Raw genomic sequence first — 71,730 nt, forward strand, 5'->3', positions numbered from 1 at the left:
AACTTATCCTTAGTATCTAGTGGACTAAGGAATTTTCTCGATTATGGAGGTGGAAAAGGAGTTCGTCGTAAAGGGTTACGTCGATGCAAAATTTGACACTAATCCGGATGACTCTGAGTAGTAAACCGGATTCGTATAGTAGAGCAGTTATTTGGAATAGGTCCAAGTAGCGCGTGGTAGCTGCATCTACAAGATGACATAGATATTCGTAAAGCACACACGGATCTGAAAGTTTCAGACCCGTTGACTAATAACCTCTCTCACAAGCGAGATATGAACAAACCCCATGAGGAGTTCCGGAATGGTCCGGAGGTAAAGATTTATATATGGGAAGTCCTGTTTTGGTCACCGGAAAAGTTTCGGGTGCTAGCGGTAACGTACCGGGACCACTGGGAGGGTCCCAGGGGTCCACGAGGTGGGGCCACCGGCCCCAGAGGGCTGCGTGGGCCAAGTGTGGGAGGGGACCAGCCCCAGGTGAGCTGGTGCGCCCCCCACCAAGGCCCAAGGCGAAGAGAGAAGGGAAAAGGGGAAACCCTAGGCTCAGATGGGCCTAAGGCCCACCTAGTGGTGCGCCCCCCTCTCTCCCCCCTTGGCCGCCCCTCCTAGTCCCATCTAGGGCTGGCCGCCACCCCTAGAGGTGGAAACCTAGGTGGGGGCGCAGCCCCTCCCTTTCCCCTATATATAGTGGGGGTTTGGGGTTGCCATAGACACGAGAACATCTCCCTCATGGCGCAGCCCTACCCCCCTCCCTCCTCGTCTCTTGCGGTGCTTGGCGAAGCCCTGCTGGTGTGCCACGCTCCTCCATCACCACCATGCCGTTGTGCTGCTGCTGGACGGAGTCTTCCCCAACCTCTCCCTCTCTCCTTGCTGGATCAAGGCGTGGGAGACGTCACCGGGCTGCACGTGTGTTGAACGCGGAGGCGCCGTGGTTCGGCGCTTAGATCGGAATCAACCGCGATCTGAATCGCTACGAGTACGACTCCTTCATCCGCGTTCTTGCAACGCTTCCGCTTAGCGATCTACAATGGTATGTAGATGCACTCCCCTTCCCCTCGGTGCTAGATTACTACATAGATTGATCTTGGTGATGCGTAGAAAATTTTGAATTTCTGCTACGTTCCCCAACAAGTAGAGACGTGCATACAACCATTGTTATGACGATGTTGACGACCACAAACTCTCATTTACTACCATGACATATGCCTCTCGTCCCTCTCTTTCAAATGATACTAGACCATGATGGCACGTGTTGCCGCGCCCGTCCATTTTTACATCAGTACAGGAAGGTAAACATGGATGTTAAATTTGCATAATTAACCCATACATTCCTAAGTTGACAAAGGGGAGAAAATTAACCAGTTTGCGGTGTAGTGTGGAAGGGAAACTGGGCACACATTTCCACGCCCATCTATCTTCATGGAATGACGCAAGTTTTTGAAAGTCCAACATCCATTCGTGTTTCAGATATGAGATTGAAAAAAATGTTCTACAAAAAGGATGAAACATCTCTGCCATTCGAAAGGGTTAACAACACTTCCACCACATCCCAAGATGAAGCTGTCATAATAAGTATTAGTTTTCTTAATTAATTGATAAGATATCGTCCCATCGTTGCAGTGAAAACTACTGCACTGGAAGAATTTATAGAAGTTACAATGTGCAAGAGTTTGGAGTTTTTGAACTTTTTTCCATTGAGGCGTTAACACAGGGAGAACCATGAAACCGCAAAATTGTAAGTGAGATTTTTGCATACAATAGATTGACTCTCAAAACTACGATGTTCCTCATTACACTTTGTAAAGGTGCCAATGAGAAGTTCTCATAAAAAATACCAGTGAAAGAAAAAGACGGATTCTCTTGTATGTGCTAGTGAGTTCACATAAGTTCCATTACTCATATGTCCTCTGCAGTCTTGTGTTAGTTGGATATAGTTATATAATCTTTGCATGATGGCAGAGTACTGAAGAAGGAGCAAATTTGTTGTCTGCTAGAAAAGAGAGAAATAAACAACAAGTCACCATAACCCTAAATATGCAAAGGAGATATCAAATGAGGTAGGCACTGAACTGCACATGCCACAGTTGTTCCCGACATCAAGGAAATGTAAATACGAAACTGAGACTAGAAGTTTCATCATCTGAAAATGTAACTTTGCCTGTTGGCATATTTTCTATCTAGAAAAGAACACTACTAATATATTAACATACCAATTTGATTGACAAGTTGAATGTGTTGGTGCTCTCCTTTGGAGCTGCTTCCATATCCTAAAAATTTCAAACAGAGGTGCAGTTAGGCAAGCAAATTCCCAAAAGTTGAAATATGACCGGTAACTGATAGAAGACATGATACCATCTGCGAGCTGAATGTCACTGCAATTGAACATTGCCTCATGGTTCCTGTCAATGTTGTTATTAGAAAGTGTCTCATTAACCTTCGACAGAGTTAGGCTTCAAACTGTAGGGGATCGTTGCAGAAATTAAAAAAATTCTACGCATCACCAAGATCAATCTATGGAGCTTACTAGCAACGAGAGGGGAGTGCATCTTCATGCCTTTGAAGATCGTGATGCGGAAGCATTGCAAGAACGCGGTCGGTGGAGTCGTACACGAAACGATTCAGATCGCGGCCGAATCTGATCTAAGCACCGAACAACGGTGCCTCCACGTTCAACACACGTGCAGCCCGGTGACGTCTCCCGCGCCTTGATCCAGCAAGGAGAGAGGGAGAGGTTGGGGAAGACTCCGTCCAGCAGCAGCACGACGGCGTGGTGGTGGTGGAGGAGCGTGGCACTCCAGCAGGGCTTCGCCAAGCACTGCGAGAGACGAGGAGGGAGAGGGGTAGGGCTGCGCCAAGAGAGAGGGAGACTCGTGTCTCTGGCAGCCCCAAAAACCCCGATATATATAGGGGAAGGGGAGGGGGGGCGGCGGCCCCTCGGGGGGCAGCGGCCCCCTTAGGGTTTCCAACTAGGGGGGGCGCCCGCCCCCGGGGGGGGCAGCGGCCCCCTAGGGTTTCCAACCCTAGGCGCCTTCAGCCTTGGGGGGCGCACCAGCCCACTAAGGGGCGGGTTCCCACACAACTACAGCCCATTAGGTCCTTCGGGGCAGGTGGACCCCCGGAACCCCTTCGGTGGTCCCGGTACAATACCGATAAACCCCGAAACCTTTCCGGTGACTGAAACTGGACTTCCCATATATAAATATTCACCTCTGGACCATTCCGGAACTCCTCGTGACGTCCGGGATCTCATCCGGGACTCCGAACAATATTCGGTAACCACGTACATCTATTCCCTATAACCCTAGCGTCATCGAACCTTAAGTGTGTAGACCCTACGGGTTCGGGAACTATGCAGACATGACCGAGACATCTCTCCGGCCAATAACCAACAGTGGGATCTGGATACCCATGTTGGCTCCCACATGTTCCACGATGATCTCATCGGATGAACCACGATGTCAAGGATTCAATCAATCCCGTATACGATTCCCTTTGTCTACCGGTATAACACTTGCCTGAGATTCGATCGTCGGTATACCAATACCTTGTTCAATCTCGTTACGGCAAGTGTCTTTACTCGTTCCATAACACATCATCCCGTGACCAACACCTTTGTCACATTGAGCTCATTACGATGATGTCTTATCGAGTGGTCCCGGAGATACCTCTCCGTCATACGGAGTGACAAATCCCAGTCTCGATTCGTGCCAACCTAACAGATACTTTCGGGGATACCCGTAGTGTACCTTTATAGCCACCCAGTTACGTTGTGACGTTTGGCACACCCAAAGCATTCCTACAGTATCCGGGAGTTGCACAATCTCATGGTCTAAGGAAATGATACTTGACATTAGAAAAGCTTTAGCAGACGAACTACACGATCTTGTGCTATGCTTAGGATTGGGTCTTGTCCATCACATCATTATCCTAATGATGTGATCCTGTTATCAATGACATCCTATGTCCATGGTTAGGAAACCGTAACCATCTATTGATCAACGAGCTAGTCAACTAGAGGCTCACTAGGGACATGTTGTGGTCTATGTATTCACACATGTATTACGATTTCCGGATAACACAATTATAGCATGAACAATAGACAATTATCATGAACAAGGAAATATAATAATAACCATTTTATTATTGCCTCTAGGGCATATTTCCAACAGTCTCCCACTTGCACTAGAGTCAATAACCTAGTTACATTGTGATGAATCGAACACCCATAGAGTTCTGGTGTTGATCATGCTTTGCACGTGGAAGAGGTTTAGTCAACAGATCTGCGACATTCAGGTCCGTATGCACTTTACAAATCTCTATGTCTCCATCTTGAACATTTTCACGAATGGAGTTGAAGCGACGCTTGATATGACTGGTCTTCTTGTGAAACCTGGGCTCCTTGGCAAGGGCAATAGCTCCCGTGTTGTCACAGAAGAGAGTCATCAGGCCCGACGCATTGGGAATAACTCCTAGATCGGTAATGAACTCCTTCATCCAGATTCCTTCATGTGCTGCCTCCGAGGCTGCCATGTACTCCGCTTCACATGTAGATCCCGCCACGACGCTTTACTTGCAACTGCACCAGCTGACTGCCCCACCATTCAAAATATACACGTATCCGGTTTGTGACTTGGAGTCATCCAGATCTGTGTCGAAACTAGCATCGACGTAACCCTTTACGACGAGCTCTTCGTCACCTCCATAAACGAGAAACATATCCTTAGTCCTTTTCAGGTACTTCAGGATATTCTTGACTGATGTCCAGTGTTCCATGCCGGGATTACTTTGGTACCTTCCTACCAAACTTACGGCAAGGTTTACATCAGGTCTGGTACACAGCATGGCATACATAATAGACCCTATGGCCGAGGCATAGGGGATGACACTCATCTTTTCTCTATCTTCTGCTGTGGTCGGGCATTGAGCCGTGCTCAATCTCACACCTTGCAATACAGGCAAGAACCCCCTTCTTGGACTGATCCATATTGAACTTCTTCAATATCTTGTCAAGGTACGTGCTTTATGAAAGACCAATGAGGCGTCTCGATCTATCTCTATAGATCTTGATGCCTAATATGTAAGCAGCTTCTCCAAGGTCCTTCATTGAAAAACACTTATTCAAGTAGGCCTTCATGCTTTCCAAGAGTTCTATATCATTTCCCATCAATAGTATGTCATCCACATATAATATGAGAAGTGCTACAGAGCTCCCGCTCACTTTCTTGTAAACACAGGCTTCTCCATAAATCTGTGTAAACCCAAACGCTTTGATCATCTCATCAAAACAAATGTTCCAACTCCGAGATGCTTGCACCAGCCCATAGATCGAGCGTTGGAGCTTGCATACCTTGTCAGCATTCTTAGGATCGACAAAACCTTCCGGCTGCATCGTATACAATTCTTCCTTAAGGAAACCATTAAGGAATGCCGTTTTGACGTCCATTTGCCATATCTCATAATCATAGAATGCGGCAATTGCTAACATGATTCGGACAGACTTCAACTTCGCTACGGGTGAGAAGGTCTCATCGTAGTCAACCCCTTGAACTTGTCGATAACCCTTAGCGACAAGCCGAGCCTTATAGATGGTTACATTACCATCCGCGTATGTCTTCTTCTTAAAGATCCATTTATTTTCTATGGCTCGCCGATCATCGGGCAAGTCAGTCAAAGTCCATACTTCATTTTCATACATGGATCCTATCTCGGATTTCATGGCTTCAAGCCATTTGTCAGAATCTGGGCCCGCCATCGCTTCTTCATAGTTCGAAGGTTCACCATTGTCTAACAACATGATTTCCAAGACAGGGTTGCCGTACCACTCTGGTGCGGAACGTGTCCTTGTGGACCTACGAAGTTCAGTAGCAACTTGATCTGAAGTTTCATTATCATCATCATTAACTTCCTCTCTAGTCGGTGCAGGCACCACAGAAACATTTTCTTGAGCTGCGCTACTCTCCGGTTCGAGAGGCAATACTTCATCAAGTTCTACTTTCCTCCCACTTACTTCTTTCGAGAGAAACTCTTTCTCTAGAAAGGATCCATTCTTGGCAACAAAGATCTTGCCTTCGGATCTGAGGTAGAAGGTATACCCAATAGTTTCCTTAGGGTATCCTATGAAGACACATTTTTCCGATTTGGTTCGAGCTTTACAGGTTGAAGTTTCTTGACATAAGCATCGCATCCCCAAACTTTCAGAAACGACAGCTTAGGTTTCTTCCCAAACCACAATTCATACGGTTTCGTCTCAACGGATTTCGACGGAGCCCTATTTAAAGTGAATGCGGCAGTCTCTATAGCATAACCCCCAAATGATAGCGGTAGATCGGTAAGAGACATCATAGATCGCACCATATCCAATAGAGTGCGATTACGACGTTCGGACACACCATTACGCTGAGGTGTTCCAGGCGGCGTGAGTTGTGAAACAATTCCACATTTCCTTAAGTGCGTGCCAAATTCGTGACTCAAATATTCTCCCCCATGATCTGATCGTAAGAACTTGATTTTCCTGTCACGTTGATTCTCAACCTCACTCTAAAATTCCTTGAACTTTTCAAAGGTCTCAGACTTGTGTTTCATTAAGTAGACATACCCATTCTACTTAAGTCATCTGTGAGGGTGAGAACATAGCGATAACCACCGCGAGCCTCAACGCTCATTGGACCGCACACATCAGTATGTATGATTTCCAATAAGTTGGTTGCTCGCTCCATTGTTCCGGAGAACGGAGTCTTGGTCATTTTGCCCATGAGGCATGGTTCGCACGTGTCAAATGATTCATAATCAAGAGACTCCAAAAGTCCATCTACATGGAGTTTCTTCATGCGTTTGACACCAATGTGACCAAGGCGGCAGTGCCACAAGTATGTGGGACTATCATTATTAACCTTACATCTTTTGGCATTCACACTATGAATATGTGTAACATCACGTTCGAGATTAAATAAGAATAAACCATTGACCAGCGGGGCATGACCATAAAACATGTCTCTCATATAAATAGAACAACCATTATTCTCAGATTTAAATGAGTAGCCATCTCGCATTAAACGAGATCCAGATACAATGTTCATGCTCAAAGCTGGTACTAAATAACAATTATTGAGGTTTAAAACTAATCTCGTAGGTAAATGTAGAGGTAGCGTGCCGACGGCGATCACATCGACCTTGGAACCATTCCTGACGTGCATCGTCACCTCGTCCTTCGCCAGTCTCCGCTTATTCCGCAGCTCCTGTTTTGAGTTACAAATATGAGCAACCGCACCGGTATCAAATACCCAGGAGCTACTACGAGCGCTGGTTAGGTACACATCAATAACATGTATATCACATATACCTTTGGTATTGCCAGCCTTCTTATCCGCTAAGTACTTGGGGCAGTTCCGCTTCCAATGACCGTTTCCCTTGCAATAAAAGCACTCAGTCTCAGGCTTGGGTCCATGCTTTGGCTTCTTCCCGGCAACTGGCTTACCGGGCGCGGCAACTCCCTTGCCATCCTTCTTGAAGTTCTTCTTACCCTTGCCTTTCTTGAACTTAGTGGTTTTATTCACCATCAACACTTGATGTTCCTTTTTGATCTCCACCTCCGCTGATTTCAGCATTGAATATACCTCAGGAATGGTCTTTTCCATCCCCTGCATATTGAAGTTCATCACAAAGCTCTTGTAGCTAGGTGGGAGCGACTGAAGGATTCTATCAACGACCGCATCATCCGGGAGATTAACTCCCAGCTGAGATAAGCGGTTGTGCAACCCATACATTTTGAGTATGTGCTCGCTGACAGAACTATTCTCCTCCATCTTACAACTGTAGAACTTGTCGGAGACTTCATATCTCTCGACCCGGGCATGAGCTTGGAAAACCATTTTCAGCTCTTGGAACATCTCATATGCTCTGTGCTACTCAAAACGCTTTTAGAGCCCCGGTTCTAAGCTGTAAAGCATGCCGCACTGAACCAGGGAGTAATCATCACTACGCGACTGCCAGGCGTTCATAACGTCTTGAGTTGCTGGGAAAACAGGTGCATCACCTAGCGGTGCTTCAAGGACATATGCTTTCTTGGCAGCTATGAGGATAATCCTCGGGTTACGGACCCATTCCGTGTAGTTGCTACCATCGTCTTTCAGCTTGGTCTTCTCTAGGAACGTGTTGAAGTTGAGGGCAACATTAGCGTGGGCCATTTGATCTACAAGACATATAGCAAAGTTTTAGACTATGTTCATGATAATTAAGTTAATCTAATCAAATTATTTAATGAACTCCCACTCAGATTGACATCCCTCTAGTCATCTAAGTGATACATGATCCGAGTCAACTAGGCCGTGTCCGATCATCACGTGAGACGGACTAGTCATCATCGGTGAACATCTTCATGTTGATCGTATCTTCTATACGACTCATGTTCGACCTTTCGGTCTTCCGTGTTCCGAGGCCATGTCTGTACATGCTAGGCTCGTCAAGTCAACCTAAGTGTATTGCGTGTGTAAATCTGGCTTACACCCGTTGTATTCGAACGTTAGAATCTATCACACCCGATCATCACGTGGTGCTTCGAAACAACGAACCTTCGCAACGGTGCATAGTTAGGGGGAACACAATTCTTTATATTTTAATGAGGGATCATCTTATTTATGCTACCGTCGTTCTAAGCAAATAAGATGTAAAAACATGATAAACATCACATGCAATCAAATAGTGACATGATATGGCCAATATCATTTTGCTCCTTTTGATCTCCATCTTCGGGGCGCCATGATCATCATCGTCACCGGCATGACACCATGATCTCCATCATCATGATCTCCATCATTGTGTCTTCATGAAGTTGTCTCGTCAACTATTACTTCTACTACTATGGCTAACGGTTTAGCAATAAAGTAAAGTAATTACATGACGTTTATGTTGACACGCAGGTCATAAATAAATTAAGACAACTCCTATGGCTTCTGTCGGTTGTCATGATCATTGACATGCAAGTCGTGATTCCTATTACAAGAACATGATCAATCTCATACATCACATATATCATTCATCACATCCTTTTGGCCATATCACATCACACGACATATGCTGCAAGAACAAGTTAGACGTCCTCTAATTGTTGTTGCAAATTTTACGTGGCTGCTATAGGTTTCTAGAAAGAACGTTTCTTACCTACGCCAAAACCACAACGTGATATGCCAATTTCTATTTACCCTTCATAAGGACCCTTTTCATCGAATCCGATCCGACTAAAGTGGGAGAGACAGACACCCGCTAGCCACCTTATGCAACTAGTGCATGTCAGTCGGTGGAACCTGTTTCACGTAAGCGTACGTGTAAGGTCGGTCCGGGCCGATTCATCCCACGATGCCGCCGAATCAAGATAAGACTAGTAACGGCAAGTAAATTGACAAAATCGACGCCCACAACAACTTGTGTTCTACTCGTGCATAGAAACTACGCATAGACCTAGCTCATGATGCCACTGTAGGGGATCGTTGCAGAAATTAAAAAATTTCTACGCATCACCAAGATCAATCTATGGAGCTTACTAGCAACGAGAGGGGAGTGCATCTTCATACCTTTGAAGATCGTGATGCGGAAGCGTTGCAAGAACGCGGTCGGTGGAGTCATACACGAAGCGATTCAGGTCGCGGCCGAATCCGATCTAAGCACCGAACAACGGTGCCTCCGCGTTCAACACACGTGCAGCCCGGTGACGTCTCCCGCGCCTTGATCCAGCAAGGAGGGAGGGAGAGGTTGGGGAAGACTCCGTCCAGCAGCAGCACGACGGCGTGGTGGTGGTGGAGGAGCGTGGCACTCCAGCAGTGCTTCGCCAAGCACTGCGAGAGACGAGGAGGGAGAGGGGTAGGGCTGCGCCAAGAGAGAGGGAGACTCGTGTCTCTGGCAGCCCCAAAACCCCCACTATGTATAGGGGAAGGGGAGCGGGCCGGCCCCCTAGATCCATCTAGAGGCGGGGCGGCTGCCCCCGGGGCGGCGGCCCCTCGGGGGGGGGCAGTGGCCCCCTTAGGGTTTCCAACTAGGGGGGCGCCCGCCCCCGGGGGGGCAGCGGCCCGCTAGGGTTTCCAACCCTAGGCGCCTTGGGCCCTGGGGGGCGCACCAGCCCACTAAGGGGCTGGTTCCCACACAACTACAGCCCATTAGGTCCTTCGGGGCAGGTGGACCCCCGGAACCCCTTCGGTGGTCCCGGTACAATACCGATAAACTCCGAAACCTTTCCGGTGACTGAAACTGGACTTCCCATATATAAATCTTCTCCTCCAGACCATTCTGAAACTCCTCGTGACATTCGGGTTCTCATCCGGGACTCCGGACAAGATTCGGTAACCACGTACATCTATTCCCTATAACCCTAGCGTCATCGAACCTTAAGTGTGTAGACCCTACGGGTTCGGGAACTATGCAGACATGATCGAGACATCTCTCTGGCCAATAACCAACAGCGGGATCTGGATACCCATGTTGGCTCCCACATGTTCCACGATGATCTCATCGGATGAACCACGATGTCAAGGATTCAATCAATCCCGTATACGATTCCCTTTGTCTACCGGTATAGCACTTGCCCGAGATTCGATCGTCGGTATACCGATACCTTGTTCAATCTTGTTACGGCAAGTCTCTTTACTCGTTCCGTAACACATCATCCCGTGACCAACCCCTTAGTCACATTGAGCTCATTACGATGATGTCTTACCGAGTGGGCCCAGAGATGTTGGGGAACGTAGTAATTTCAAAAAAATTCCTACGCACACGCAAGATCATGGTGATGCATAGCAACGAGAGGGGAGAGTGTTGTCCACATACCCTCGTAGACCGACAGCGGAAGCGTTATCACAACGCGGTTGATGTAGTCGTACGTCTTCACGATCCGACCGATCAAGTACCGAACGCACGGCACCTCCGAGTTCTACACACGTTCAGCTCGATGACGTCCCTCGAACTCCGATCCAGCCGAGTGTTGAGGGAGAGTTTCGTCAGCACGACAGCGTGGTGACGATGATGATGTTCTACCGACGCAGGGCTTCGCCTAAGCTCCGCAATGATATTATCGAGGTGTAATTTGGTGGAGGGGGGCACCGCACACGGCTAAAAGATCTCAAGGATCAATTGTTGTGTCTCTGGGGTGCCCCCCTGCCCCCGTATATAAAGGAGCAAGGGAGGAGGAGGCCGGCCCTAGGAGGGGGCACACCAAGTGTGGAGTCCTACTAGGACTCCCTAGTCCTAGTAGGATTCTACCTCCCATATGGAATAGGAAAAGAGGAAGGGAAAAAGAGAAGGAAGGAAGGGGGCGCCCCCCCTTCCCTAGTCCAATTCGGACCAGACCAAGGGGAGGGGTGCGGCCACCCTTGAGGCCCTTTTTCTTCTTTCCCGTATGGCCCAATAAGGCCCAATACGTATTCCCGTAACTCTCCGGTACTCCGAAAAATACCCGAATCACTCGGAACCTTTCCGAAGTCCGAATATAGTCGTCCAATATATCGATCTTTACGTCTCGACCATTTCGAGACTCCTCGTTATGTCCCCGATCTTATCCGGGACTCCGAACTCCTTCGGTACATCAACATACATAAACTCATAATAAAACTGTCATCGTAACTTTAAGCGTGCGGACCCTACGGGTTCGAGAACTATGTAGACATGACCGAGACACGTCTCCGGTCAATAACCAATAGCGGGACCTGGATGCCCATATTGGCTCCCACATATTCTACGAAGATCTTTATCGGTCAGACCGCATAACAACATACGTTGTTCCCTTTGTCATCAGTATGTTACTTGCCCGAGATTTGATCGTCGGTATCTCGATACCTAGTTCAATCTCGTTACCGGCAAGTCTCTTTACTCGTTCCGTAACACATCATCCCGCAACTAACTTATTAGTCACAATGCTTGCAAGGCTTATAGTGATGTGCATTACCGAGTGGGCCCAGAGATACCTCTCCGACAATCGGAGTGACAAATCCTAATCTCGAAATACGCCAACCCAACAAGTACCTTTGGAGACACCTGTAGAGCACCTTTATAATCACCCATTTACGTTGTGACGTTTGATAGTACACAAAGTGTTCCTCAGTAAACGGGAGTTGCATAATCTCATAGTCAGAGGAACATGTATAAGTCATGAAAAAAGCAATAGCAACATACTAAACGATCGGGTGCTAAGCTAACGGAATGGGTCAAGTCAATCACGTCATTCTCCTAATGAGGTGATCTCGTTAATCAAATGACAACTTATGTCTATGGCTAGGAAACATAACCATCTTTGATTAACGAGCTAGTCAAGTAGAGGCATACTAGTGACACTCTGTTTGTCTATGTATTCACACATGTATTATGTTTCCGGTTAATACAATTCTAGCATGAATAATAAACATTTATCATGATATAAGGAAATAAATAATAACTTTATTATTGCCTCTAGGGCATATTTCCTTCAAGAGATACCTCTCCGTCATACGGAGTGACAAATCCAGTCTCGATTCGTGCCAACCCAACAGATACTTTCGGGGATACCCGTAGTGTACCTTTATAGCCACCCAGTTACGTTGTGACGTTTGGCACAACCAAAGCATTCCTACGGTATCCGGGAGTTGCACAATCTCATGGTCTAAGGAAATGATACTTGACATTAGAAAAGTTTTAGCGGACGAACTACACGATCTTGTGCTATGCTTAGGATTGGGTCTTGTCCATCACATCATTATCCTAATGATGTGATCCTGTTATCAATGACATCCTATGTCCATGGTTAGAAAACCGTAATCATCTATTGATCAACGAGCTAGTCAACTAAAGGCTCACTAGGGACATGTTGTGGTCTATGTATTCACACATGTATTACGATTTCCGGATAACACAATTATAGCATGGACAATAGACAATTATCATGAACAAAGAAATATAATAATAACCATTTTATTATTGCCTCTAGGGCATATTTCCAACAGAAACTGGATATACATGTGAAACATTAGCAATGCTTCGTTTCACATGGATATGCTCAGCTGCGAGGATATGTGAACTACAACGACGGCAGGTCACAGGTAAGCAAGATAGGGACTATGTAGTTTGCATTGTCGCGATGTGTGTCCATCAGGGGCGAGTGAACAGACAGGAGATGGTGGTTGAGGGTAGCTAAGCAGCGAATGATGTCTCTGGCTAGTTTAGAGAGAAGCAGAAGTTGCCGTTGTCACCCACCAGGCATCGCCACCCGCACTCCTGCTTTCACCTTGCATCCCCAGGGCCTCTCAGTCTTGCAACGCCGATCTCCTGCGTCGCCGCATTGCTCGCATGGATCCCCTCCTTGAATGCCTCGGCTAGATCCCTCATAAAACCGGCTCGAGGGGATGTATATGGTGCATCGGGGCAAGTGGTGCTACCGGTGCGCCGATCCCCCGTTGCACATTCAAAAATATTTTTAAAAATCTGAAAGAAAATTAGTGCATTGACACAACATCAATGTATGTTGTCACAAGAATTCAAATCAAAATTCAAAACATTGCTCGAGATACAAAAATAAAAAAATTGACACTAAATAGTACATAACACAAGTTGGGCTTCAGTTTTGGCCGATTAGCACATTGATGTCAAACATGTCATTTTTGTATCTCGAGCAATGTTTCGAATTTTGATTTAAATTTTTGTGACAACATACATTGATGTTGTGTCAATGCACTAAATTTTTCATGGATTTTTTCGAACATTTTTGTATGTGCAATGCGGTCCGGTGCACCGGTAGCACCAATTGCCGCGGTGCACCAGATAGGTTCCAACCGGCTCGATCCCCTTTGTATCGAGCGGCGACCGATGTGTTCCTCTTGTGTGTCGACTGTCGAGCGAAGATCCAAAAATTCAGAGACTAGGAGCGTTACCAGAGGGTTCAAATTTCTTCTTCCGAAGCAGCAGCCACTTAGGATGGGACCTCTTATACCGCGCATGACACGGCAACTATATCTCGAATTAAGCAGGCCGCCGACCCATTTACGCGAGCAAAGTTAAAGTGAAAAGAGCACAGGGAAGGGAGAAGCAGTGATCGATTCCTGGACTTCAGGGAGATCGCAGGCGCTGCTAGCGACTCCGCCCAAGTGGGGCGTGTCCTACTTGAGCCGATTCGAGCCCGTTTTCTTCGGGGGTTTTCTTCTTTTTTTCGTTTTCTTTTGTTTGTTTCTTGTTTCTCCGTTTTTTATTTATTGCATTTTGTTTCTTCTGTTTTATTTTTCATTTAATTTTTGATTGGTTTATTTTGTTTCTTTTTTGGTTTTGTTTGTTCTTTTGGTTTTTATTCTACATTTTTTGTATATGTTAACAGAATTTTTCTAATACATGTCTAATATTTTTCAATACAAAATTAACATTTTTGTAATACATGGTCAGTATTTTTCTATATATTTTTTAAATGCTTGATTAACATTTTCCAAATACAAGATTAACAATTTTTTAATACATGGCCAACTTTTTTCCTATACAGACTTGTAATTTTTTCCAATTGCTTTATTAACATTTTCAAAAACAAGATTACCGTTTTCTAATGCATGATCAACATTTTTTATATGCACATTTAAATTTTTTTCAAATGCTTGACTAAAATTTTTAAGTAAAATATTTACATTTTTTGAATACATGGTCAACATTTTTTCTATCATATTTAACATTTTTAAATGCTTGATTTACGATGTCGGAATTCATTATAATTTTGCATCAGGGGCTACAATTGGCAAGCCCAACCCCTCGCATAATTTGGTCTCATTCATAAGAAGACCATAAATTTACCAACTGCATATATGGCCGTTCGGGTACAATGAAAGGTTACTGCTCGACGAAAATTTTGTTTCCTTCATTGCATATTAAAACTTATACAAAACTCAAAAATGAAGGCGTAGATAAAAAGAATCTATATTACAAAAAGTTCTTTCATTGTGGCAGACGTATTGACGATCACTTTCGTGTAGGAGTTGATCTGCCAATTGATCAATGAAGATCAAAGTGGGAGAACATCCCCTATACCAAGGTGATATCGATATGCCTACCACGATAGAAGAACTTAATATCGTACATAAAGTTAGCTATCTACATCGGTCCGTGCCAGCTTAAGTTTCCAAGGTGGTACTAAAAATGCCGCCAGCAATTGTACCCACACCAGGCCCATCTCGCGCCGCCCTCATGCCACCTCGCACATTGTTACTGGCCAACCCGCCAACCTCGCGCCGTCGCCCCGACCAGCCCACCGCCAAGCGCGCCCACCCCCGCAAAATTTTAGTCCCACATCGCCAACCGAACGGCGCATCCAACGGTTTAAATAGCCACCTCGGCCCATTTGTCTGCCGGAATCCCTACCCAATAACTTTTTTCTAAACCGAACCGCCCATCAGGGGCGGGGCATGATTCTTTTTTTTTTACTTTATCCCACGGCGTTATTTTCAAGCCTTCGCGTGCATATTCAAATTATCTAAACAACTTTTCGAATAAAAACTTTTCGATTCAAATGTTCCAAATTCCATTCATATTTTACTACATCGATTTCAATGGAATTAATATTTAAGCATAAAACAACCTAAAAAAACTACTCGCCGTCGCTCCCCATGGTGAGGTCGATGACCTCCACCATGCCGCCGTCACCGCCGTTGTCCTTGTCGTCATCCCAGTCTTCGCCGTCCCCCTGCTCTGCCGCCTGAACAGCCGCCAATGTTGCCACCTACTCCTCGGCCTCCAGCGCCGCCGTCGAGGCAGCCTCTTCTGTTGATGGGGCAAGGGCCGCCAGTAGCCCAAGCGTGTCCTCGGGGTCAACGTCCTGCTGCAGCGCCGCCTGCTCCAGCAGGATTGGAACATCCGCCGGGGCTGGTGTGGCGGGGCAGGGACGGGGACGGCTACACGGGCACGCTCGCGCGGGCAGGAAGGGCCGGCTCCACCGGTGGGGTCGGCGGGGAGATCTTGGGCGGTGCGCTTAAACACGGTGATGACATCATCGAACCGCTTGCCGTTCCAAAAACGGCGGCGGTTCCTCTTGTTGTAGCAGCCGCAGGGGTGCACGTGGAGCTCCTCTTTGGTCGCCGGTGGGCCTTGCGTGGGGTAGCCGTTGGCGGAGATCCTCCACAGTTGCGGCACCTTCGCCGCCGGTGGCACGTAGAGGCCGAAGCGGGTGAGGTCCTCTGACTGCCATAAGGTAAGGCTGGACGGCCAGGCGCCCCCCCCCCCCCCCCCTCTGCTCAGTGCCGCGCCTTCGCTGTCGGAGTCGCTTGAGGACATGGCAGTGCAGTCGACGGAGGAGAGATCACCGAGGGGGCAAGGAAGAAGATAGGAGAGAACGCCGGGAGGTGCGAGGAGAGACGCCGGGGGAGGGCGGGTTTTATAGCGGCCGGGAGGGACGGAGCAGGCGAGGCGCCGGGGCATTAACGCCGCCACGTTAAGGCGGGTATAGCAGGCGAGAAGGTGGCTGGGTCAACATGGCAGGTGGGGAGGCGACAGGCGACAAGACGGATCGGTGTGCGGCAGGCGAGGAGGCGGCCGCGCATCACTGCGGGGTGGCAGGCGCGATAGCCGACGGGGACGGGTTAGCGTGCGGCAGGCAGCGACCGACAGCTGGCAGTCGAGGCGGCAGGGTTGTTGGCTGCCGGCAGCGGTCAAGCGACACGGGACGCGAGATCAAGCAGCAGACGACGGCTCAGGTGGGCGCGGCAGCCGATGGGGCCAGCGGCAGGTGCGTTGAATGCGGGCGGCGGCGCGCGATGGCAGGCACGACAACACGAGGGCAGGCGCGTTGATTGCGGCCAACATTGAACGCCCACACCTGCATGCGGGCAGGGGCCTGTCCCACGTCAAGAAAGACCTCCTCGTATTTGTGTATGTACACGCCTCTGCGGGCGGGCATTTTTTCAAAATATGTCCATTATGCCTTCATTATGAAGGGGTATCGGGCAATCTCAGTCGTCCTTGTGTTAGGGGGTCTTCAGAAGCAAAAATAACGCACGGATCTTGTCGCGGACCACCGGCATAGATATCAGGAGCAGCTGAGCTCGAGCTCAGAAACAGATTTTCGGTTTTTATATTTCTTTACAAAGTGAGTACTTGTTTTGCTTACGTTGTGATCTTGCAGACTTGACCCCTGTGGCGCATTTGTGATGCCTGTAGTATAGAAGAGTGTAAAACAGACCGACTTGCAGATGGGCTCAGGGGGCGTTCTTGATTCCAAGTGTGCCAGTGCAAAAATATTCTATCCCTGTTAATTTCGGACACTAGCCGCCGGGCATTGTTTAGCATCGCTAACGTCCAAACGCAGAGATCAGGGTATCAGAGGACCTTCAGGCCGAGCCGATCGAGGGATCATCATTCGCATCTTTCATGTAAGATCGAGGTTTAACTATTCCGTTGTATAGAGTCCAGCAGAAAAAGATTAGCAAGTTGCAACCTCAGCTAACTACGTAGAAGTATATAATAGCTGGGCTGATCAATTGCTGAATCCCTGAACAACTAAGCAAGCAGAAGCAGAGCAGGTAGTGGAGAGCCAACTAGCTGAATGGAGGTGGAGGCGTTGGATGGCAGCGACGGCGACAGCAGGTGGTCTAAGCTGGGAACGACGCTTCCTGTCAGGAACGTCCAGGCCCTGGCGGCGGTCGCTGCCGGCGAGCTGACGGGTGACGCGATCGAACGGTACATCCAGCCGGACATCGACGCCGATGCAGTCATCCCCGCGCACTCCGACGAGGTTCCGGTGATCGACCTCGGCAGGCTCACGGACGCTGAGTCCGTGGAAGCGGAGACCGCCAAGCTCAGATTTGCCTGCGAGGAGTGGGGCTTCTTTCAGGTAGTGTCACTGAAGTCGCCAGATGCTGTATGTTGTTTACCTGGTGGTTCTGAAACTATTTTTCTTCGGCGGCTTGTCAGTATGTCACTCACTGGTTATACCATCAAGGAAAATAATACGCAGGCCATGTTTGACTGCCATCGTATCTAGGTAGCTGAAACTAGCGACTAATTTTGGGTCTTTTGTCCAGTGAGTTCCTTGTGATTCAGATAGTGGAAGGAGCAACGATGCAACAAACATGATAATTTTTTAGTAAATTCCACTTTGTGTGAATAGAGTAAACTTTATTTAGCATTTCTGCATCTCTAGCCGGCTCCTCCACCTCATGTCATGCATGGATCTTCCGCGCATGCGCCTTTTATGCCGTCATGCGCCCACCCATCGGAGTGATATAGCGTTCCTAAAGCACGAGGCAAATTTGTGGTCTATGGGGACATCTACACCCTATATGAGAAAAAAATTAGTAATTCAACAAAAAGTCAAAAATTCCTGAAAATATTTTTGAAATAAACTTGACCTTCTATTGTACTCGTGAGAAAAAATACAAAAAAAAATTCTCCCTTTGTCTTCTTTTCAAAAAAGATAATGTTTTGGCTAAAATAGTGTGAATAGTGACCTATAATACTCCCTTCATTTCAAAATATAGTGCGCCCGCGCTTCCCGTGGTACAACTTTGACCATAAATTTAACCAACGAGATCGACTGCGGCGGGAGAAAAAACTATATAATTGAAAACTTCTTTCTTTTGTAGGGTATTGAAAACTTCTTTTGAATATGAATTCACTGGTATAACTTTTGCTCCCGCCGCAGTCGGTATCGTTGGTTAAATTTATGGTCAAAGTTGAAGCACGGAAATAGAGGAAGCACTATATTTTGGAACGAAGGGAGTAGCAAATAAATTTTGTCTTTTTTGTTGTCAGGTCAACTTTTATTTTTCTTCTTCGTGAAAATTTATATACTAGTGCAAAAGTAAGTCAAGTGTTTTGTCAAAATAGTTCTTACCTCTTTTGACTTTTTATTAAAATATTTAAAAATACCCATGTAGGGTGCATATATACAACCAAGAACACAAGTGTATTTCCCTCCTAAAGCACCACATCATTGTCATATTCATGTCCGGCCTACCGGGATGGAGAACAAATGTAAAATAGGATTCACACTCAGAATTTTGCGCTTTAAAGATGTTGGGTGTGTTCTAAGGAGTTTAAATCAGGACATTACAAATATTTGTTTTAATGTGAAGTTTATTCTATAATATACTCTGAATAAATGAAGTTCTCTGCGTATATTGGAAAATAATAATAAACTAAATTATGACTATTGGTCCAACTGATGATCGCAGCTTGTAAATCATGGAGTACCAGATGAGATCATCCTGGCTATAAGGCGTGACATTGAAAAGTTCTTTCAGCTCCCCCTGGACGTGAAGAATGCTTACGCTCAACGCCAAGGAGATCTTCAAGGTTATGGCCAAGCCTTTATTCTCTCCCATGATCAAAAGCTAGATTGGGCTGACATGTTTGGGCTCTACACACAGCCACCTCAGGCCCGTGATATGAGTTTCTGGCCGAGTCAACCTCCTATGTTCAGGTCAGAGTGTGCATTCTTTCTCTTCAAAACTGGATTTCTTTTCTTGATAGAGCGAAACTGGACCTAAATCAATAATTTGCACTAAAATTCTATGAAAAATAATAATATATAAGTGCTTCTGCAGTTGGTATATTGTCTTTTGAACCAACTATTACTATGTTACTATTGTGCATCTTCTCTGTTATATGCATATAAGAGAACTACACTAGTAGAAAACAGGGCTTTCGTTCGGGCATGGCAAGCCCATTAGTCCCGGTTCAGTCACGAACCGGGACCCATGGGGGCATTCGTCCCGGTTCGTGAGCCCAGGGGGTCGGCCGGGGCCTCGTGGGCATTGGTCCCGGTTCGTATGGACCCATTTGTCCCGGTTCTAGGCACGAACCGGGAACAATGGTCCTCACTCCTGGCCCACAACCATTGGTCCCGGTTCGTGACTCGAACCGGGACAGAAGGCTGAGCTTTAGTCCCGGTTTCTACCACGAACCGGGACAAATGAGTTGCCTATATATACCCCATCGCCACAGCAGAGCACTCCACAGTGCTCTTTTTTTCTGGCCGGCGAGGGGAGGGCATTTGGGTGCTCTAGCTCACCTCCTATGCACATGAGGTGTTCGATGAAATGTCTGAGCCACACTAGTTAATCTTTCTCCTCTCGAAACTCGACCTCCGAGCTCCAATTTCCCCGAGATTTGTCTACGTTTAGCGGTCCATCACGTCCCGTCCCCGTCTTCACCGCCGTCAATCGCCCGCGCCGATCTCGTCGCCAGCACCACCATGGTGAGCCTCTTGTTCTTATCTTCTTTCTGGAAAAAAAAATCTTACTTTAGATAGATACTTGTCTAATTTTGTTACTTTTATTATTCCTTCTTATAACATAGTGCAATGGTTTTGGTATCCGCCCCCGTCGGCCCTCGTCCTGTCTATGATTCGGATGTGGTATATATTATCTTTTTATAACTATTTGGTTCATTTATTGTTTATGACAAATATGCCGACCAACGTGACATAGATTTTATTTATCTAGGAGGTGGTTGAACCAGAAATTCCAACCGACCCTATTGTCGAGAGGTTAAATTTAGTTGAAGAAGAAAACAATTACTTGAAGGAAAAAATTAAAAAAAATTGAGGAGGAGAAGATGATATTGGAGTTGCATGTTGCGGATGTCGTCGATGATCACAACATCAAGATGGATGCAATGCGCTTGAAGATTAGAAAGATTAGAAAATATGCCATTCATACCGAGGCTTGGTATCATTATGCCGTTGGATCCATTGTTACCTTGGTTGCGATTATGATCGCATTTGTTTTCGCATTGAAATGTTTTACATAGTTTTAATGTATGGTTTAATTAATTAGATGCTCTGGAGAGCTATATGTTGTTAGATGAGAACTATGTATGTACTTTGGTTTTAATGTGATGATGAACTTCTATTAATTTGGTCACTTAATTATCTATTCATGATGTTCTGTAATGGTTTTTGACACACTTAATTATATATAATGCACGCAGATGAACCGGCAATGGATGTACGGTGACAGACACACCTCCGAGTACATTAAGGGCGTGCACGATTTTCTCGAAGTGGCTGAGGCAAACAAGCAGAATGGTTTTATGTGTTGTCCATGCCCTACATGTGGGAATATGAAGTCTTACTCTGACCGGAAAATCCTTCACACCCACCTGCTTTACAAGGGTTTCATGCCACACTATAATGTTTGGACGAGGCACGGAGAAATAGGGGTTATGATGGAAGACGGCGAAGAAGAAGAGGACGATGACAACTATGTGCCCCCTGAATATAGTGATGCTGCAACGGGGGAAGCTGCTGAAGATCAAGAGGAACCAGACGATGTGCCCAATGATGCTGCAAGGGGGGAAGCTGCTGAAGATCAAGAGGAACCAGTGCCCGATGATGATGATCTCCGCCGGGTCATTGTCGATGCAAGGACGCAATGCGAAAGTCAAAAAGGAGAAGCTGAAGTTCGATCGCATGTTAGAGGATCACAAAAAAGGGTTGTACCCCAATTGCGAAGATGGCAACACAAAGCTCGGTACCGTACTGGAATTGCTGTAGTGGAAGGCAGAGAATGCGCTGTGCCTGACAAAGAATTTGAGAAGCTATTGAAAATATTGAAGAAGAAGCTTCCAAAGGATAACGAATTGCCCGACAGTACATACGCAGCAAAGAAGGTCGTATGCCCTCTACGATTGGAGGTGCAGAAGATACATGCATGCCCTAATGACTGCATCCTCTACCGCGGTGCGTACAAGGATCTGAACGCATGCCCGGTATGCGGTGCATTGCGGTATAAGATCAGACGAGATGACCCTGGTGATGTTGACGGCGAGCCCCCAGGAAGAGGGTTCCTGCGAAGGTGATGTGGTATGCTCCTATAATACCACGGTTGAAACGTCTGTTCAGAAACGAAGAGCATGGCAAGTTGATGCGATGGCACAGTGAGGACCGTAAGAAAGACGGGAAGTTGAGAGCACCCGCTGACGTGTCGCAGTGGAGAAAAATCGAGAGAAAGTACTGGGCTGAGTTTGCAGCTGACCCAAGGAATGTATGGTTTGGTTTAAGCGCGGATGGCATTAATCCTTTCGGGGAGCAGAGCAGCAATCACAGCACCTGGCCCGTGACTCTATGTATGTATAACCTTACTCCTTGGATGTGCATGAAGCGGAAGTTCATTATGATTCCAGTTTTCATCCAAGGCCCTAAGCAACCCGGCAACGACATTGATGTGTACCTAAGGCCATTAGTTGAAGAACTTTTACAGCTGTGGAATGAAAACGGTGTACTTACGTGGGATGAGCACAAACAGGAGGAATTTAACCTGCACGCGTTGCTGTTTGTAACCATCAACGATTGGCCTGCTCTCAGTAACCTTTCAGGACAGACAAACAAGGGATACCACGCATGCACGCACTGTTTAGATGACACTGAAAGTATATACCTGGACAAATGCAGGAAGAATGTGTACCTGGGCCATCGTCGATTTCTTCCGACCAACCATCAATGTCGAAATAAAGGCAAGCATTTCAAAGGCGAGGCAGATCACCGGAAGAAGCCCGCCATGCGTACCGGTGATCACGTACTTGCTATGGTCAATGATTTACACGTAATCTTTGGAAAGGGTCCCGGCGGACTAGCTGTTCCGAATGACGCTGAGGGACACGCACCCATGTGGAAGAAGAAATCTATATTTTGGGACCTACCCTACTAGAAAGACCTAGAGGTCCGCTCTTCAATCGACGTGATGCATGTGACGAAGAACCTTTGCGTAAACCTGCTAGGCTTCTTGGGCGTGTATGGGAAGACAAAAGATACACCTGAGGAACGGGAGGACCTGCAACGTTTGCACGAAAAAGGCGGCATGCCTCCGATGCAGTATCAAGGTCCTGCCAGCTACGCTCTTACGAAAGAAGAGAAAGAAATCTTCTTTGAATGCCTGCTCAGTATGAAGGTCCCGACTGGCTTCTCGTCAAATATAAAGGGAATAATAAATATGCCAGAGAAAAAGTTTCAGAACCTAAAGTCTCATGACTGCCATGTGATTATGACGCAACTGCTTCCGGTTGCATTGAGGGGGCTTCTACCGGAAAACGTAGATTAGCCATTGTGAAGCTATGTGCATTCCTCAATGCAATCTCTCAGAAGGTGATCGATCCAGAAATCATACCAAGGCTAAGGAGCGATGTGGCGCAATGTCTTGTCAATTTCGAGCTGGTGTTCCCACCATCCTTCTTCAATATCATGACGCACATCCTAGTTCATCTAGTCGACGAGATTGTCATTCTGGGGCCCGTATTTCTACATAATATGTTCCTCTTTGAGAGGTTCATGGGAGTCCTAAAGAAATATGTCCGTAACCGCGCTAGGCCAGAAGGAAGCATCTCCATGGGCCATCAAACAGAGGATGTCATTGGGTTTTTTTGTTGACTTCATTCCTGGCCTTAAGAAGATAGGTCTCCTTAAATCGCGGTATGAGGGGAGACTGACTGGAAAAGGCACGCTAGGAGCGGACTCAATAATATGCAGGGACGGGCATTCTTGGTCTCAAGCACACTACACAGTTCTACAGAACTCTACCTTGGTGACCCCGTATGTCGATGAACACAAGAACAGTCTGCGCTCCAAACACCCGGAGCAGTGTGACGACTGGATTACATGTGAACACATCAGAACTTTCAGCAGTTGGTTGGAAACACGTCTCAGAGGTGACACCACTGTTTGTGATGAGTTGTACTCGTTGTCCAGGGGACCATCTTCGACTGTATTGACTTACAAAGGATACGAGATAAATGGGAATACATTTTACACGATCGCCCAAGATCAAAAGAGCACCAACCAAAACAGCGGTGTCCGCTTTGATGCAGCAACCGAGAGGGGAAAGGACACGTATTATGGTTACATAATGGACATATGGGAACTTGACTATGGACATGATTTTAAGGTCCCTTTGTTTAAGTGCAAATGCGTCAATCTGTCAGGAGGCGGGGTACAGGTAGACCCACAGTACGGAATGACAACAGTGGATCTGAACACTCTTGGGTACACTGACGAACCGTTCGTCCTAGCCAATGATGTGGCACAGGTTATCTATGTGAAGGACATGTCTACCAGACCGAGAAAAAGAAAAGATAAGGAAGCGAATACATCATACGATGAGCCAAAGCGCCACATAGTTCTTTTAGGAAAAAGGGACATTGTGGGAGTGGAGGGCAAGACAGACATGTCTGAAGATTATGAAAAGTTTCATGAAATTCCTCCCTTCAAAGTCAAGGCTGACCCAAGCATCCTGATAAACGATGAAGATTATCCATGGTTACGGCGCAATAAGCAAATGACACAAGCGAAGAAAAAGTGAAGACTTTCTCCCGCAACTATTATGATGATACCATGCCAACTTTGTAACAGACGAGTATGATACCATTGTCCGTTTTGTACACCAAGTGCATCTAGTTTTTGCCGTAACCCTCTCAACTTTCTTGCACATGCCAACTTTCAACCTTTTCATAGTTTATTTGAAATGCTTTTTAATTTTAGGGCCTTATAGCTCAAAATAATTAGTAAATGCATGAAAAATGGTGCATGAAAAATAACAAATAAAATAAATAAGTAATTAGAAATAAAATAATATAAACTTTATTAAAATATATAAGTAGAAACAAAATAAAATAAACTTTAATAAAATTTATGAAACTAAAATTAACAAAGTATTTTCGGTTCAAAACATTATAAGAAACCTCTAGTATTATTAAAACTAAAATCATATAAAATTGATGCAACTAAAATTATCGAAGTATTTTCTGTTCAAAATCATTAAAAGCAAAAAGAATTTTCATAAAAAACTTTTTTTGATAGAAACTTTAATAGCAAAAAGAATTATCATAAAGTAAAATAAATAAGTAATTAGAAACAAAATAAAATAAAATAAATAAGTATTTTGTTGTAAGTAGAAACAAAATCAAATAAATAAAGCAAAAAAGAAAACAAAAAAACTGGGAAAAAATAAAAAAATGCCACCTACTGGGCCACCACGGCCTGAATACGACTAGAAACCCATCAATGGGCCAGGATTCAGGCCCGCAGAAGGCCCAGCAGGCCCACAGGCATAGCAGTGCAAGATTAGGCCCGTAAGCCAGCAATGGAGAGGAGCTCGAGAGGGTTAGCGCAGCAGCGCTTATAAACCACTCTCGAGCTCTCTCAACTAGCGAGGTGGGACTAAACTTTGGCCGCGACGCGGGCAGTACATGTCCTTTGGTCCCGGTTGGTGGCACCAACTGGGACTAAAGGGGTGTATTGGTCCCGGTTCGTGGCACCAACCGGAACCAATGCCCCCCTTTAGTCCCGGTTGGTGCCACCAACCGGGACCAAAGGCCGCCGCTTCCCGCCCTTTGGGCTGCTGAAAAGAGACATTTGGTCCCGGTTGGTGGCACCAACCGGGACTAAAGGGTGCATTGGTCCCGGTTGGTGCCACGAACCGGGACCAAAGCTCTTGGTATATAACCAACACTTGTGAAAATTTTCATCTTCATCTCGCAGTTGCCCCTGATGACCCCTCGACGACATCGACGCCGCCAGGCTGCCCCGACGCCGCCCGCCGCCCCCGCCGCCCCTGCCGTCGCCGTCGCCCGCGCCCGTCGTCGCCCTCGCCCGCGCCCTCGCCGTCGCCGCGCCCTCGCCCGACGTCGTCGCCGCGCGCCGTCCCTGCCCCGACGCGCGCCGCCTCTGCCCCACGCCCTCGCCGTCACCGCGCCCTCGCCCGTCGCCGTCGCCCGCGCCCGTCGTCGCCGTCGCCCGCGCCCTCGCCCGACGTCGTCGCCGCGCGCCGTCCCTGCCCCGACGCGCGCCGCCCCTGCCCCGCGCCCTCGCCATCGCCGCGCCCTCGCCCGTCGCCGTCGCCCGCGCCCGTCGTCGCCGTCGCCCGCGCCCTCGCCGTCGCCGACTGTAATGATGTTTTAAATATATTTTTTAGATATATATGTATTTTTTTATGTATGTTCATATATGTATGTATGTATTTTTTACATGTTTTTTGTATGTATGTATGTATGTATTTTTTTCAACTGTAATGATGTTTCAAAAATACATATATGCAAAAGTTAGATTATTAGAAAGGAATTTGAATAGGTTTCAGCAAGGAATTTGAATCTGGTTCAAATTTCATTTGAATGAAATTTGAAAATTTTGAACTATGAATCAGAAGGTTTGTGGTGAAATGGAGTGTGGGTACTGTCATGAAGTTGGAGTAATTTTTGTGGATGTAAAAGAGTTAGGAAAAGTTTTATATATGCAAAAGTTATATTTTTAGAAAAGTTTTATGTATCTAGCTAGGAAAGGAAGAAGAAGAAAAAGAAGGAGAGGAAAAACGAAAATAAGAAGAGGAAGAAAGGAGAAGAAGAGGAGAGGAAGAAGAGGAGAAATAAATAAGAAGAGGAAAAAGGAAGAAAAAGAAGAGGAGAAGAAGAAAGGAATAGAGGAGAAGAAGAAAAAATAGATATATTTTTTCTTCTTCTCCTCTATTCCTTTCTTCTTCTCCTCTTCTTTTTCTTCTTTTTTTCTTCGATCTTCTCCTCTATTCCTTTCTTCTTCTCCTCTTTTTATTTCTTCTTCGTCTTCTTATTTTTTATCGGGTATATCGTTATCGATATACCCCCCTCCCCGATAACATTATTTTCCCATGTATGTATGTCGTCGTTGTCGATATATATAACTCCCTCCCAGATAACTTCGAGATGATGGACGGTCGATATTTATACCCCCTCTCGACCGTGATAACTTATACCACGGGAGCACCCCCCGGCCCTCTCGCTCGACCAAAACTCTTGAGGACACCCAAACCCTAGAAAAAACGATGTCGGTCTCCTACCCCCTCCCGCCGCGCCCCTACCCTTGAAGCGTTGCCGAGGCCACCCCAAACCCGGAATAAGCTAGGTCTACATTTGCACTAATATATCCACCTGCTGTCATGTTTGTGTAATAATTGCCATGTTGTAATATTTGCAGAAACAATGGAGCACGGACGAGACGAGCAAGCAGAAGAGGTGTTGGGGGACATAATCTTAGCCGGAGGTGATATCTTGTCGTATCTTAACGACAATGATGGTCTGGAAGAACAGGGTGAAGAAGCAGGCTACGGTGATCGAAGAGTGGAGGAGGAAAGACATGATTATGATGGCTCCGGTGACCCAATGCTGGTGCAAGAAGGAGCCCGTGGTGACGGCTCCGGTGACCGAACAGAGTCCGGCCAGGTAAATATATTAGTTAAGCATGTGTTGACTAGCTAATTGATGCATTCATTGTTTTGGTATGTACACATATTAATTAACTCTCGTCTTTCTTCTTTTTTCTAGCCCTCCGGATCGAGCACAACTTCGGTGAAGAGACGAGGCCCGAAGAGAAAGTTGCGCTCGGATGAAAGGTTTGAGATCACAGCAATCGCGCGCGACGGCCAACCGATTGAACCCATCCGGACAAAGGATGCATTTGCTGCTCAGCGCGGGGTTCTAGTTAGGGACAAGATCCCGATCAGCATCCACCAATGGTATAAGCCTAAGAAGGAAGACCCTGAGGTGTCTTATGTCAATGATATGCAGAAAGATGATCTTTGGACTGAGCTGAAGGCAAATTTCACCCTACCGCCAGAGGAGGATCCGGAGAAGCCAGTTAAAGAGCAATTAATCAAGCCTCATGCTCTTAAGAAGATGGCAGACCTATTCAGGAGGTGGAAGAATGAGCTGAAAACGTTTGTCGACAAAGAAGAGACACCAGAATTCATCGGCCGGTATGAGAAGATCAGAGATCACTGGCCCGCATTTGTGGCCCACAAGACATCGGAAAAGAGTAAGAAGATGTCAGCGATAAACAAGAAGAATGCTGCGAAGAAGAAGCTTCACCATCGCATGGGGTCAGGTGGCTACCTCAAAGCCCGGCCTAAGTGGGCCAAGGCTGAGAATGATCTGCTTGATAAAGGGATCGAACCACAGACAATGAACTGGCCAGACCGTTGCCGGACTTGGTTCTTCGGGGCTGGCGGAAAATTGGACCCTGTATCAGGGAGGTGCGTTTGGACGGACGAGCTTTTGTGAATACCAATCAAGAGGCTTCAGCAGTATATCGATGCAGCGCGGGAAGGGACGTTCGTTCCAGACAGAGAGAACGGCGAGCTCACAATGGCCCTCGGGAATCCTGAGCACCCTGGACGAACACGAGGCACGCCAGGCTCCGTTCCGTGGAAGGCTGGTTTTCCGGACGCAGGCGGTTACAAAAGCCAGGAGAGGAGGAAAAAAGTGGAGCAGATCCAAATTCAGAAGCTGCACGAAAGGATTCAAGCGCTAGAGGAACGAGACGGCAATCGACATGCCGAAACTACCCCCGAAGCTACCCCGCCATCTCAGCGGAGAAGCAGCGTGGCTTCCACCGAGCTGCTTCAGCCGGAGCATGTCTTGACGGCTCCTGCTAGCTACCCCGTGGATGCTATCACGGAGTCTCAACATTGCCACCTTATGACGCAATGGCAGAACTTCAAAGTCAAGGCGGCTGTTGGCTCTGTTTTACCTCCTGAACCCGGTGCAACCTACCACTGCCGGCCAATTCCAGAAGGATATGCTAGGGTGATGGTGGATGAAATAACGGAGGGATTTGAGGACCTCCGGCTTGACCACCCTATCGGTGAAGGGGAGACTCGGCTGGGTTCTGCTCTGAAGACTCCATGTCTATGGCGGAAGGAGCTCATCAACCTTCCGAACTGGACGCCTCCGGCGAGTAAGGGCACTCCGCCTCCTCCTCCAACGAGTGATCAGGGCACTCGGCCTCCTTCTCCGGCGCGTGGCGGCACTCCGCCTCCTCCTCCTCCTCCTCCTCCGGCGAGTGATCAGGGCACTCAGCCTCCTTCTCCGGCACGTGGCGGCACTCCGCCTGCGCCGACGCGCCAGAGCAGCCAGCCTCCTCCTTCTCCGCCTCATCAGCAAGGGCGGAAGAGACCCGCCGCCGCTCCGGCTGCTCCGGCGCGTCGTAGTCCTTCTCCTCCGCCTTGTAAGCAAGGAAAGAAGACAGCCGCAGCCGCTCCATCTGCTCTGCCGGCGTCTAGCAGTACAGCCAGAGGCGGGAGGCAATACAGATTCGGTCCTTCTCTGAAGACTCCAGAGAAGGTACCATACGAGAGGACCGAGGAGGAAACCACGAAGATCGTGCGAGCCGAAGTGACGAACTTCTTTGAAGGGGTGAAAGCAAATAAACATCCACCTCCGGAGGAGAAGGTAGATCCGATGAAAGCAAAGCGCACTCTGGCTGCCCTGACAAAACCACCAAAGTCTCCGCCGAAAGGCAACTATGAGCGCATTCTTGCAAAGACATTTGCCGAAGCGGAGCGGTCGGGAAGTACTATCAGTGATCAAAGGTTAAAAGAACGACGAGCTGGGAAAAAAATTGCCCAGCTCGGTGAACAAGCGAACCAATCGTGCCCCCTGCTCAAGGTGTCTAGCGACATCGTCGCTAATGATCCGAGGATGGTGCCTGGTTATAGCAATCTTGGAGATTACCCTGCCCGACGATGTACATTATGATATCTTGGAGGTGGACGAACCAAATACCATTACGGGAAGCCTCTCGTCAAAGATGAAAGATCTCTAACAACGATGATGCGAAGATTACATGATTGGTACATGAAAACCTGCAGAGAGTCTGGGGGGAGGGATACTTTGACGCTGTGAGTTAAACCGGAGCATGACCTCGTTGGAATTGAACTGTTGAATGTTCCATTTGAGGAGTTCTTCCAGTTTTTCAATCAAAAGGCCCTCGATAAATCAACGATCACTTGCTACTGTCTGTAAGTAGTACTACTTCTGTCATTAAGTATCTCTATATAGGTCAGCTCTTTCATTGCATGTATTTATAATTATCCTCACTATATTATGCAGATTGAAGATCGCCGAATTGAAGAAAAGACAAATCGGTGATATTGGATTCATTAGCACAAATCTCATAGATGCAACTGAGGTTAAATATCATGCCGAAAATACCGAGGCCAACTTGCTACGATCGTTGGTAATAAATGAAAACAAAGATATAATACTCTTTCCTTACAACTTCAAGTGAGTGTTACTGTCTTGTGCATATTCGGTTTCCCTTATTAGTCCAGGTTATAGTAATGTAATTGATGACTTATGCATGCGTGCGCAGCTTCCACTATATTCTCCTTGAGATTAAGCTTGAGCAGGGAGTAGTAACCGTCTTAGACTCGAGACGAAAAGATCCCCAGGACTATGCGAACATGACTCAAATGCTCGAGAAGTAAGTTAAATCGATCATTATCCAAACTATCAGCAACTTTGTTCATTTTCTGATATCAAGTAATTGTTTTCTTTGTCTGGCAGGGTTTGGAGAAAATTCACCAAAAAAGCTCCGGGACTGTCGAAGAAGCTGCAATTTAAACACCCGAAAGTAAGTACTATAGTAGTATGTTCCGCGCATCTCCTAGTGATTCAAGCACTAGTTTCATCAATACCATTTAGCATGCTTGCTTATCAGTTTGATTGACCTCTATTTCTTGTAAAGTGGTTGTGGCAGGAACCCGGGAATAATTACCGTGGATACTACATTTGCGAGTCCATCCGCTACACGACGTGTGAGCGGGGCTACTTTGACGAACAATATGAAGTGCGTAAGCAATAATATTCACAATTTTATTTTATTACCATCATTTGTGTTGAGTTTCATTTATTCATATATATATATATATATATATATATATATATATATATATATATATATATATATATATATATTGACCCCTTCTTCAAATTAGATCTTTCGGATGCGGGATGAACTCCTAGCACCAGATCGTATGCGAGCAATTCAAGATGAATTGGCGGCATTCTTCCTTGACCACGTGATCGCTGAAAACGGAGAATACTATGTGGACTCTGTGTTCTTACAATTTAATTAGGAGATTATATTGTAAGAGATAATTATTGTATATATGTAGCCGGTAGTGTCGGATAGATATACGAGAATTTGTTGTTCGACCAATCTCTCGGAGAACGAGAGGTGGTCGATATCACTTCTCTCTGTATGCATATGTTCATGACGATCTTCTGTTTCCTTTATTTGATTACTAGCTAGCGTGTCTAGTCCTCTCCATACGTATATAGTACGTAGCGTTGACCAAGCACGGAGATAAGAGAGGACACTTCTCTCTATTAATTAGCTAGCTAACACAATATATGAAACACCTAAATTAACCCCCCAAAACCCCCAACCCCCAACCCCCCTTCAAAAAAAAACAAAAAACCCAGCCACTGAAATGCTGACGCGTGAATTCCTATTGGTCCCGGTTAATGCCACCAACCGGGACCAAAGGCCCTCCTGCCTAGGCTCGCCGCACCGGCCACGTGGAGGCCCATCTGTCCCGGTTCGTGTAAGAACTGGGACTAAAGGGTTAGGGCATTAGTAACGACCCTTTAGTCCCAGTTCAAAAACCGGGACAAAAGGCCCTTACCAACCGGTACAATAGGCCTTTTTTCTACTAGTGCTAATGGATAATGGACATGATGATTTTGCTTCCTTAAGAGAATTATGACACGCATTTACTAATTCCTTACTGAACAATGTTGTACTCCTAATTAGAGTTGACACTGTGGTTGTGTGCATCGATTGATGCAGTAGCCCGGGATTTTGCATTGACTGTGTGTATTGACATTCTTAATAAGTGTTTACCTTTTTCTCATTTATATCCATGATAGGTATAGAAAAGATGCAGACCTTGCAAAAATTGATTTCACCTCATCATCACAACATACACATGGTTCATTGACTTTCTTATTTTTGATTTAACCAGAGCTACTTCTTTTTATTTATTTCAATGACTCTTTTAGATCAAACTTACATATTGAGAAATTTATTAAAAACAAGCAAAAAAACAGAGAAATGTTGATTTTTCATGGTAATATATCTAAAATAAACATTTTAGCAATTTGTCTTTTTAAAGGTTGACAATATACATACAATAGATATTTTATATATTTAACATTAACAATAACACTATTATTTCTATGACCCCAGGAATTCCATCGAAGAATACTCTTCTAAATTGATGAAACTCGCTCGTTCTGTTGCCACCTTCATTGCAAAAACACTAGACATTGATCCTGAATTGGTGGCAGACAAAATTGTGGTGCAATATGTCAGGATGAACTACTACCCGCCATGCACGTTGATGCCCGAAAAGGTTTTAGGCTTCTCTCCACATTCAGATGGATCTTTCCTAACTATCCTACTAGAAATTATTTCAGTTCAAGGCCTACAAATTAGGAGACATGGTGCATGGATCCCAGTGAAACCACTGGCCAATGCATTGTTGGTGAATGTGGGTGACCTTCTCGAGGTATGATCATTTTAAAGTCCATTTAAATTTTGACATACAACGTCTCAAGCTTAGATTATATAAAACAGGGAAAAAAACATTTCTATATTTCTTATTGTGCTCGGTCAAGAGAAGTGCTCACTTACATAAATGCAATGTACATTTTCTCTGATTATGAATAGTTTAGGTTGTAATAAGCAAAAGAGTACTTTGCCAAGGTAACATGGTTCTGCTTCTATATTTTCTATCAATTTCCTCTAAGAAATCTTAGTCAAATAAAAGAAAGGGTTTATAAGCGAAGCACCAATTTATAGGGCTCAATCATAAAAGGAAGTTTTTTTTGGGTCCAAAACAGGCATCAAATTATGTACTTCTCAAACTATTTCCACCTTCATATGAAATGAGGAATTCGATACCATTGTAATTTAAGCAAGTCATTTTTTTATAGATTATGACGAACGGGAAGTACAAGAGCATTGAGCATAGGGTCACTATAAATGCCCATAAGGAACGATTATCCATATCAGCGTTTCATGTCCCAAAGTATGATGGAATAGTTTCCCCACTTCTGGGAACTACGGAAGAGAAGGTGTTATACAAGACAACAAAAGTGGAAGAGTATTCAAGACTTTATTTGTCAAAGAAACTAGACGGAAAGAGGGCACAGGATCATGCGAAGCTATCCCAGACATAAGACTTGTCTACTACTCTACTTTGATATTTCAGATATACGTTCTTAAATTGTTAGTGTTTGAAGCTTCAGCATTGGGACCTATAAATATTTCAGAGATGTAATGTTTCACTTATGTACAGTGGTTGAGTTAAGTTCATGTTGTATCTTAAGTGGGAGCAGGTAGGTCGCTGCAGTTCACTTATGTAAAGTGAAAGAGAGGCAGTGGTTGAGTTTACATGTTTAAGTGGGAGCTTCTCTTCCCTTGTGCTGCCATCGATCTTCTCTTTCTTTATCAGCTTTCAAAGAACTAGATGACCAGTTGCGCCAAATGGCGCAGAGACCCATGTAAAACTATGTACGCGTTGAAAATATTTTCATTTTTTCAATAACTTCATGTTTGAGCAAGCGCAAAGACCATGTCAAACCCAAAGTGTTTTGAAATAATTTGACTTCATTAGTAGAAGTAGGTTTTAGCAACCACTTAGGGTACTACTTCAAACTCTTTAAGATGAAAACTGAAGGATCTTTGAAAATGTATACTTGAGCATGCATATTTTGTTATCTTATTCATGTAACATAGAGCCAAGTGGCGCAAGGTCCAAATTCAAACCCAATTTGTTTTGAAACAAATTGTGTTTCTTTAATAATTTCAAATTTTAGAAACCATTCAGGTGCATAGTAAGAATCAGCTAAAAAATGAAGTATTCAAACACCATTTTCGACTATTTATGCATATGGTCATTACATAGACAAATAAAAGAGGTCAGTGCCATAGGTAAAATGTACACCTACCATAATAAAATTTCACGTTTCATGGAACTGCACTCCTTGTGAAAATAACAAAGTGTAGTATTGCTAACAACCACAATGAAGGATCGAGCAAGCAAAAAAGTTGGAAACTCAGGCAACATAGAGGTTGACAAAAAGCTCAATTTTTGCATATACATACAGTACATGTCACGTTCAAAATTGAGATATACTGCAGATAACACATTACATCATCAGTATCAATCATATGAGTTCTACTTTGCAATCACACGATTCAGATAGTTGTAAACATTTGTGATCATTATAGTGGGGTAAGTGTACATATGAATTATGTATCAGGAAAAGAATCTAGCATTAGCTCCCACTTCATTCAGAAAAACATAAAAGGGCTAACAGACAGTTATATGTCCACCCACCACTCCTAGCTGTGACTTCCTGAAAGAAATGGGAACAAAAAAGACATTACAGCCTCATGTCCCTTCCTTCTTCGGCTGTTATATTCGGCATGTTCTTCCCTGAAACTACACTTACAATTATTTTTCCATGTTACAAGCCCATGAATTCCTCACCTGATAGATAATAACAGTTTAATATTCCAGTTTCTCAATGAGAAATGCATCAAACAAAATAAAGATGAGCATATATCTTCATAAATTAGAACTTTGAATAATTAGACATAGAATCCTCTAAACAGAGGCGCTCATATTAAAATAAATAGAAATCAATACTATTTTCTTAGTACTATTTGAGAATATCCATTTTTTAGCAGGTTATTGCATGGTATGGAAAATTTCATAATGGAGACATAACCTACTCTAGAAACCCATCACGGCTTACATGTGCACCCTCGCACAAGTAGTCAAATACTGAAGTACATATTTTTAGCAACTAATATGAAGTATCAGTATCAGTCTCAAACCACAAAGCCACATTATTTTATTTGTTTTATTTGGTAATAATGCAATATCGACAAAAAGCATCTAGTTGACGTCGTTTACAACATCTGAATAAGATCTATCAGAAACTTTGCATGTTTTCTATGGATATTTAGCTCTGTACTAACATGGTTCAGCCAAGTGAACTAATCACAGTATTGACTCACCTTTTTAGGACTGAATTTCAGCTTGTATCTAGACAAGCTGTGGGAAAGTCCCAAGCTCCTTGGATCAAGGTCCTGTGTGCCCAACCCAGATATAAGCTCACTAAGCTGATTTCTGAGCCCTCTCATTAGCTCCATCACATCACTGTTGTGAACGCAGCCAATTTTCTGCAAAAGCACATCAAACCTGTAAGCGGAACTGGTAATTCTACAGGAACAGCGCAACTAAGGAACCTAACTGACCAGCTTCTCTTTTATAGCATTTCCAAGTTTAGAATCAACAATAGCTAACGTTTCATCATCGCAATGCTTCAGCTCAAGCAACTACAATAAAGTTATATTGCGTGAGTTACATTGAGTTAGTAAACGAAAGTATACAAAATATAAGAAACATGACTGAGAGGCATATGAATTATCTCGGCAGCTTGTCAAGCACATTATATCGCCAACAAAAATTACAATGGATATCACCAGGAAGAAGCAGGTCAGTGTCCAACTAAACCATTCATCCTCTCATTATTTTGAGCACATAGGCTCACAAAAAGTAAGTGCAGTCATGAATGTCACTTGTCACTTTTGTAAGCTGATGGAAAGTCCAGTATTCTAGGTAATCCACTGCGCAGACAAGATATCATCTATCAGCCTGCTTAAGTAAGTTCAGTTGTGGAGTGTTCCTTGTGCAGTTCTTAATAGAAGAAGAAAATACAAAACATGGTATCAATGGTAATGTGATCTTTTGAATACTTAATTAGAGGTTAATGAGAATTAACAATTAGTGATTACAGTTATATGAATAAGTTCAGTTGCAATCGAAGTCATTTTTGTTTGATATGAGGGTAAAGTTAATTCAGTTGGGGATAGGTCACCATGTTGGCTGGTCAATTATGCACACACGGAAAGGGATGAAATATCTGAAAATGTAATAGTTACAGTGAGGACTCAAGAAAAATGTACATGTCCTCCTCTTTTTCTTGGTTTCGCATACATCTCTCTCTCTCTCTCTCTCTAGAACTGGCCAGTAAAATAAAATCCTTTTTAAAACATGTTTTGGTTGTTTCTGCAACAACAACAACAAAGTAATCACTATCAAAGAAGAGAGGGGGTGGAGGAGCTACCATACCTGTAGACGGGCTGGTGAAGGTGAAGTCGCTGGCAAGATGGTGAGGTCGCCGGCAAGGAGACTCAGCTCTTCCCGAAGACACCGGCTCCCACGCGCTGCTGGGATGGGGGGCGCCGAATCCACAGAACGCCACCCTCGCTGGATGTGACCACCCCATGTTGTAAGCCTCCGTCTGCAACATCAGTAGTCTGAATATTCATCAGGTAGAAAAAAGGCAAATGCAGAGGAGTTTAGACTTACCTACCAACACCATGGTCTACATACCCAATTGATTAACTATCTCAATCAGCATACACCCAAATTAATTAATTGGATTCTATTCGTTGCGGAAAGGGAAATGAACATGAACAAGTCAACTGCTCCATCTGTGTTCTGCCTTTTGCTTGGGCTCCTTTCTCAATCACCCACTACAAAAGTAAGAAATATTTTCGCAGAAGGCATGAAGACGATTACCAAGCCAAGCAAACAGTAGCAGGCACACAAAACAGTGATGTGTGGAATTACCTGTCACGAAACGAATTTATGTCAGGGATGTCCTCATTGATATACCAAAAGCAGGCCAGGCTACCAATGAGCCCCTTGTACCTGTCGGAAAGAAACAATAGGGAATAAAATATCGAGGACATGAACAGAAAGAATCAAGAGTGTAGTATAGGAAGCGTCGAAATAAATGCCGCAAACAATTGGTTCTTTCTCAATATAAAGCAAGCAGAACATAGTGTAGAAATAAACATTGCTTCTCTAGAACTTTAATCAAGCTATGAAGGACGTAATGTCAAAATGATAAATGCTGAAAAAGGAAATCACTGCCGTCCATGTATACGTAATATGTGACTGAGTTTAATGCCCAGCAAATGACTGAAGCTTATATGCACATAGCAACATTAAAATCTGCAGGTATTTCTTGGTACAGACCAGACCTACGGAATCTATAACAAAGCATGATACAATCTATTTCTGCACATGGAAATGAACACCATAACGAGAAGGTCAAGTTTATACCATACATTGGTTGACAAACTATATCGCAACCTCTAAATCAGACGGACACCATGCAAATGCGACAACAACCAATCACTGAATCTAAGCTTGCACAAACAGTTACACATAGATCGCAAGAGTGAAAGAAGGGATATAATACCTCTGGAGATTTGCAACCTGATGCTCGACAGTCTCGGCCAGTCCACTACAGGGCATCCCTCAGCAGCTCTGTAGGCATAGTTTCATTTTGTGAAAGATGGCATTTTCCCAATATGGAAAAATTGCCGAGACCATTGCGTAATGCATCTTCTATAAGGTACCAAACAACACGGATACTTGACCTTATGTTCCTGAAGAAAGGAAACTCGGTACTATCAAAATCCTAAAAACAACATCAGACCAGTGAATGGGATTGAAACAAAACCTAAGCAATCAAATCTTATCAAACTCTCATGCATACCCTTTGAGAAAGAAAACCGTATATCTTCAGCCAAAGCAAACAATTTTTGCTGCTTAGGTTCTATCTCAAACTAATAATATTTAGAATTTGTAGCCAACTCATTAGGATCAGGTTATCTTATCAGTATTTATCCAGTGGTATAACTTGAATATGATTACGAAGGGCCTCTGGAGAGGCCAATGTGTACTCATTACAGAATTAGTTCAGGAAAAGTAAGTTGAAACCAATGGAATACAATTGTATCACTTCACATACACCAAGAAGAGCAGAAATGAGTAAACGAATAAACATTTGCTCAAGGAGACCAGATCCAATGGCTAAGCAGCTGTAGCATAATAGAGCATAGTATTTTCATTACCTCCCCTATTTCTGGCATCAAAGTCATCTGCGCTCCCTCCTCTCCAAGAAGCAAGGACACAACCAACAGTAGCAAAGGACCCCTGTGAAAGGCAAAGAAAAAGAGTCATACTGGCTTGAACCAATCAAACATAAGAAATGCAGGCAGCTAACCAAGGAAGAACACCTAATTGTGAGTGTGTTTTACTGATAATCTAGATCAAACGTTGTTAAAGCAACAACCTTAAACATTACACTGAAGCAATAAATAGAAAGTGCCTAAATGCTAAACAACGGGACCACTTAGCTTGATGCGGAAATTAGAGATTAGATTTTGAAACTCCGCAAGCTGTGGTCATGATCTGAAAATTAAGACTAAAATATAATTATGAACATGCATATATCACACTTGCAAAGAGAGAGACAAAGTGCAGTTATAATTATGAACACGCATATATAACTATGTGAAACATGACAACTGCAACAACAAAGAAAAAACATGGCTTATTGGTTTACCTATTTTGAATTTCTATCATCTCAAATCTGTACAGAACACAAAATTTTAACTCCATGAGCCACCATTGTAACCAATTACCACATGCGTCCCGCCATAATGCCATGAACTAAATTAAGGCATCACCTGCTGTAACACATAGGGGAAAAATACTCAGAGTTGAACATGACTGAGCATACATATACAATGCATACTACTGATATTTATCACAGTGGCTGTACCTATTTCTTTCAAGTAATTTTCTTGTCATACTAAATCTACAATCTGACAAAACTGCTTGAGTATACTGAACTTGACTATACACATGTGTGATTTAACACTAACTTTACTACGGATTTGATTCAGTTCATCATCATGAATTTGGTTGCCACTATACACAGCAGCCGGACGATCACCAACTATTACTATGATTAGCTTTAACAAGGGGACAAATAGTTTAAGTAGTGGTTAGCTCAACAAGAATCTAAACAATCCATGGCATTCATCTCCTAAGACACATCCAACAGTTGTGAAGAAACAGTTACATCAGGGTGGGGATTGGAACAAGGACTGAGAGAGGTGAGGAACATACCTAGTACAAATCCAATCTCGGACCTTTTTTCTCATCGTTGATTACCACCGTTGCCATTACGAACAGCTACAAAATATGTGTTCTCAACTCCTGAATATCCCACGAGAAATAGCAGCAATGAAAAAGATGAAAGTGGACTTAAATTCAGAGAGATGGAGAGAGAGAGAGAGATCACCTTGTTCTTCACCAAGCTCTTCCTCAAGATTCATCCCCTTCTCTTTTTTCTTAGATCTGCACACTTATGATCAGAAAAACAATAAATCAAGAAGTAAAAACTGGGGAGGAAGATGACTCGGACGCAGATGGGCAACCTAGACTGGGGACATGTGACGACGGCCAGCACCGCCTGGAACTCCGACCTTGCTGCTCCTTTCCTCATGCCATCGCCCTCATCCTCCCCTGCTCCATGCCCACCACAAAGACCACGCCGCCCTGCTCTCCTATGGCGGCGACCTGCGCCTGATCCAGACACACGGCGCGCGGCAGCAGCGGATCCAGAAAATAGCCACCCCAAAACTAACCTAAACATCAAATCAATTAGGATTACTGCCAAGAATCAGAACAAGGAAATGCAAAGAAGAAGGCACATACGTGGCTGAGGGTTGAAGATGTGCGAGCTCTTGGCAAAGGCGGCCATGGCAACACCTCCGCCCTCCCGTTCGTCGTCGCCGGCCATGGCGACCTGGACAAGCTTGTCGCCGTCGCCGTCGGAGAAGCTCGCCTCCACACCAGCAGCTAGCGGGCGCCGGCTTGGGGGAGCTGCCGGTGAGGCTCTGTCCTAGGTCGGAGAGGCAAGCAGGGGAGCCGGCGTCGAGGAAAGAGGAGATGAGGGGACGAGCAGGGAGAGGGACGGGGCGGCGTGGGAGAGAGGAGGGAGCGAGCGAGGAGATAAGGCGGCTGCTTTACTTTTTCCTGTTACCCCTCGTCTGTCTAGGGTTTCTTGCTTTTGTTACGCAGAATTGAACGAAAGGCACGTCATTCTTTTGACCCACACATAACGAGCCCCACTTGTCATTCACTCTCCAAACAGCTATGAACGTGAAAAAAAAACCAACGGCCCACCACACGCCAGCAGCCAAAAGGGAGCTACAGGGAACGAATCTAGCGGCCGAACGAGCATCGCGCACGCGGGGGCGCTAAAATGGCGGGTAGCATAGCGAGGTTTATAGGTTCAATTGCCTCCATCATTTCGTTTCGTTTGGTGCAGAGTATCTTAACCTTCGGTTTTGGGTCTGCGGATGGCGGACCTCGACGTCCACCGCGCTCTCGAAGTTTCCTCCGGAAAAAGAAAGGCCAGCGGCCTGAGCATGCGTGCTTGAGGGAGCCAAGCCAGCCGCCCACTAGTGGTTTCCAGAGCGAAAACTGATGGGGATTCGTCCGTGCAATCGAGGTGACACCGGAGATCATCATGGCCTCATCTGATTTGCTTTCGCTCGATCTCCTCTCGCCCGGGTCGCGTAATCATACCATCATTTATCTTCCTCTATGTTTTTGTTCTGTCACGGACCCACGGTGTATCTGCTGAAAGAGGCCTCACGCCCTGTTATGTATTACCTCCGTCCCAAAAATGTGTTTGATACATTCATATCTAGATAAATCTAAGACAACTAATTGAGATGAAGAGAGTATTGGTTTGCTGCGGTTGAACGGTTTCATTAGTCGTCTGATGCCTGTAAAATGTTGTGAAATTTCGTGTGCTTCGGTGAGACTTACTATTCTTTTCAGTGAGTGTTCCAAAAAGACGTTGGGAGCATTGAACAATAGACTGTCAGGCTGCACCCTTGCCTCTTCCTTTGAGAGCACTCAACCTGTTCATGTCCCAATAATCGATATGATGTATACCCGTTGCCTTATTCCTTTCGAAACTGCTCCACACACGATAAACTTTGAATGATTTGTGCACGCTTAGAGAATCCACCGGCCGTTGCTCGGCTGTGAACAAGATTGCTCCACTGGATTTAATCGTCGGCTGCAAATCGTCCAAATAGTGTCGTCTGAATAGCACTGCTCTATTTCTTTTTCATACTCCTATTTTTTTATGAATAATCATTACACATATGATTAAGCGGATGATAAGATATCACATTATCTCACTTTCATGAATGTTTTAAGTTTATCTGCTTGTCTGCTGATAAATTAGTAAATAGCACATGTTGCATAAAATTTCCAAAGAAACAATCGGAGTTTGTGTTGACATTTTAGCAGCATATTTGGCATGTAGACTTTTCGGTTTTTCACGTGAAGCATTTAATATTTTTGGAACAGTGCTACAAGATGTCGTTTTTCTGTGTGGATGATGTTCATGGCTAATTTTCTTCTTGAGGGAAAGCACATGACTAAATTGAATAGTAAGTATACATATTTTTTTAATGGAACATCTGTAGCACAGTCAGCCCATGTAGATTGGCTCTTCCGTATATGCCGCCTTCTGACGGCTGGATTTCCTTTCAATAGAACAGAACACCTTTGAGGAAACTATGCGATTTTGCGACTATATGTCAAAAATTTATTGTATATTTTGTTTTTTAAAAGTTAAACATGTCTACATTTGATCAATTTAGTTCTTCATGTAGTATACTTTATATTTTATTTATTTAGTATTCTAGATTTTTTTTCAAGGAACCAGTATTTTGGATGTTGATAATTTACAATTTCATAATTGTTTAAACATAAACATGCTGGACTTTTGAAAAACCAAAGGACCCTCATAAGTGCCACACGTGTGGCACGAACACATGGCAACTTTGAACGTTTTTTATGGCAAGTTTATTAGCGCGAGGATGACAATTTTAGCTGTCAAGCATGACAATTTTCTTTTTAGATGACAAGTTTTAGTTTTTTAGTTTACTTTTTCTTTTCGGATGGCAACTAAAACGTCATGGTCGGATTGCTTCGTGCCTTACGTGTGTCATTTATCATTTAGGAAAACAAAACAAAACACTACATTATAAAAACCGAGGGAATATTCTGAATTACTATACGGTCCAGAATTTATTGCTTCCATTCTACCGCCCTACGCTGTCGCGCACCCCGGTCAGGCCTCGCGTACAAACATGTACGCTCACGTAGCCAGCCAGGCCGCATGGTAGGGGTGGTAGGGGAATGTATCCAGTGCACCCGCACTTGTGGTGCTACCGGTGCACCGGATGCCATAAAATATTTTAAAAAAACTAAAAAAAAATTCTAGCATGTTAACCCAACATCAATGTATGATGTCATAAAGTTTCGTACATAAATTTAAAATATTTTTTGAGATACAAGAATGACAAATTTGACATCAGTGTGATAATGGGCCGAATCTAAAGCCCAAGTTATGTTATATACTATTCAAGGTTGAATTTGTCAATTTTTTTTTATGTAATGTTTCGAATTTTGACTTAAAATTTTGCGACAACCTACATTGATGTTGTTTGAGTGTGCTATCTTTTTTCAGAATTTTTGAACATTTTAAAATCACAATGTGAGATCGGTGCACCAGTAGCACCACAAGCTCCGGTGCACCAGATATTTTCCCGGGATGGTAGAGCCTTTGTACAATTCCAAGCAACACAGCACAGCACAGTGACGAACGCCGTTCATGCTTTCCTCCCACGGTCCCACCATGCCTCGGCTCAGCAGCTTGCCCTCAAACAGTTCGCATCCATCGGGACGGAGCAGTCTGCCCCCATGTTTTCAACCAAAAGCAGTACCTCATCAATCGGCGGATCAGTGCAGACGATCAATTTTCACGTAAAACGGAAGTAAATAAGGAGGCTTTGTGGGCGTTTGAACCGCCACGCACGCGTTCGACAAGCCGGCGCGACATAAAAACCCTCCCGCCCGAAAACTCTCCTGCGCGAAGCGGTTGCCGTACATTCATACTGGTCATCGCCCCTCCTGAGCGGATATGACGGACCGGCATTGAAGTGGTCAGAGCAATGCTAACGGACGAGCGGGCGGTGTCGCTTCAATGCAAACATGGCAACGAAGAGGCATACTCCGGTCGCCGCATTGAAGCGGCATCCAGTCCCTTCGCATGGTCGCCAAGCCTATTTAGGCAATAATGACAACGTCCACATTGCACCACTCTTCGATCCTCTCCGCTCTTCTTTGTTGTGGCACCGACGACACCACCGTCGCCACACCATGCCCAAGTAGTAGTTCTCCCAGCCGGCTCCAGATCGTGGCGCCGTCGCCGTCGCTCTCCGGGACTGTCTTCCTCAAGATTCCTACGACAAGGAGGAGATCGTCATCTCTTTCGATGACGATGAGGATTAGGCACCGTCGTAGTTACCACGCCTCACTCTCATAGGCCTCGGCCATAGATGAGAAGTTCCTCCGGCAGATCGTGCTGCTGACGGAGCAGTCGCTTCAAGAACGTGGTCCGGCGCCGCTCTTGGCGCTGCCAGCATGCATGAAGGAGGAGCCGCACTTCCCGCCACGCAAGCGCATCAAGAAGGAGTCGGCTTCCTCTCTTCCGTGTTAAGGCCAAGCCCACCCACCCCGTCCCCGCCCCCCTGCATCCGCCGCGTCCAAATCAGGCGCCGCGTGAAGGAGGAGCTGCCCTCGTCGCTGCACAGCCGTTACCCCCGGGTCGAAGGGTCGGCGTCGCCGCTGATTGGCACGACAAGGTCGTCAAGGAGTTGTCATTGACGACCGCGAAGGCACGCTAGCGCATCTTCCAATACCTTGGTGGCTGCGGTGGCTCCTCGTTGTCGCGGGCCATCGTGTCGACCGAGAATAGGGTGGCGAGGTAGGGGGCGCGGCAGGAACGGTGCCAAAGCGTTTGCCAAGTCGGACGGGCGCCGATCAGGGTCCATGACGACCACGACCTGGCGGAGGCCTGGGCCCGCGACCGATCCGTCACCGCCATGACGCCGCCGCCGCATCGACAATAGCTCACCAAGATCGATGAGAAGTAGTCCTGGCCATCTCCGGCCCGGCCCTGTCGGCCCTAAAATCCAGGGCCTAGGCCCGATGGGCTTGCCTGTGGGCCGGGCTCGGGCCTGCGTTTTGAGCCCAACAGCAGGGCATGGCCGGGCTTGGGCTTGGCATATTGGCATTTTAAGAAAGAGGCCTGGACCACGGCCCTAAGGCTTTTAAGGGCTTTTTACCAAATGGGCCGGGCTTGGGCTTGAAAAGTAAGCCCGATGGTAGGGCCTGGGCCTCAGTTTTCTGCCGTGGGCTTTTTTAGGCCCGGCCGGCCCATGGCCAGGTATAATGAGAAGTGATCGCCAAGTGACACCATGTCCGCCGGCAAGGGCAAGGCTGCGGTGGATATGGGTGTGGATAAGCGTGAGCCACCGGGCGGAGACAAAGCCTGGTGGTCTGGTGGAACTCTGGACACATCAACCACCTTCAGTTATGACCCACGGAGCATGCATGCACGCACTGTGGTGTTTGTTGATTAGGACACCAATAACACGCCACCTCTCTTAATCAATCCCAGGAAACAATCATGAGCACTCCAAGCCACCAGAAGGCGCGCATGATTAAAGAAATCACGCACGCAGGATAGAGAAACATGATTACATGGCAGAGAAAGACAAGGATAGCCAGCAGGGTCGCTAGCACCATTCAATCAAACACGCATGCACCTCACAATAAATTAACCCATGTTCCAAATTGCAGCAGTTGTCACTCACAGCGGTTTTACATTACAGGTTCATCATCCATCAACACCAACACTAACGGTAACTAATATAATTCGACAACATTAACGGTGACAGGGAGTAATAATTGAAGGGTGCAAACGCGACCCACGAATCACGCATGCTGGCCTTTCTCTCACTCACATGCATGCACAGACACTGAACGACGAGGCCGGATGGACACGCTAGCTTGTGTGGCTGGCTAGCGCGGTGGGTGACGGTTGCATTAAATTATTGGCCGGCCGGCTCAGTTGCTCCGGCTGCTCCGGAAGGAGCCGAGCGCCTTGATGGCCGCCGCCCGGAGGATGTACTGGTGGTACGCCGCCGCCGCCAGCGCTCCCACGAACGGGCCGACCCAGAAGATCCACTGCATGTCATGTTCAAAGCATGCCAAGTTAGTTAGCTTCTTCTTCTTCTTGCAAGATCAGGTAGAAGAAGAAAACGTAAGGTAGAGAGAGGAAGAAGCTTAATTACGTGGTTGTCCCATGCGGCCTTCTTGTTGTAGATGACGGCGGCGCCGAGGCTCCTGGCGGGGTTGATGCCGGTGCCGGTGATGGGGATGGTGGCGAGGTGCACCATGAAGACCGCGAACCCGATGGGGAGCGGCGCCAGCACGGGGACGTGCGAGTCGCGGGCGCTGCGCTTGGGGTCGGTGGCGGAGAAGACGGTGTAGACGAGCACGAAGGTGCCGACGATCTCCGCCCCCAGCGCGGTGCCGCGGGAGAAGCCGGAGGCCACCATGTTGGCGCCGCCGCCGTTGGCCTGGTACGCGTCCTTCATGATGCCCTTGACGATGCCGGCGCCCACGATGCCGCCCGCGCACTGCGCCACGATGTACATCACCGCGCGTAGCAGCGACACCTTGCGCGCCAGGAGGAGCCCGAAGGTGACGGCCGGGTTGATGTGGCCGCCCGAGATGCCGGCGGTGCAGTAGACGAGGACGAAGATCATGCCGCCGAAGGCCCAGGCGATGCCGAGCACGCCGACGCCGCCGCACGGGTCGGCCGCCGACTGCACCTTGTAGCCGATGACGGTGGCGACGGTGATGTAGAGGAAGAGCAGCGTGGCGACGAACTCGGCGATGATGGCCCGGTAGAAGGACCACATCCGGAGCTCCCCCATGTCGAAGAGCGGCGCCGGCGGCGGGTCGGAGTAGTCCTTGTGCGCCGGCGCGGCGTGCTCCGGCTCCTCGCTCACCTCCTTGGCCATGGCTCCTCTCTCTCTGTCTCTCTCTCTCTTCTCTGATGGATGGATGGATGGGGGTGGTGGAGGTGGAGTGTGATGAGTGAGTGTGAGGACAGGACAGGACAGGGCTGGGCTGGTTTTATTGATGGAGCTGCGGTGCGGCGCTGTCTTCAATGGCAAAAGGCTACTGTAATAAAAGTGTAAGAAAAAAGCTGTATGTTATGTAAATGTAGTGCTGGTTGTTGTGCATCGGTGTCGAGACAGCCGTGCTTGCTTCCGGTTCCAGCTGTCCCGTTTCGGTTGCTTAACTTGTCTACTATAGAATGGATGGATAATGGGAGTCACGGATAAGCTAGTTTATTGTGAACTGATTTAGTGATTGCAACACAAATTAAGTGTTCGAGAATATGCTTTGGTCGGGGACATGACAAGAGAAGATGGCGCTGGCTTTGCGGTTGTGGGAGGGTGGGTGAATCATTAGGGTTTTAGTTGGAGTCGGGCATATCATTGGGGTTTCCAGCCTTACAATCGAAGTTGTTGTCATTATCACCAAATGCTTACCCTTTAATATGCCGCCTCTCACTCTATCAATCAAGGGTCACAAACAAGTCTCGATGAACTCTTTTTCTTGTAAATTACTAGAGAATTATGACGTCCCATGCAAAAATTTCACGTATCAAATTATTGCATGGACATCGATCTCATCTCGGCCACCTTTCCGAGGGTGCAATGCAACTAGGGCTACCTAGACGATGCAGCAATGATTCTGCCACCTCCCCTATCCCGGCTAGGATCACGGATGGGATTCCTTGTTCCGGTAGGTAGGTACCGGTAACATCATCACACACACACACACAGGAGCGAGACACCGTGGACCAGGCGTACAGCGAGGCCATGTGAGCCAGCCAGCCGGCCAGCGACGGGAGTCGAGTCGGAGCCGGAGCGGGCGGATATGATCGTGGCTGGGCTGGACCCGCCCACGCCCGCGCCTGCGCGGAGGAGTGGGGGAGTGGGCGCGGCTGCATGCAGATGCAGTGCAGCACGGCGGTACGAACGGCAGCACATGTGCCGCCGCGCTGCCGTGGTCCGGTGGCGCACGCAAGTAGTAAAAGTGTAAAGCACGCCGGAGCTCGGTCAGATCCACGGCCGCTGCTCCCCGGTGAAAACTTTTATCCAACTTTTTTTTTTTGAAAGTGGACTTTTATCCAACTTTGGCGCGCAGGTTCTTGCGTGAACGCCGGGAGGATGGGAGGAAGGAGAGGCGTGCACGGCGGAGGATAAGTACAGGCTGCCAGGGAGGTGCGGCCGGGATCGATCCAGATGGGCCGGACCGGCGGCGGCAGACAGGGCGGGTGAGTCGGGGCTGGCGCGCTCGTCTTGTCTGTCGCCTTTACAACCGGCCCAGCGGCGCGAGCAACGGCTACTGCTGGAGGCCGGAGCGTGATCCGTCGTCCCGGCGGTCCCGCGCGCATCCAAGGCCAGCCGTTTTGGATCTTTGCGGACACGAGGACGTCCCGCCCAGGCTGTTCGAGAAATTTCGCCGCCGAGGCTTTCTTCGGCGGGAGAGAAGCATGAACGGCCACATTTCGTCCTTGTGCAAGTGCAACTTTCCGTTGAGGTTGCAGGCCATGCCAGCCTGACAGCCGATCCGGGCCTGGTGGACAGTGTCCTGTACACTACTTGTGCCGTGCTGCTTCGAGTTGTATCAAGGCTCCACCACACCCTGCCACGCGGCCTTGCTGGCTGGCCACGCGGTGTATCCTGTAGGTGTTCTTTCTTTTCGATTGAAAATAAATCCAGCCGTCAGAAGGCCGCGTATAGCCGTATACGACGGGCAGGGGCGGATGTACGTACATGGGCTGACTGCAGCGCACACGCATCAGGGGCCCATTTTTTCATTTTACGGCTATACTTTACTGCTCATTATACGTACAATTTTTAGTCATGCATGCACTTCACGTTCACTCTATAAACTAGTCGTCTGCGTCAACCACACACAAAAATGACATCTTGTAGCATTGCTCCAGTTTCTGTAAGAACAACTCCAACAGTTCCTCGAGAAATCTTCCCCTAAAGTTGGCTTTTCAAGTTAGGGCAAGTTTCTAAAAACAACTTTTGTCAGTTTCACAAATCTTCTTCATTTAAAAGCATTTTTATTTTACTTTTAATCAAACAAAAAATGTTAGGACCCACCGGTCAGTAGCACTGGCGGCCTTGCAGTGGCCACCATAGAGGCTGCGGTGGGCGTTGGCGGCGGCGTGCACACGTGAGGCAGCGGCGACGTGCGCGGGCGGTGGCAGGGGTGCGGCCGTGTGCTCGGGTGAGGCGATGGCAGGGCACCTGCGAGGTGGCCAAGGGTGCGGTATCGTGCGTGTGCGAGGCGACGAAGGGCGGCGACAAGGGTGCCCTTGCGGCGGCGGCAGGCCCATGACAACGGGTGGAGGTGGAGTGCGTGGGCGGCGTTCCGAGCATGGAGGTTGATGGAACTTCAGCCCGCCAAAAAGTTACGGAAAGGTCATCTTTCCGTAAATCGGAAGAAAGAAGACACCTTTTTTTACAGGATCCTCTAATGATAAAGCCACTTTAACGGGAATTGTTAGAGAGATTTTTTGTCCTAACTTTCTATAAACGGTGGTTGTTTTAAAGTTAATCAAACTGTTTGAGTTGCTCTAAATGCTCCACGCGAAAAAAACAAACGCCCTGTATGCAAAATGTATGGCCAAAAAGTCAACACAAACTTTGGATTTTCTGGAAATTTTAATGCAACGCGTGCTATTAATGAATTTGTCAGCGGACAAGAGGATAAACATAAATTGTTCTTGAAAGCGAGATACTCATTTGTGCAATGAGTATTTATCATGTCGATTATTGGGCCATGGACAGGTTGAGTGCTCTCGAAGAAACTTGTCCACCATGTACATCTATCCATTGTAGTATAATGATAGGAGGCAGCCTGTCAATCTATTATTTTCAATGCTCCCAAGATCCTTTTGGAACACTCACTCACTAGAAAAGGGTCTGTTTGGACCACATGGATTTTCACATCATTTTTCGGGAGCATTGCACTGCACGCTAATGAAACAGGTCAATCCCGGCAAACAAAAGGGAAAAACATCCTACGTACATTTAAACAGGGTGTGAGGCCTTTTTTCTTTTATTAATACAGTACAGACGTAAGTGATCATATATGCGCACATATACTTATTCTTATGAACGCATACACAGCTGAGAAAACCACTGTCTCAGCCCAAACGTACATGCAGAACAAACGGAAGATTATACGGACCGATACGTGGTGGCCGTGGTATGAATACGCAACCCGAGCGAGAGGAGAGCGAAAGCAAATCAGGGCCATATTCTGCGGTGTCACCTCGATTGCACGAACAAGAGAGCAAGTCCCCGGGAAATACCCAATGGTTTCTGCGAAATCTCACTAGTCATCCACACCGGCCTATTAGTATAGTCTGTCCTCTCGTTTTGTATTTTAACGTTCTCTGCAGCAGCAGTTCTTGTATTTGATTTCTTCAGACCTGTTCCACATGCTGTCCCACACTCATTTACCCAGCTACTTACTCCCCAACTGTCCCTGACGTTCATCACAGTGCAAAAGCGCGTCTAGCTACATCTTTGGGGCCCACATCTTTGTGGTGTTGCTTTTTGATAAAGGTTTGTCTGGAATGCTAATTACGGCGATGTCCATCACCCAAATTATGTATTTATTTTTCTGTACCGATTAAAATAGTCATCATCCTTGCGACTTGGGAGATTTGATTATGCAGAGATGATCATTGTTCATGGCCACGCAGGACACATACATATTTTACCTCGCTTCACTTACCTACCACACGAGAGCAGAGCACACTTCCCCCCAACCCACCAGCGCATCACTCTGCTCCAGTAAGAACCTTCATTTTGTCTTCCTCTTCCTGAGACACAGAGCGGCGGCTGTTTGCTTGACTTGGGAGGAGGACTCAGTTCAGAATATGGGATGGACTGAATACGTGCTGTAGCTTACCCTCCACAATGCCACCGACGCTTGAATTAAAGGATGACCAACCAACAATTAGAATTTACTGTCCTTCCCTTTTTTTTTACTGCTAACGAACTAACCACTGGGCGATTATCCACTAGTAGAAAACAGGGCTTAGGTCACAGGGCAGTTTTCACATTAGCCCCGGTTCAGTCACGAACTAGTTTGTTTTTAGCAAGGAAATTAATAGAACTAGTTTGTTTTTTTAGTTAAAGCAATTATTCCCGCATCGACGTCGACGATGCCTATCCCGCATCCTCGTCGTCGACTCGGCGGAGGAGGCCGGCTTGATCAGAGGGGCCATGTCTGGGACTGGGCTCCGCCGGGCTGGTTTTGGGAGGTGCTACCTTCCGGTGGGCGTAGGTTGGTGAGGAACCAGCCCGTCGTTGACCCGATCCTTGTTTGGTGGCGCTCGCGTGGGCCAGTGACGGTGCCGAGGCTTCCGGACACCGCGGAGGTGGTACGTCACCGTGTCAGCGAGGAGGACCAGCACGTCCGTCGCTACATGGTCGCGTTGGAGGGCAGGTTCGACAATACCTGGCAGGTTCTTCAGGGATCTCACTGGAGCTATGATCCTGTGATGGTTCCGTCCCTTTGGGTGTCCACCGCCCGCGCCGATACCCGTCGGGCGCTACTGTTCTAGTTGTACTAGCGATGCTATATGTATGATAGTATTCGAGGTGTATTAGTGATAATATTCGACGATGTACGGACGCATGGAGATGATGTAGTTTTGCTTATAATTGAATGCATCCTAATTTGAATACTACTTTATTTTGTGATTTGATTTTGCTTATTGAATGCTCAAAGTGGAAAACTACCCCGATCCTACTTTGAATGCTAAAATTGGAGAGCACTATGATTAGTTGATAGCTTATAGGGTTTTTGTTTTCGCAGAAATCTAGGAGCCCCCGGCCCCTCCATCATCCCCGTCGTCGTCCCCGTCACCGCCCCCTCCGACATCGAGGTGAGACCAGCCAAATCCTCTTTTAGAAAGATAATTAAACGATATTTCGGGTTGACTGTAAGTCTGTCGAGTCTCCACCATATATGAGAGGACGAAGAATCCCGACTGTTGTCGTGGGGGTAGCTTCTCCTTCGTTTCCGTGTGCTAGACAATTTGGTGTAATGCACTCGAGAACGAAAGGAGGAGCTACCATCACCGACGGTCGCAAATGTCAGAGAGGAATCAGTGAGGGAGAGTTCCACCATATATATATGAGAGGATGAAGAATCCCGACTGTTGTCGTGGGGGTCGCTTCTCCTTTGTTCCCGTGTGCTAGACATTTTGGTGTAATGCACACGGGGACAAAGAGAGGAGCGACCATCACCAACGGTCGAATGTATACACCACGTGAGCTGAGAGTTTTCAAGAAAAGACTCGACAAACCGATAGTCAACCCGTGATGAATAATAATGATCTAACTTAGGTTTTTTAGTACATATATTTAATTATAGATGTTTAATATTTGAATTATGAACATAGGAAATGTCGTACTCGGACGACGAAAGTCTCCCGGGGGAGTGCGACTGGTGCCACGACGACCGAGGTCAGTGCGACAGGCCTCACCTGGACGAAGATCGGCGCTTCAGTATTAAGCTGGAGGAGACCTTCGATGTTGAAACGGTACGCAACGACGACAAGTGTTATTTTTTCGTAATTAAGCACGACTTCAACTATTTCAACGTGTACTTTTCATCTTTTACAATTCGGCTAGCTTATCCCATGCCATGCAAGACGCTACGTCTTGGAGAGGATGGGTTTTGAAGACCATGAAAGTATGGAAACAAAGAAAATTCACCTAAGGACTCATCATGATATAGATTTTGAAGTAAAGCTGTATAATTCTGAGAGCGTAACCCATTTTGGTTGCAAAAATTGGGAAGCATTTTGCAAGATGTATGGTTTTGATGAGGGTATGCTTGTCACCATGGATCTTGGTGATCCTGACATCGAGCAAGACAATATGGACATTTGGGTCCTTGTTGATACGCCTCCAATTCTACCGCTATGTGAGTTTCTCAAACATAGTTATTAGCTAATTTATATTGTTCATTTCAAAATAGTTGACAACTTATTTTCATTGACAGCTTATTTTGATTGTTCAAACAATGTGCGGAACATGGTAGACAGAACCTACTACACCGATGGCTCTGAGTTAACTTATAAGGAGAAAACTCATCTGGTCGGATTTTGTACTGATATTGAGAATTACAATATCTACAATCAAACTCCTCAACATTATGGTCAATACGTGCCACTAGTGCACGTGTTGAACTACGGTAACTACTATGGAGATACCCTGGTAAGATTTCTTACTATTACGACATCCGTGCATATTTTGCATAGTTCTAAAACTAGTACATCATTGCTAACTATGAAGTTATTACTATGTTTTTCAACAGATAATCCCAAAGGATTGTGTGCCTCATTTGATGTATCAGAATGGTAGGCTTGATGTTTTGAATATACAACCAGGTCATCCTACGAATCTCAACTGTCCATACTGGATTTCTAAAAGAAGTGGAGACATGCAAATCAAAGAATGGAAAAAATGTATGGACAGTCACAAGGAGGTTCTTGGAAGCAAAAGGAAGCGAGGCGCAAGAATTGGAGACAGGATGATCTCCATTCTCCATAATGGAGAGTCAGGGTCTATATTATTTTATGCTATTTTACCTTAAAGAGGGTATTTCGGTCCTACCTAATACTGATGATCATGTGCTAAGAACAATTAAGTAGGGTTGGTTCGATGACTGTGAGGATGATGATCGTATGACTTGTTATTAATAACGAGTAGAAGTTGTATGATGATGATTAGTAGGACTTATTATTATATATGATGATGCATGATGCGCGCATGAAGAGTTATTATATATCAGCGGGTGAAATGAACATGGATTGGATTGAAGTGAAGGCAACATGCATGTGGTGCGTGTCGAAAGTAGTACAATCCAAACTTGATCAAGTTAGGATTAGTATTACTTTTGACATGCACCACATGTTGCCTTCACTTCAATCTAAGCCATGTTTAGGCATAGCAGTACGTAGCGTTGGTAAACCAAGCACGGAGATATAAGAGAGGACACTTCTCTCTAATAGCTACCTAATAACAACCTAAATTAACCCCCCAAAACCCCCTAACCCCCCCCCTTCAAAACAAAAAACAAAAACTCCAGCCCCTGAAATGCTGACACGTGGATGCCTATTGGTCCCGGTTGGTGTCACCAACCGGGACCAAAGGCCCTCCGTCCTGGGCTGGCCGCAGCGGCCACGTGGAGGACCTTCTGTCTCGGTTCGTGTAAGAACCGGGACTAAAGGCCAAGGGCATTAGTAACGACCTTTTAGTCCCGGTTCACAAACCGGGACAGAAGGCCCTCACGAACCGGGACAATAGGCCCTTTTTCTACTAGTGATCTTAGACTAATGTCTGTTTGTGATTACATTGCATGCAAACATGACTTGTAAAAAAAGTTATGTTTTAACTACTATGAATGTCCCAGAAATACTACTTTTTTAAATCTATAATTTTTAACATTTTTCCCGTTCATGTAGCAAACCATACAAAAAACATTTGTTTCCTCATGTTATTAATTTTTTGTCATGTTAACACAACATAATCATATCTCCTTACCATGAGGCCGTGCAGATTGCTTCCTCATGTAATTACATTATTTCTAAGGTATGTGTCCCGTCTTTTTAATAGTTTCTTTTTGCCTAATATAAGCATGTGATCAAGGATTTCCGAAATCTTAAACGGAGGAAGAAGTCACGCGTCTTTTTAACAACAGTTATGATGTCTATCTCCTCTGACAAGGGCATTGGCGTGCAAAAAGTTTTACCTGTGCAAACACCACAGCATTTAAAATCCAAGCACGGGAAAACGCGTCCGGAAACTGCACTGGATCCTGTACTGTCCTGTTCTTAGGCTCTTACAGCACTGTTCTGAAGATGTATATGCCGCTTTCCACATCTAAATGTACAACGTATAGACAGAGCTGCTACTTTAGCTACACATCACGGTGCACTTACTGACGAAGAGGATACCAGGGACATATGTCCCCATAGACCAAAAGTTCGCCTCCGCAAGTCCCCATCAGTCTTTTGCCCTGGAAAAACCGCGAGCGGTTCCCTGAAGTACGCATGCAGGTCGCTGGCCTTTCATTTTCTGGAGGAAACTTCGAGAGCTGAGTGGACGTCGAGGTCATCTGCATCGCAGACTCAAAACCGAAGATTAAGATACTCGGCCCACCAAACAAGATGATAACGGCAGTCGCTAGCCAGCGTTTCCAGCTTTGCGCGTCACGTAAGTAATTCTATTTATTTATTTTTTCCTCAGAAGTTCTATTTATTTTTCAAGGAATGTCACGTAAATTATTCAGTTTGAGAGGACTTGGCTGCTCGGTTACATGTGTGGAGATAGATGTTATACAGAGGCCGGATGTTGTTCAACATGCTTTGTATCTGCTTAATGTTGTATTTTAAGTTAATATAAAATACAACATTGAGAGTACTGCAGCAACATTAATGCTACATATTTATTTTTCACAACGCAAGTCTCAACCTCATCGGATCGCAGGGTCGCTAGCAAGACAAGCTAGCTCGTAGTTTTGTCTATCAGAGTACTGCATGCAGCAACCTACCTGCTCCCACTTAAGATACAACATGAAGTTAACGCAACCACTGTATATAAGTGAAACACTACACTTGCATCTCTGCTTGTCACTGACTGCATGTAAAGTTTTAGTCCAGCAAGGCGCTGGACCGGTTGGACCGGACAGGCTAGCAACGGGACCCAATCGTGAGGCGTCAGATTGGAACATGGGATAAGCCAAACAAACAGCGACGCACCTCGGCATCTCGACCGGCATCTTATTTCATCCGTCTGTTTCATGCCTAGTTTAAAAAACCGGCCGGACTGGCGGTCGAACTGGGAAAAAACGGAACCGGCAGCCTCAGCGGGTTTTTAACCTAATAAGACCGTTCTGCAATCAGACCGGAGAAAACCGGTTGAACCGGCCGGTTTTCTAGAGTGAATAAACCGGGCCATTGAACCGGGAAAAACCAAAAATGTTTAAATAGAAATAGGGAGAAGTGGAATTCGATCCCAGGTCATGTGAGAAGTATGCGGGGCCATTATTTCCATGTAATGGACAACAAAGTAGCACATATTTACTCAACATATATTATTTTATTGCTTAAAAAACCGACAATCGAACCGGCGGTCCGACCGGCAAAAACCTGAACCGACAACCTTTCTGGTTCGATTTTTGGTTCTGTTTTTTAAACTATGGTTTCATGCTTATATATCTCTTGAGTGTTCTTCAGTATCACTTCAACGAACAGTAAGCCCACATGAATGAATGTGTTCACAAGTGTACAAGTGCGCGTGCGCAGGTTCGGAAATGCATATAAGACTTGAAATTCCTCCAGCCATAAGCTTTCGTAGAATGGCAATAGTATACAAGAATTTCAGAATATGCATCATCACAAAGTAAATGCATCCATCTCAAAAAAAGAAAAGCAAAGCAAACTAATGCAGAGGCTGGGGACGACCCATCTTTCAGAGAAAAAAGAGAGGAAATGCAGTCGTGCATGCAGTGACTAACAGACATCACACTGATTGGTTCCAATGCTGAAGCTTCAAAAACTAATAATTTAAGAACGTATATCTAAAATATCAAAGTATAGTAGATAAGTATTATGTCTGGGATAGCTTCGCATGATCCAGGGTCCTCTTTCCGTGTAGTTTCTTTGACAAATAAAGTCTTGAATACTCTTCCACTTTTGTTGTCTTGTATAACACCTTCTCTTCCGTAGTTCCCAGAAGTGGGGAAACTATTCCATCATACTTTGGGACATGAAACGCTGATATGGATAATCGTTCCTGATGGGCATTTATAGTGACCCTATGCTCAATGCTCTTGTACTTCCCATTCGTCATAATCTATAAAAAAATGACTTGCTTAAATTACAATGGTATTGAATTCCTCATTTCATACGAAGATGGAAATAGTTTGAGAAGTACATTATTTGATGCCTGTTTTGGACCCAAAAAAAACTTCCTACACACCATTCAACAATATATGATTGAGCCCTATAAATTGGTGCTTCACTTATAAACCCTTTCTTTTATTTGACTAAGATTTCTTGGAGGGAATTGATAGAAAATATAGAAGCAGAACCATGTTACCTTGGCAAAGTACTCTTTTGCTTATTACAACCTAAACAATTCATAATCAGACAAAATGTACATTGCATTTATGTAAGTGAGCACTTCTCTTGACCGAGCACAAATAAGAAATATAGAAATATTTTTGTTCCTGTTTTATATAATCTAAGCTTGAGACGTTGTATGCCAAAATTTAAATGGACTTTAGAACGATCATACCTCGAGAAGGTCACCCACATTCAGCAACAATGCATTGGCCAGTGGTTTCACTGGGAGCCATGCACCACGTCTCCTAATTTGTAGGCCTTGAACTGAATTAACTTCTAGTAGGATAGTTAGGAAAGATCCATCTGAATGTGGAGACAAGCCTAAAACCTTTTCGGGCATCGACGTGCATGGCGGGTAGTAGTTCATCCTGACATATTGCACCACATTTTTGTCTGCCACCAATTCAGGATCAATGTCTAGTGTTTTTTGCAATGAAGGTGGCAACAGAACGAGCGAGTTTCATCAATTTAGAAGAGTATTCTTCGATGGAATTCCTGGGGTCATAGAAATAATAGTGTTATTGTTAATGTTAAATATATAAAATATCTATTGTATGTATATTGTCAACCTTTAAAAAGACAAATTGCTAAAATGTTTATTTTAGATATATTACCATGAAAAATCAACATTTCTCTGTTTTTTGCTTGTTTTTAATAAATTTCTCAATATGTAAGTTTGATCTAAAAGAGTCATTGAAATAAATAAAAAGAAGTAGCTCTGGTTAAATAAAAAATAAGAAAGTCAATGAACCATGTGTATGTTGTGATGATGAGGTGAAATCTATTTTTGCAAGGTCTGCATCTTTTCTATACCTATCATGGATATAAATGAGAAAAAGGTAATCGCTTATTAAGAATGTCAATACACACAGTCAATGCAAAATCCCGGGCTACTGCATCAGTCGATGCACAGAACCACAGTGTCAACTCTAATTAGGAGTACAACATTGTTCAGTAAGGAATTAGTAAATGGGTGTCATAATTCTCTTAAGGAAGCAAAATCACCATGTCCATTATCCATTAGTTCTCTTATATGCATATAACAGAGAAGATGCACAATAGTAACATAGTAATAGTTGGTTCAAAAGACAATATACCAACTGCAGAAGCACTTATATATTATTATTTTTCACAGAATGTTAGTGCAAATTATTGATTTAGGTCCAGTTTTGCTCTATCAAGAAAAGAAATCCAGTTTTGAAGAGAAAGAATGCACACTCTGACCTGAACATAGGAGGTTGACTCGGCCAGAAACTCATATCACGGGCCTGAGGTGGCTGTGTGTAGAGCCCAAACATGTCAGCCCAATCTAGCTTTTGATCATGGGAGAGAATAAAGGCTTGGCCATAACCTTGAAGATCTCCTTGGCGTTGAGCGTAAGCATTCTTCACGTCCAGGGGGAGCTGAAAGAACTTTTCAATGTCACGCCTTATAGCCAGGATGATCTCATCTGGTACTCCATGATTTACAAGCTGCGATCACCAGTTGGACCAATAGTCATAATTTAGTTTATTATTATTTTCCAATATACGCAGAGAACTTCATTTATTCAGAGTATATTATAGAATAAACTTCACATTAAAACAAATATTTGTAATGTCCTGATTTAAACTCCTTAGAACACACCCAACATCTTTAAAGCGCAAAATTCTGAGTGTGAATCCTATTTTACATTTGTTCTCCATCCCGGTAGGCCGGACATGAATATGACAATGATGTGGTGCTTTAGGAGGGAAATACACTTGTGTTCTTGGTTGTATATATGCACCCTACATGGGGATTTTTTTAAATATTTTAATAAAAAGTCAAAATAGGTAAGAACTATTTTGACAAAACACTTGACTTACTTTTGCACTAGTATATAAATTTTCACGAAGAAAAAAAGCAAAAGTTGACCTGACAACAAAAAAGACAAAATTTATTTGCTACTCCCTTCGTTCCAAAATATAGTGCTTCCTCTATTTCCGTGCTTCAACTTTGACCATAAATTTAACCAACGATACCGACTGCGGCGGGAGCAAAAGTTATACCAGTGAATTCATATTCAAAAGAAGTTTTCAATACTCCGCAAAAGAAAGAAGTTTTCAATTATATAGTTTTTTCTCCCGCCGCAGTCGATCTCGTTGGTTAAATTTATGGTTAAAGTTGGACCACGGGAAGCGCGGGCGCACTATATTTTGGAATGGAGGGAGTATTATAGGTCACTATTCACACTATTTTAGCCAAAAAATTATCTTTTTTGAAAAGAAGACAAAGGGAGATTTTTTTTTGTATTTTTTCTCACGAGTACAATAGAAGGTCAAGTTTATTTCAAAAATATTTTCAGGAATTTTTGACTTTTTGTTGAATTACTAATTTTTTTCTCATATAAGGTGTAGATGTCCCCATAGACCACAAATCTGCCTCGTGCTTTAGGAACGCTATATCACTCCGATGGGTGGGCGCATAACGGCATAAAAGGCGCATGCGCGGAAGATCCATGCATGACATGAGGTGGAGGAGCCGGCTAGAGATGCAGAAATGCTAAATAAAGTTTACTCTATTCACACAAAGTGGAATTTACTAAAAAATTATCATGTTTGTTGCATCGTTGCTCCTTCCACTATCTGAATCACAAGGAACTCACTGGACAAAAGTCCCAAAATTAGTCGCTAGTTTCAGCTACCTAGATACGATGGCAGTCAAACATGGCCTGCGTATTATTTTCCTTGATGGTATAACCAGTGAGTGACACACTGACAAACCGCCGAAGAAAAATAGTTTCAGAACCACCAGGTAAACAACATACAGCATCTGGCGACTTCAGTGACACTACCTGAAAGAAGCCCCACTCCTCGCAGGCAAATCTGAGCTTGGCGGTCTCTGCTTCCATGGACTCAGCGCCCGTGAGCTTGCCGAGGTCGATCACCGGAACCTCGTCGGAGTGCGTGGGGATGACCGCATCGGCGTCGATGTCCGGCTGGATGTACCGTTCGATCGCGTCTCCCGTCAGCTCGCCGGCAGCGACCGCCGCCAGGGCCTGGACGTTCCTGACAGGAAGCGTCGTTCCCAGCTTAGACCACCTGCTGTCGCCGTCGCTGCCATCCAACGCCTCCACCTCCATTCAGCTAGTTGGCTCTCCACTACCTGCTCTGCTTCTGCTTGCTTAGTTGTTCAGGGATTCAGCAATTGATCAGCCCAGCTATTATATAGTTAGTCAAGGTTGCAACTTGCTAATCTTTTTTCTGTTGGATGCGATCCAACAGAATAGTTAAACATCGATCTTAATTACAAGAAAGATGCGAATGATGATTCCTCGATCGGCTCGCCCGGAAGGTCCTCTGATCCCTGCGTTTGGACGTAGCTTTGCTAAACAATGCCCGGCGGCTAGTGTCCGAAATTTACAGGGATGGAATATTTTTGCACCGACACACTTGGGATCAAGAGCGCCCGCTGGGGCTGAGCCCATCTGCAGGCCAGTCTGTTTTACAGTCTTCTATACTACAGGCATCACAAATGCACCACACAGGTCAAGCCTACAAGATCACAACGTAAACAAAATAAGTACCAAAAATGTGTTGGGTGGCTAGTGGGACGACTGTATTCTCAAATTTGTTATTATCAATCTTCCTTTGTCGCCATTGTTCCTGCAGGGATGGTTTGGAGCAGAGTTTCAGATGTCAAACTTGTATTTGATAGAACTTTGCATCAGCACTGGTAGGCCCTCCCCTCATCTCCCTGGCCGCTCTTGCGAGCGCCGCCCGGGGGGGGGGGGGGCCGTAGCCTGCGGGGCTCGGCCCCCTCCTCGATTCTCCCCTCGCCCCCGCCCCAGCGTGCTGGCGGGCTCGGGCGGCGGCGGGGCCTCTTCCTCCCCCGCGCGGCGCTGGATGGCGCGGGCCATCCTTGTTCGGCGGCGGCGCGGCGGCGGCGGCTCGCGACGGGGGCGCGGCTTGCTGGCGACGGCGTGGGTGGCTGGGACGGGCTGGGGGTGTGCCCTGCTCCCGGCGGCGGCGGCGTGTGGGCACGGCTCAGATCTGTCGCGGCTGCGGCTCAGGTGCTCTGGGCCCTTGTGGTGGCGGGGCTCCGGCTCGCCGCAGGTGGTGGCCTGCTCCGGTGGCTGCCCCTGCTGCAGCGCTCCCTGGTGGTGGTGGACCTGCCGGCCCCCGGCCGATCCACGATGGCAGGTGCCGCGGGCTGCGCTCGGCGGGGATGTGGGCTACCACGGCGTGGTGGTGGCTCATGGCGGTGGTCAGGGGCGGCTGGATTCTTCGGCGTCGGCCCGTTGGTGAGCGGCCTGTGAAGAGCTTCGACCCCTCTTCTTGATGCCCGAGCGCAATCTTCGTCGGTGGGATGGTCCTCTCCCTGTTGCGACCCATCGCTAGTCCCGTGCTCGGGCAGCAGGACCGCACTTGTCTCGCGCCTGGCAGCAGGGCCGAGCCCGTCTCGCGCCTGGCAGCAGGACCAAGCTCGTCTCGCGCCCGGAGCTGTAGGACGAATCGATGGACTTGTGTGCCCCGGGTTCCGATCGTCTCTTCCGTTGGGGTAGCGGCGGGTGTCGGTTGAGGTGGTTCCTAGGTCTTGGATTCCGGGGCGGCGGCCCCGGTGGTGGTCGCGCGGTGCTCACGGGCAGAGCCCGTCGCTTGGTGCTGCCCGGTGGCCATGGCTGTGTGGGCGGCGTGGTTGTCGGGGTGCGGCGTTCGATGGCAGTGAGTATTGGTCGGGGTGAAAACCTGCTCTATCTTCGGACAGACCGGCGGTGGCGTAGCTCGTTCCCTTCTTGAAGGCGTCGTCGCAGCTCTCATTGTCTGTCGTGTGGTTCCGGGGGAAACCTTGATCCTCGGATCGGGCGGTGGCGGCGCTTCCGTGTCGTACCCTTCCTGAAGGCACCGTCTTGAAGCCCACGGTTCGTCGTATGCGGCTGCATCTCTTCGTGATGGCGTGTTCACTGGTGGAGCCCCGGTTGCTCGAGTAGTGCTGGAGGTCGTGTTGCTGCGCTCAGCGCCTATGTATCCCGCCTTGAATGCGTGCGTGTGTTGTGATGGTGTGCGTCTGTACCTGGATGTTGTTGGTCATTGCTTTATTTATAAAGCGGGGCGAAAGTCTTTTTCGGTATAACTTTGCATGATCCAGGACTCTCTTTCCTTCTAGTTTGTTTGTGAAAAAAGTCTTACATACTCTTCTACTTTCACTGTCTTGTATAACAGCTTCTCTTCGCTATTTCCCAAAACGGGTGAACTTATTTCATCATACTTTGGAACGTGAAATGCATATACAGATAGTCGCTCCTTATGAGCGTTTATTGTGACCCTATGCTCAATGCTTTTGTACTTCCCATTCGTCATAATCTGTAGATAATAGGGAAGTTAAATTAGACAAATATCAAGTTGCTCATCAACATCATTGAAAACTTAGTTCTGATTTGAAGTTGAAAGTAGTTTGAAAAAAGTGCCTTCGCTTATAAGGCATTAATTCTTTTTTGTTCTTTCTTGATCAAGATTCTCTTGGAAGAAATACAAATATGACAGTAGGGAAAGTTTAGAACGTTAGCCGAGCGTGGATTTTTGGGGTACCCCAATACCAGTGTACCCTCTATCTAGACCATTCATTTTGCGTCAAGATTCGTGCTATCCTTATATGGATTTTGTTTTGTTTCTTCCAAACAAGAGAACATTTGACCATGAAACTTTGTAGTTCAATTATACACATGTGTCACTCATTATATAGAATGTTTCCAATTTTTTATGAAACATAAATTTGTCAAATTTCAAATTTCGGATTTATTGTATTTTAAAAAAAATTATGTTGCGCCAAAAAATATGAATTATTATTTTTGCACATGTTAGTACTTGTGTGATGTTGATCTGAAAAGTTTCGAGTTCAAATGTTCTTTTATTTGGGAGGAACAAAAAGAGAAGTTTTCATGCAAAAACGGACCCTGAGGATAGAGAGTACACTGGTACGGGAGTACAACAAGAACTTTCCCATCAGAGTAGCTTGTCTAAGGCCCCTTGTAATGCTCCACCTTGTACAGGCGCTAAGGCTGCCATGTAGGCAAAAAATCTGATGTGGCTATATAATTAAGAGGAGAGAGATGAGTGTGGTGACCTTAGGAAGAAACAATGCCAAGCGCGAGAACCTAGGCAAAACACTTAAATGGAAGAATCCCACCAATGCATGAAGAACTTTAGTTGCAAAATCATTAAATGAAGGATGCTTAGCACCAACAAGTTAAGCACCTATGCATTGGGGCTTTAGTTGCTAAAGTTTTTAATGTGCTTAGCAGCTCATGTAAGCACCAATGCATTGGAAGTAGTCTGAAGATAAATTACGATGTCATCTATGTGGCCAATAGTGAGCTATCTCAGCACAGTTGGCTAGATGCGAGGAGAGGGATACAAAGCTGGCTCGATGCACCACTTGTTTGGTTAGGTGGACTTCTTACCTTTTCTCCTCAAACACTAAAAAAATATAGAAAAAACCCTAAACCAAAATCATGGTTATCTTTTCTGAGGAGACATATGGAGTGGTAGAGTTAATGACGTAACATGTGATGAATTGAGAAGCACTTCTACTAACTCAAGTACCCCCTCTGTCCCCAAATACATGACGCATGAATTAAGTCAAAAAGTCAATGTTGTGTAAGTATGACCGAATATATAGAAAAAATATCAACCACTATAATATTGATTGAACACACTATGAAATATATCTAACGATGAAAATATTGATATTGATTTGGTATTGTTTCTCTTAATATTTTTGTATATACATTCGGTCAAACTTAACAAGCATTGACTTATTTGTCTCGGTTTATACTCCATGTATTTCGGGACGGAGATAGTAGCATAAAACTTTGACACACGATGACACGTCATACACCACAACTTGCATTTGGTGAGTATATGTGGGCGCACATGTGCGTACTAGAGTTTGTAGTAAAGTTATGGAGTTGAGAATTTCTCTTTTCCCAAGCATGAATAAGGGTGTTAGAAAGAAAATATTCCTATTTTATACCCCTCCGTCCCAAAATAAGTGTCTCAACCTTAGTACAACTTTGTACTAAAGTTAGTACAAAATTGAAATACTTATTTTGGGATGGAGGGAGTAACATTTAGTTTGAGATGCTATATGACTAACTTAAATGTATTAAGAAGCATACCTCGAGGAAGTCATCCAGATTCACCAATAATGCATCACAGTGTGGTTTCACGGGGATCCATGCACCACGCCTTCTAATTTGTAAGCCTTGAACTGAATTAACTTCCAACGGAATAGTTAGAAAAGATAAATCAGAATGCGGTGAGAAGCCTAGAACCTTTTCTAGCATTGACGTGCATGGAGGGTAGTAGCTCATCTTGAGAAACTGTGTCACATTTTTGTCTTCCACCAATTCAGGATCAACATTTATTGTTTTGGCAATGAAGATGGCAAGAGAATGAGCGAATTTCATTACTTCCGAAGAGTACTCTTCAATAGAATTCCTGGGATCATAATATTTTTATGTTAATACCAGGAATTCGAAAACACTGAAATTCCTCAAATTTTATATGAGTAGAGTTGGTATGTGTTAATATCAAGTACAAAAAAGGAACACACCCAAAGAAAACAAGATTGCTGCTTGTTTTCTCCCAGACCAGACCCTTATTGAGCATTACCATCAGCCATAAAATAATTCAGTTGCTAGATATTTATGATGGAAATATTGACACAAAAAACTTAATAAAAATTTATTTTGACTGGTAACTTAATTTTTATAGTGATCATCGTCAACCTTTCAGGTTTTCTTTAAATTTCTCAATATAGAAGTTTCATAAAGATTTTTTTGGAATTCAACCAAATTGACTAGGGCTAGGTCGAACATCAACAATAAAGGCAACAACTTATTTTTGTGTTCTGGTGGTAAAGTCTAATTTACTTTGGTGAGATTGTGTCACTTTTATACCAATGTATAAACATAAAATATACCATAGTTGTTTACTTTGAGTCCTTGGTCTATAGTTAGGAGTACAAAAGGTTGTGTACACAAATAGTAAAAGGGTGCTCGGAATCAATGCAGCAAAACCTTAATCTTGAAGAAGTCTGTCCTCTATAGTTATTGTATCACTGTTGAATCGAGAAGATGCATAACAACAAAAGAAGAATGAAACAATAATGCGAACACAATGTTTGGTACTCCTCTTCTTTGGCCTAAGACTTCATAATACTACACGAAATGAACACACAATAGATGGTTCATATGCATAAGAAAGTACATAAATGTCAAAATTCAGGTTTCAAAGATTACACTCAAAAAAATGGTACACTATGGTAGTGAAAAGTATGCTCTAAATTTAAAATCTAGCATGTTTGTCCATTTTAGCAATAGCTTGTGTAACCTAGTCACTCTTGTAAGTTTTAGGAACCCAATCATGATTCAACTCGAGTGCTCGACCAAATCGAGAAATTTGCTAATTTTATTAATATGATGCTCTAAGTAGATGGAAGACAATTCTCTCCATTTCTTATCCATCTAGATATCCCAACACTAGTAGAAAACGGGGCAAAGGTCACAGGGCAGTTTTCACATTAGCCCCGGTTCAGTCACGAACCGGGACTAATGTGAGCATTGGTCCCGGTTCGTGAGCCCAGGGGGCCGTCCGGGGCCTCGTGGGCATTGGTCCCGGTTCGTATGGACCCTTTGGTCCCGGTTGGTGGTACAAACCGGGACCAATGGGCCACGCTCCTGGCCCACCACCCTTTAGTCCCGGTTCATACCACAAACCGGGACTAAAGGGCTAGTCCTAGTTGCGGCCAGTGTTTAGTCCCACCTCGCCAACCGAAGGGGGCTCACACCAGTTTATAAGCCTGTCCCTCTCTCTCTTTTAAAGTGAAAATAGATGCCCTTATACAGGGAATTTGACATAAATTCACAGTAAATTTCATAGAAATTTATTATGAATTTAGGTTGAATTTTCTCTATAAGCGCATCTATTTTCATTTTTTTATATTTATAAAATAAATAAACCTTACTAAATAAATAAACCTTAATAAAATAAAATAAAATAAACCATAGTAAGTACAATAAATAAACCTTAATAAATTAAGTAAAAATAGCAGCAGTAAAATAAATAAAAATAGCAGCAGTAAAATAAATAAAAATAAAATGCGTCTGTAACAAAGTGATGTGGCTTTGAATGGTGCATCTTAAACACACACAAAGTCAGGAGTTCAAATAAGTTTTAAAAAATGAAATCCCTTTGTAACAGACGAGTTTCCGGATGAAATCCTGATACTTTGAAAGAGATTGTCCGTTTTGTACACGAAGTGCATCCAGTTTATGCCGTAACCTTCTCAACTTTCTTGCACATGCTATGTGGATGAAATAATGATATCATGCCAACTTTCAACCTTTTCAGAGTTCATTTGAAATGCTTTTCAATTTTAGGGTCTTATAGCTCAAAATAATTAGTAAATGCATGAAAAATAACAAATGAAGTCAGAAAGGATTGAAAAATGATGATGTGGCTTTGAATGGTGCATTTTGAACACACACAAAGTCAGGAGTTCAAATAAGTTTTAAAAAATGAAATCCCTTTGTAACAGACGAGTTTCCAGATGAAATCCTGATACTTTGAAAGAGATTGTCCGTTTTGTACACGAAGTGCATCCAGTTTATGCCGTAACCCTCTCAACTTTCTTGCACATGCTATGTGGATGAAATGATGATATCATGCCAACTTTCAACCTTTTCAGAGTTCATTTGAAATGCTTTTCAATTTTAGGGTCTTATAGCTCAAAATAATTAGTAAATGCATGAAAAATAACAAATGAAGTCAGAAAGGATTGAAAAATGATGATGTGGCTTTGAATGGTGCATTTTGAACACACACAAAGTCAGGAGTTCAAATAAGTTTTAAAAAATGAAATCCCTTTGTAACAGACGAGTTTCCGGATGAAATCCTGATACTTTGAAAGAGATTGTCCGTTTTGTACACGAAGTGCATCCAGTTTTTGCCGTAACCCTCTCAACTTTCTTGCACATGCTATGTGGATGAAATGATGACGTCATGCCAACTTTCAACCTTTTCAGAGTTCATTTGAAATGGTTTTCAATTTTAGGGTCTTATAGCTCAAAATAATTAGTAAATGCATGAAAAATAACAAATGAAGTCAGAAAGGATTGAAAAATGATGATGTGGCTTTGAATGGTGCATTTTAAACACACACAAAGTCAGGAGTTCAAATAAGTTTAAAAAAATGAAATCCCTTTGTAACAGACGAGTTTCCGGATGAAATCCTGATACTTTGAAAGAGATTGTCCGTTTTGTACACAAAGTGCATCCAGTTTATGCCGTAACCCTCTCAACTTTCTTGCACATGCTATGTGGATGAAATGATGATATCATGCCAACTTTCAACCTTTTCAGAGTTCATTTGAAATGCTTTTCAATTTTAGGGTCTTATAGCTCAAAATAATTAGTAAATGCATGAAAAATAACAAATGAAGTCAGGAAGGATTGAAAAATGATGATGTGGCTTTGAATGGTGCATTTTGAGCACACACAAAGTCAGGAGTTCAAATAAGTTTTAAAAAAATGAAATCCCTTTGTAACAGACGAGTTTCCGGATGAAATGCTGATACTTTGAAAGAGATTGTTCGTTTTGTACACGAAGTGCATCCAGTTTTTGCCGTAACCCTCTCAACTTTCTTGCACATGCTATGTGGATGAAATGATGACGTCATGCCAACTTTCAACCTTTTCAGAGTTCATTTGAAATGCTTTTCAATTTTAGGGTCTTATAGCTCAAAATAATTAGTAAATGCATGAAAAATAACAAATGAAGTCAGAAAGGATTGAAAAATGATGATGTGGCTTTGAATGGTGCATTTTAAATACACACAAAGTCAGGAGTTCAAATAAGTTTAAAAAAATGAAATCCCTTTGTAACAGACGAGTTTCTGGATGAAATCCTGATACTTTGAAAGAGATTGTCCGTTTTGTACACGAAGTGCATCCAGTTTTTGCCGTAACCCTCTCAACTTTCTTGCACATGCTATGTGGATGAAATGATGATATAATGCCAACTTTCAACCTTTTCAGAGTTCATTTGAAATGCTTTTCAATTTTAGGGTCTTATAGCTCAAAATAATTAGTAAATGCATGAAAAATAACAAATGAAGTCAGAAAGGATTGAAAAATGATGATGTGGCTTTGAATGGTGCATTTTGAACACACACAAAGTCAGGAGTTCAAATAAGTTTTAAAAAATGAAATCCCTTTGTAACAGACGAGTTTCCGGATGAAATCCTGATACTTTGAAAGAGATTGTCCGTTTTGTACACGAAGTGCATCCAGTTTTTGCCGTAACCCTCTCAACTTTTGTGCACATGCTATGTGTATGAAATGATGATATCATGCCAACTTTCAACCTTTTCAGAGTTCATTTGAAATGCTTTTCAATTTTAGGGTCTTATAGCTCAAAATAATTAGTAAATGCATGAAAAATAACAAATGAAGTCAGAAAGGATTGAAAAATGATGATGTGGCTTTGTATGGTGCATTTCGAACACACACAAAGACAGGAGTTCAAATAAGTTTTAAAAAATGAAATCCCTTTGTAACAGACGAGTTTCCGGATGAAATCCTGATACTTTGAAAGAGATTGTCCGTTTTGTACAGGAAGTGCATCCAGTTTTTGCCGTAACCCTCTCAACTTTCTTGCACATGCTATGTGGATGAAATGATGATATCATGCCAACTTTCAACCTTTTCAGAGTTCATTTGAAATGCTTTTCAATTTTAGGGTCTTATAGCTCAAAATAATTAGTAAATGCATGAAAAATAACAAATGAAGTCAGAAAGGATTGAAAAATGATGATGTGGCTTTGAATGGTGCATTTTGAACACACACAAAGTCAGGAGTTCAAATAAGTTTTAAAAAATGAAATCCCTTTGTAACAGACGAGTTTCCGGATGAAATCCTGATACTTTGAAAGAGATTGTCCGTTTTGTACACGAAGTGCATCCAGTTTATGCCGTAACCCTCTCAACTTTCTTGCACATGCTATGTGGATGAAATGATGATATCATGCCAACTTTCAACCTTTTCAGAGTTCATTTGAAATGCTTTTCAATTTTAGGGTCTTATAGCTCAAAATAATTAGTAAATGCATGAAAAATAACAAATGAAGTCAGAAAGGATTGAAAAATGATGATGTGGCTTTGAATGGTGCATTTTAAACACACACAAAGTCAGGAGTTCAAATAAGTTTTAAAAAATGAAATCCCTTTGTAACAGACGAGTTTCCGGATGAAATCCTGATACTTTGAAAGAGATTGTCCGTTTTGTACACGAAGTGCATCCAGTTTATGCCGTAACCCTCTCAACTTTCTTGCACATGCTATGTGGATGAAATGATGATATCATGCCAACTTTCAACCTTTTCAGAGTTCATTTGAAATGCTTTTCAATTTTAGGGTCTTATAGCTCAAAATAATTAGTAAATGGATGAAAAATAACAAATGAAGTCAGAAAGGATTGAAAAATGATGATGTGGCTTTGAATGGTGCATTTCGAGCACACACAAAGTCAGGAGTTCAAATAAGTTTTAAAAAATGAAATCCCTTTGTAACAGACGAGTTTCCGGATGAAATCCTGATACTTTGAAAGAGATTGTCCGTTTTGTACACGAAGTGCATCCAGTTTTTGCCGTAACCCTCTCAACTTTCTTGCACATGCTATGTGGATGAAATGATGATATCATGCCAACTTTCAACCTTTTCAGAGTTCATTTGAAATGGTTTTCAATTTTAGGGTCTTATAGCTCAAAATAATTAGTAAATGCATGAAAAATAACAAATGAAGTCAGAAAGGATTGAAAAATGATGATGTGGCTATGGATGGTGCATTTCGAACACACACAAAGACAGGAGTTCAAGTAAGTTTTAAAAATGAAATCCCTTTGTAACAGACGAGTTTCCGGATGAAATCCTGATACTTTGAAAGAGATTGTCCGTTTTGTACACGAAGTGCATCCAGTTTTTGCCGTAACCCTCTCAACTTTCTTGCACATGCTATGTGGATGAAATAATGATATCATGCCAACTTTCAACCTTTTCAGAGTTCATTTGAAATGCTTTTCAATTTTAGGGTCTTATAGCTCAAAATAATTAGTAAATGCATGAAAAATAACAAATGAAGTCAGAAAGGATTGAAAAATGATGATGTGGCTTTGAATGGTGCATTTTGAACACACACAAAGTCAGGAGTTCAAATAAGTTTTAAAAAATGAAATCCCTTTGTAACAGACGAGTTTCCGGATGAAATCCTGATACTTTGAAAGAGATTGTCCGTTTTGTACACGAAGTGCATCCAGTTTTTGCGGTAACCCTCTCAACTTCTTTGCACATGCTATGTGTATGAAATGATGATATCATGCCAACTTTCAACCTTTTCAGAGTTCATTTGAAATGCTTTTCAATTTTAGGGTCTTATAGCTCAAAATAATTAGTAAATGCATGAAAAATAACAAATGAAGTCAGAAAGGATTGAAAAATGATGATGTGGCGTTGAATGGTGCATTTCGAACACACACAAAGACAGGAGTTCAAATAAGTTTGAAAAAATGAAATCCCTTTGTAACAGACGAGTTTCCGGATGAAATCCTGATACTTTGAAAGAGATTGTCCGTTTTGTACACGAAGTGCATCCAGTTTTTAAAGTAACCCTCTCAACTTTCTTGCACATGCTTTGTGGATGAAATGATGATATCATGCCAACTTTCAACCTTTTCAGAGTTCATTTGAAATGCTTTTCAATTTTAGGGTCTTATAGCTCAAAATAATTAGTAAATGCATGAAAAATAACAAATGAAGTCAGAAAGGATTGAAAAATGATGATGTGGCTTTGAATGGTGCATTTTGAACACACACAAAGTCAGGAGTTCAAATAAGTTTTAAAAAATGAAATCCCTTTGTAACAGACGAGTTTCCGGATGAAATGCTGATACTTTGAAAGAGATTGTCCGTTTTGTACACGAAGTTCATCCAGTTTTTGCCGTAACCCTCTCCACTTTCTTGCACATGCTATGTGGATGAAATGATGATATCATGCCAACTTTCAACCTTTTCAGAGTTTATTTGAAATGCTTTTCAATTTTAGGGTCTTATAGCTCAAAATAATTAGTAAATGCATGAAAAATAACAAATGAAGTCAAAAAGGATTGAAAAATGATGATGTGGCTTTGAATGGTGCATTTCGAACACACACAAAGACAGGAGTTCAAATAAGTTTTAAAAATGAAATCCCTTTGTAACAGACGAGTTTCCGGATGAAATCCTGATACTTTGAAAGAGATTGTCCGTTTTGTACACGAAGTGCATCCAGTTTTTGCCGTAACCCTCTCAACTTTCTTGCACATGCTATGTGGATGAAATGATGATATCATGCCAACTTTCAACCTTTTCAGAGTTCATTTGAAATGCTTTTCAATTTTAGGGTCTTATAGCTCAAAATAATTAGTAAATGCATGAAAAATAACAAATGAAGTCAGAAAGGATTGAAAAATGATGATGTGGCTTTGAATGGTGCATTTTGAACACACACAAAGTCAGGAGTTCAAATAAGTTTTAAAAAATGAAATCCCTTTGTAACAGACGAGTTTCCGGATGAAATCCTGATACTTTGAAAGAGATTGTCCGTTTTGTACACGAAGTGCATCCAGTTTTTGCCGTAACCCTCAACTTTCTTGCACATGCTATGTGGATGAAATGATGATATCATGCCAACTTTCAACCTTTTCAGAGTTCATTTGAAATGCTTTTCAATTTTAGGGTCTTATAGCTCAAAATAATTAGTAAATGCATGAAAAATAACAAATGAAGTCAGAAAGGATTGAAAAATGATGATGTGGCTTTGAATGGTGCATTTCGAACACACACAAAGACAGGAGTTCAAATAAGTTTTAAAAATGAAATCCCTTTGTAACAGACGAGTTTCCGGATGAAATCCTGATACTTTGAAAGAGATTGTCCGTTTTGTACACGAAGTGCATCCAGTTTTTGCCGTAACCCTCTCAACTTTCTTGCACATGCTATGTGGATGAAATGATGATATCATGCCAACTTTCAACCTTTTCAGAGTTCATTTGAAATGCTTTTCAATTTTAGGGTCTTATAGCTCAAAATAATTAGTAAATGCATGAAAAATAACAAATGAAGTCAGAAAGGATTGAAAAATGATGATGTGGCTTTGAATGGTGCATTTTGAACACACACAAAGTCAGGAGTTCAAATAAGTTTTAAAAAATGAAATCCCTTTGTAACAGACGAGTTTCCGGATGAAATCCTGATACTTTGAAAGAGATTGTCCGTTTTGTACACGAAGTGCATCCAGTTTTTGCCGTAACCCTCTCAAATTTTGTGCACATGCTATGTGGATGAAATGATGATAGCATGCCAACTTTCAACATTTTCAGAGTTCATTTGAAATGCTTTTCAATTTTAGGGTCTTATAGCTCAAAATAATTAGTAAATGCATGAAAAATAACAAATGAAGTCAGAAAGGATTGAAAAATGATGATGTGGCTTTGAATGGTGCATTTTGAACACACACAAAGTCAGGAGTTCAAATAAGTTTAAAAAAATGAAATCCCTTTGTAACAGACGAGTTTCCGGATGAAATCCTGATACTTTGAAAGAGATTGTCCGTTTTGTACACGAAGTGCATCCAGTTTTTGCCGTACCCCTCTCAACTTTTGTGCACATGCTATGTGTATGAAATGATGATATCATGCCAACTTTCAACCTTTTCAGAGTTCATTTGAAATGCTTTTCAATTTTAGGGTCTTATAGCTCAAAATAATTAGTAAATGCATGAAAAATAACAAATGAAGTCAGAAAGGATTGAAAAATGATGATG

At 44.4% G+C, this 71,730-nt stretch overlaps 4 protein-coding genes and 1 pseudogene across 22 annotated transcripts; 1 reads left to right on the forward strand and 4 right to left on the reverse strand.

Moving 5' to 3' along the window:
* The first annotated feature begins 17,129 nt into the window (after positions 1-17,129).
* Positions 17,130-34,091, forward strand: LOC141041508 (2-oxoglutarate-dependent dioxygenase 11-like). The gene is made up of 4 exons (XM_073507787.1): positions 17,130-17,803; positions 19,146-19,393; positions 31,964-32,285; positions 32,713-34,091. The coding sequence occupies exons 1-4, from the start codon at positions 17,516-17,518 to the stop codon at positions 32,956-32,958; spliced, it is 1,104 nt and encodes a 367-aa protein (XP_073363888.1). The 5' UTR covers positions 17,130-17,515; the 3' UTR covers positions 32,959-34,091.
* Positions 33,854-39,877, reverse strand: LOC109757066 (nucleolar protein 58). 19 transcript variants are annotated; one of them, XM_020315896.4, is made up of 13 exons: positions 39,378-39,877; positions 39,098-39,307; positions 38,962-39,017; positions 38,787-38,876; positions 38,218-38,344; positions 37,724-38,063; positions 37,066-37,255; positions 36,429-36,509; positions 35,925-36,096; positions 35,048-35,128; positions 34,808-34,972; positions 34,237-34,274; positions 33,854-34,140 (listed from the first exon to the last, which is right to left on the reverse strand). In XM_020315896.4, the coding sequence occupies exons 7-12, from the start codon at positions 37,119-37,121 to the stop codon at positions 34,239-34,241; spliced, it is 591 nt and encodes a 196-aa protein (XP_020171485.1). In that variant the 5' UTR covers positions 37,122-37,255; positions 37,724-38,063; positions 38,218-38,344; positions 38,787-38,876; positions 38,962-39,017; positions 39,098-39,307; positions 39,378-39,877; the 3' UTR covers positions 33,854-34,140; positions 34,237-34,238. The 19 variants fall into 19 exon arrangements, with proteins under 19 accessions (XP_020171485.1, XP_020171496.1, XP_020171493.1 ...); XM_020315907.4 differs by having other exon boundaries at positions 33,854-34,274; positions 37,724-37,805; positions 38,218-38,341; positions 38,787-38,852; positions 39,378-39,850; XM_020315904.4 differs by having other exon boundaries at positions 33,854-34,274; positions 37,724-37,805; positions 38,787-38,852; positions 39,378-39,850.
* A 4,486-nt stretch (positions 39,878-44,363) lies between these two features.
* Positions 44,364-45,790, reverse strand: LOC109757065 (probable aquaporin PIP2-6). The gene is made up of 2 exons (XM_020315887.4): positions 44,891-45,790; positions 44,364-44,783 (listed from the first exon to the last, which is right to left on the reverse strand). The coding sequence occupies exons 1-2, from the start codon at positions 45,623-45,625 to the stop codon at positions 44,664-44,666; spliced, it is 855 nt and encodes a 284-aa protein (XP_020171476.1). The 5' UTR covers positions 45,626-45,790; the 3' UTR covers positions 44,364-44,663.
* A 12,577-nt stretch (positions 45,791-58,367) lies between these two features.
* Positions 58,368-59,151, reverse strand: LOC141041511 (2-oxoglutarate-dependent dioxygenase 11-like). The gene has a single exon (XM_073507790.1). It carries the CDS (start codon positions 58,952-58,954, stop codon positions 58,517-58,519), a length of 438 nt encoding a protein of 145 aa, XP_073363891.1. The 5' UTR covers positions 58,955-59,151; the 3' UTR covers positions 58,368-58,516.
* A 113-nt stretch (positions 59,152-59,264) lies between these two features.
* Positions 59,265-71,730, reverse strand: part of LOC141041510 (2-oxoglutarate-dependent dioxygenase 11-like) — a 51,501-nt pseudogene continuing 39,035 nt past the window's right edge.

This window comes from Aegilops tauschii, chromosome 2 (genome assembly GCF_002575655.3).
Source record: "Aegilops tauschii subsp. strangulata cultivar AL8/78 chromosome 2, Aet v6.0, whole genome shotgun sequence".
Classification (NCBI taxonomy): domain Eukaryota; kingdom Viridiplantae; phylum Streptophyta; class Magnoliopsida; order Poales; family Poaceae; genus Aegilops; species Aegilops tauschii.

Coding starts and splice junctions, on each gene's coding strand:
- LOC109757066 (XM_020315896.4), bottom strand. CDS start 37,121: ATGCCCTGTAGTGGACTGGCCGAGACTGTCGAGCATCAGGTTGCAAAT. Junction 36,510..37,065: donor CAGGTTGCAAATCTCCAGAG/GTATTATATCCC, acceptor TCTTTCCGACAG/GTACAAGGGGCTCATTGGTA. Junction 34,275..34,807: donor TGAAATTCAGTCCTAAAAAG/GTGAGTCAATAC, acceptor ATTATCTATCAG/GTGAGGAATTCATGGGCTTG.
- LOC141041511 (XM_073507790.1), bottom strand. CDS start 58,954: ATGGAGGTGGAGGCGTTGGATGGCAGCGACGGCGACAGCAGGTGGTCT.
- LOC109757065 (XM_020315887.4), bottom strand. CDS start 45,625: ATGGCCAAGGAGGTGAGCGAGGAGCCGGAGCACGCCGCGCCGGCGCAC. Junction 44,784..44,890: donor AGGCCGCATGGGACAACCAC/GTAATTAAGCTT, acceptor CATGACATGCAG/TGGATCTTCTGGGTCGGCCC.
- LOC141041508 (XM_073507787.1), top strand. CDS start 17,516: ATGGAGGTGGAGGCGTTGGATGGCAGCGACGGCGACAGCAGGTGGTCT. Junction 19,394..31,963: donor AGTCAACCTCCTATGTTCAG/GTCAGAGTGTGC, acceptor CTATGACCCCAG/GAATTCCATCGAAGAATACT. Junction 32,286..32,712: donor ATGTGGGTGACCTTCTCGAG/GTATGATCATTT, acceptor ATTTTTTTATAG/ATTATGACGAACGGGAAGTA.